Source organism: Protopterus annectens, chromosome 12.part0, assembly GCF_019279795.1.
Source record: "Protopterus annectens isolate FY-2018-M chromosome 12.part0, PAN1.0, whole genome shotgun sequence".
NCBI lineage: Eukaryota > Metazoa > Chordata > Ceratodontiformes > Protopteridae > Protopterus > Protopterus annectens.
This window is the reverse complement of record NC_056746.1, coordinates 639,258,181-639,330,269: the sequence shown is the minus strand read 5'-3', so window position 1 is coordinate 639,330,269 and position 72,089 is coordinate 639,258,181.

Below are 72,089 nucleotides of genomic sequence, written 5' to 3'. Positions count from 1 at the left end.
CAATAATTTTGGTTAAACCTTGTTCAGTTGGCCATTCATTAACGCAATGGTTATTCTGATTTATTTAAGTTAAGTTCATCTTAAATTTTCATATAGTTATATTATTTTTATTGTGTGGAATCGATTGTTTGATGTTACTAGTTGTTTTTTTTTTTTGCTGTGGAAAGCGGTAGTCTGAATTATTAGCTAGGGACTGGAACTGATGTTAACTGAGAAATAACAAGGATCTGAATGTGCTCATGTACCTGAACTGGACTATTATGAGTATAGTGAGAGAGCCATGTTGGCAGTAAACAAAAGGCTAGGAGGTGAGACAGTCATGTAATACTTTGTTATTGGGCCATGATCAAACCATACCTTGAGTACTGCATGTGATTTTAGGCCTTACAAAAGGTGGACATCAGACTGCTGGAAGACATTGAGAGAAAAGCCACCAAAAGTGTGTATGGGACTGGGGTGGGGGCGGGGATAGATGTGTCCAGAAGCTAGGAGAGCTGCAGCTCTTCTTGTTGCAGACCAGAATAGATGGGGTAGTGAAGATAATGATGGTTCAAAAGATTATGTTAGAGAGGGAAAAATGTGAAGATGTTACCTTGAAGCAACCGAAGGATGGAGGAGGGGACACAGCTATCAAATAGTATGGGCCATCTACTTCCTGAAAGTATATGAAAGTACCTTAACAGACAGGATGCTGGACCCATGGAATGGACTAACATAACTGGTGGTGGAGATGAAATCCATTGATGTATTCAAAAAGGGCATTGTGAAGGGGAAGGGAGGTAAGGAGGGGCAGAATGTTAAGTGCAATTAAAGGACTTTCTCCATCTGTTGCCTAGCAAGTACAATGTAATGGGCTGTCAGAAGGCAATATCAAAGGAACTTTCTGTGCTGGCCTAATCTACACTGGTGCTTGTAGTTTCATAGACATTACCTATGTGGCTATGTGGCTTTGCCATTACTTATAACTGCACCTGCATTATAACAGTAGGTATGTGTAGGTATGTGCAGCCGATGTCATGTGATTCAGCAGACATTGGCTGCAACAGCTGCTAAATTGGTGGTGTTCATCTAATACTCTCTACTTCGTATCCCTTGGCAGTTTTCTAAGCTTCATGTTGAAGTCCTGTGTTTTAAGTACATGAGAGTTCTCTTGGAGGAATATTTTTCTACTTATTTTTTGTTTTTTAACTTTTCTTTCTCTATGCCTTCAAGTCACGTGAAACAAATACATTTCATTATATTTCTGTTTCTGTTCTTTTTGTACACTGCACAAAAATGCTAGAGATAACATCAGTGGACCATGTTACTGATCCTTACCTGATGAGACAAACATCACATTGTAGTTTGCACTAGGCCAATTCCTCCTGGCTTGCAGTGTGAACAGCCTTGTGTTGCTGATTGCTGAGTATACTAAGCCTGTGAGAGCAGCCCTAGTTTATTTTGCCTGTTCATGTACTCAGTACCCCTGTCTCTGTTACAGAGACATTGTATAATTCTGAGCTCTGCTCCTTGCATATTAAGGGGGATGAGAGCAGTGATGGAGATCTGTCAACTCCTCAGAAGTCCAGTTGGCATTGCACCTGCATTACTTCAGGTACCAGTTAGAGATCTCCCATAAGAAAGCTAGCTATTGTCTGCATAGATCACCTGCTAAAGGAATGATAGCACAGATGTACATACCTTTGCTCTGTGACAATACTGTAAGCATTCCTGTGGTGTAGCAAGGGTCCATGCATCTCTGCTGTGTGGTAACAATGTGTGTACTCCCTACGATACAACAGTGATCTGTGCCCTCATACTGTGTGGGAGGGATCCCAGTATTGCCTGCTGCGTGGTAATGTTCTGTGTAGCTCCAGTTTATCACTGGGATCTGTCCATGTCCCCGTTGCAGGGCAGTGATCCCTGTATCTCTATAATATGACATAGATCTTTGTTCCCCTGCTGTACATCATGGATCACTGAACACATACTGTATTCAGTGACCTGGGTGACCTTGTTGTATGACAGGGATCTGTGTTACACAGCTGTATGGGAGTGAGCTGTGTGCCAATACTCCCTGCTGTGTGGCACTGCTCTGTGTACAGGAGTGGTCTGAGTCTGTGTGTAAATATTCCCTGCTGTGTGCACTGCTCTGTGTACAGCAGTGGTCTGTGTGCCAGTATTCCCTGCTGTGTAGTACTGCTCTGTGTATGGGAGTGGTCTGTGTGCCAATATTCCTTTCTGTGTGGCACTGCTCTGTGTATGGGAGTGATCTGTGTATGAATACTCCCTGCTGTGTGGCACTGCTCTGTGTACGGGAATGATCTGTGTGCCAGTACTCCCTGCTGTGTGCACTACCCTGTGTACGGGAGTGGTCTGTGCGCTAATACTGCTTGCTGTGTGGCACTGCTCTGTGCATGGGAGTGGTCTGTGTGCCAATATTCCCTGCTGTGTGGTACTGCTCTGTGTATGGGAGTGATCTGTGTGCGAATACTCCCTGCTGTGTGGCACTTCCTTGTGTATGGAAGTGGTCTATCTGCCAGTACTCCCTGCTGTGTGGCACTGCTGTATGTTGCTCCATTTTATCACTGAGGTCTGTCTATATACCCCTGTTATATGGCAATAATCTATGTACATCTGTCATATAACTGGGATCTGTGCTCCCCTGCTGAATGACAGTGAGCTGTGTACCCATATAATATCAAAGAGATATGTGTACCCCTACTCTATGATAGGGATCTGTAGACTCTTACTCTGTTACAGGGATCTGTGTGCTTCTACTGCATCACAGAGATCTGAGTACTTGTTGCTGTATGTTAGGGATCGGTGCAGCCCTGTTGTTTGACAGTAATTATGGAATCACTGCTCACAGACATATCTTACTCTTCCTGCTTCAGCATGGAAAAACTGACCTCCATGGAAAATAGTACTGCCACTGAAAACTAGAAGCCATGCCTTTGTCAGTATAAGCACTGGTGAAGGTCATCACATGGAAAGTACAGCTATTTCAAGCTCTGTTAAGTATTTCCATAAAGCATTAAATTCTGGCATAATATTTTCCTTATCTCCGTATTTGTGTGACCTCATAATTAGTTTACAGGTGTAAGAGGTTGCCCCTTGTTGGTGGGCACAAAAAATGTTTTTATGTGTTTTATGACCTTGGAAGTGTCACTGTGCTTAGTTGCAAACTCCAAGGTTTTAGATGTTTTAGGTGTTTTATCTTCATGTCAATTAAACAATATAAATGGATTTCTGTTGTACTTCCACTCCACAAAAGTGCCCGAGATCATGTATCTGAACTACTTTTTTATTACCATGCTGTATTGTCAATGAGTGACATAAATCAACTCTCTCTGTGTTGCTAATTGTACTATTTATTTATTTATTTATTGTCATTTGTTTACTGGGAAAGTCCAACTGACCCTCCCTGTGGAGGCTCGGGGAGAAAAGCTCCGGGTTACATCACAAAACGCATTCTTACAAATATTGTACATTACAAAATTATTGCAGAAGAAACTTTACATTGTAAACTTATTTAAACATTTTCTATTTGTCAGGCAATGTGCACACCGCTGCTTAATGCAAAAAAATAAAATGCCCATTTCAGCGTGACATAAAATCTGTCACATCTTGTTTTGAAATGTTAACAACATTGCATTATCTAAGCTTTGATTAATTGATTTTATAAGTGATTTTATTGTAGAAATACCAGATGTCTCATTTTTTTTGTATTTACTGTTGTTATAAAGCTTAGGAAATGTAATTAACCATGTTCAACAAACACACTGCAACAATTAATGGCATATGGGTAGTTTTGCCCTACTACTTTTCTTCTGGCAGTTTGTCAAAGCTTCAGGCGTCTCCTCCTGCTTGTCTACAGCTGTGGAGGACCAATCAGCTGCCACAGGATGATAGTCCTTTGCAGACACAACCAACTGCTCTCAGTTTTTTTTCTGGGACCCAAACTGAAAGCAGATGGAAAAACACAAGATTTGTGAACACCTACTATTCCAAACCAAAGCCAACACACACACACACACACATACACACACACCAAAATCTGCTAAACAGAAAACAGTAGCAATCACAAATGATGTACATCTAAGTAAAGGAGGATGATGGGAAGGTACTGCCAGTAAGGCAGTGTGTTCTATGAACATCTACAGTTACAGATAAGTGGAACTTATGCTACTGTACAATGTTCACAAACACGCTGCCTTACTGGTATCTGAGTAGATTCCAAAGCTTACCCAACCCAGGAGGAGAAAGCATAAGGGTCCAGTATCCTGAAAAAGCCTGATCTGGATCTAGAAAATGGATCCACTTTGTAGTGCATCATACAATTATGGACTGATAACTAAATAGCTACCTTGAGAATACTTCTATAGTCCACCCTTTTCATAGGTTCAAATGTTCATAGGTTGGTACTAGGCTATCGGCCCTAGGGCCTATACAAACCTAGCCATAACAATTCCCTGGCTATTTCTTCCCAGAATATTTATAGGTTCATAGGTTGGTACTAGGCTATCAGCCCTAGGCCCTACTGGAATGTGCCTTTAACTTGCCAAGATTCACCTTGCTATGGTGTGGGTGTAACAATAAAATATATCAGAGGACTACCAACATGTAATGATTTGCTTAGAGACATGTTGGCATTTCAGTGCTTCATAGAAGGAAGTAAAAAGCCTTTTGATGTTCCTAAAGGGCTTTTTCCTGGCAAGGTAGTATCTCAGCTGCAGAAGCACATCTAAGGTGCAAAGTATCAACAATCTACAAACAAACAAACAATCTAATTTAATTCTACAGTTCTGACAGAACCCAGAAAAATATACCAGTTGAGACTGAATTCTTAAACTACTCATGACATTAGAGAAGAATTAGTGCACATCGATTAGTGCTAGGCTAATTGCCCCTTGTGGGCCATTTTAAGCCTAGCCAATTACCACACGTGAGAATCAAACCCTGCACCTTGTGTTTGTCAGGTAAACACCTTAAGCATTATGCCATCCTCCCAGATCACAAGCTTATATTTGTGAAAATCAGGAAAGGCTGTCCCATCATGACCGCTACAGCTCAGAAATTAGCTTTTCAGATGTTAGAGCAATAAACAAAACAGTTTTCCAGGTTAAGAAAGTAAGATCACTGTGAGATGCTGATTCAAATGGTGGTAAGGTAATTTTATAAACATAATATAGAGCCCACAAAGGAGAAATATGCTTGTGAGGAGTTAACTGTTTTATCAAAACAGAAGAAGAAGAAGAAAAGGGATCCATAGGCAGACATACGGAGATGGCCACAAAATGCATTAAAATGGATTCATATGTTAAGTGCATTGGACCCCCTGTTCCCATTTAGGCACACCTGGAAAACCTCATCCATTATCGAAGCGTATGATTTTAACACTTGCTGCACATCCTCAAAAAGAAAACCAAATGCCTAAACAGAGTAAAGTTTGAATCATCCAGGCTGTTAACTGAAATTTCTCCAGATCAGGATGCACCAGTTGCCCTGAGACTGTGTGAGCGCATCCAGAATGTGAAGAAGCCTGTGGCAATTGTCTTTGGCCAATACCATTAAAAGGGAGAACCATGAATGTTTCGGCCAAAACAGAACCCTGCAATGAAATTTGGCATTCTTTTTTTACTGAAGTTTCAGAACTACCGTGAGAATCAGTGGAAAGGGTGGAATGCATACAGGAACATCCCATAATGAGAAAGGAGAATGTGTCTGTCTTATAGGCATGGCTGCAAGGATATCTGAAACAGTATGTCAAAAACTGTCTATTTTGAAAGCAGTTGAATATATCTGTTTGAGGCATTCCTCACATCTGTCTGCCACAAAAAAAACTGCTCTGACTTGAAGGAAGATGCCTGAAGAGGCCAAAAATACAAAGAAGCCAAATCCCCAGGCAATACATTTTATATGGCATAAATGGTAAGACCTCATACTCCTAAGAATGTTGAGGTAACACATGGCTGATGTGAAGCCTGAAACCACCACAGAAGGACCAAGAGATCAAAGATGGTGAAGGATTTTCAAGGCGTGAACCACTGTTAATAACTCCAGAAACAGATATATTTCAGTGCGTGCATCCTTGGTCCCCAGAGTGGCAAGCACTTGCCTCCCCATTGACACCATCACCGCTCCCCAAACAAAAATGAGACAAATCCATCAGTATAGAATACACTGGCCATGGAGCAGAGGCAGAACATTGTAGAAAAAAGTACTTCACTGTTTGGTCTACCACTAAAATACTTGTCTGAATAAAGGCAGTACTGGCCATTGGGATTCCAGGAAAAGAAGATGCTGGGTCTGACAATTTTGAGCATACCAAATAATTCTCCTCATGAAAAGACAGGCCTGTAGTAACAAGAGAATCAAAGGCATATTCTGTCCAAGAATTATTATGGATTCTCTGCAGAGGCAACATTCCTCCTGGAGAATCCAAAAAAAAAACACCACCTGGTAAAACATGAGTTTGACTTCAGAAATAAAAGGCCATTATTAAGCAGGAGTTGATTAAGTAACCCAGAAAGATCAGTCTTTACAAAGGTGCCAAACAAGACTTTTGGATGTTCAACTTGAATTCTAGCTAGGAGAGGAAGGCCAAAATCTACAACAGTGATTACAAACATCTGGAAATCTAATCTGCAGAAATTTGGAATTCTGCCAAGTATGTGGAAGAAAATGAATGGACAGAGTCCAACAGTGGGCTGCGTCCAGGACAAGGCATCTGATAAACACTTGTGTTGCAGTGAAAAGCCCAAATGGCAAACAGGCAGTACAAATTTTATATAAAAAAGAAGGGACCAACACCAAGATACCTCTAATTTAGGGAGAAGAAAAACGTGGAGAAAGTGACTTCTTAATCTTTCCAAAGGAAGGACCTGGTAACATACTCTTGTGACCAGCATTTGCAGTATAAAAGGAGGGAATAACAAAGTCAGGTCTGGCAGGTGAGAAGGTACCCCAACAATTTAGATGACTTATGTTAACACTACTACTTGAAACCCTTGACAATGTGGTTGAGCATCCATTTGTCGGGAACCAGTGATGGCCAGGCCATCTTGCTAACTATAGAGATGAGGCACATGAAGGGGGGACTTGAGAAAGACTGGTGCCATGCTTCACTATTTTCAAGGGAGAAAGGGGGGGGGGGGTTATCTACTTATGGTAAAGGAACCTCTGTTGTTAGGCTTGTGGGAGGACTAGACCTGCCATTAACCTGAATTACATTGGTTTACTTTGGCTGGGACCTCCATAAGAATTGAAATGTGCATACTAAATGAATAGAAGAAACAAATCCTGCAGACAGTTTGAAGAGAAATGTGTAACATCCTTGAAGGACATGAACTCTACTGCAGTCATATTGCATTTGACAAAAGAAAGCTCCCTATTAAAATGTCAGCACTTATAATGTTGAGTGCCAATAGACAGGAAAAGGACTGAAAACTTTGAAGAAGACAGAATCTCAAACATTGCTCTTCTCCTTTAAACTCCTGTTTTTACAGGCAGTTGTAGGTTTATACACAGAGTGGAGTTAATTACAGGTTCATAGGTATATACTAGACTTTACACTTTGGCCCTTATAAGCCTAGTCATGCAGCCCAAATGTATCCCATGAGTTACTCTGCCTTAAAAGTTATTTTAAGGGGTGTATATTAGTTAGGGCATGATTTTAATGGTTGCCTGTGTCCAAAAGAGATATAGGTGACAGACCAGGGGTAAATTTGCATTTTCCCATCCAGTGGTCCAGTTTACACTTGAATGCAATTAGGGAAGGCTCTGCTTCACACGGATGACAAGCCTATTTCAGAGAATAGAAATTCTCTGAGATACATACCTGTCCCTCGACCATGTTCTATTTAAGTTGCAAACAAAGTTTAAATCCTTAGAACTAGTATTTCCAGTGCTGTTCATTTTGTGAATATTCAAAAGGTACATCAGAGCAGGATCCAAGGATGCCTCGTATGCCCGACATCAATTGCCTGTCAGCAGTTGTAGGAAGCAGAGTATAGAGCAAGGGCTTTCATGGTATCTGCATAGGACATTATGTTTATGCCCTCTATTCTTTTAGTTAGGAACCTCGGTGGCCATTCCATTTGTTGCATATGCCTGCTCAGATACATCCCAAAGGGGTTGTTGTACTCAATGACAGGTCGTATGTGGCCTGAGTACAATGGCATGATGACTTGCCTGGACCTAGATGCCATACCCTTTCTTATTAGTTGATGGAACAGAATGATTTTGTTTTACTACCTTACATACATGTTGATTGAAAGCAAAGTTGTTATCTACATGAGTCCCCAAATCCCTGACTACTGTGTCTACTTTTATGGGTGTTTTATCAATGAGATATATTCCCCTGGGAGGCTGACTTCTGAAAAGGGAGTATTATGCATTTCTTGGCACTGAACTGTAAGCCATGAACCAGTCATTTGTCTGTGTTAGACCTTTCTATAAGATGTTATTGTCTTGGGGGGGGGGGGAGTCTGTGATTGTTTTTAGATTGCAATCATCTGCAAACCTGGCAAGCCAGAAGCCTTTGAAATTGGTCTTGACTTCTGAAAAATAGATACCAAAGAGGAGCAGACCCAGCAGAGAGCTGTGGGAGACTTGGAAAACAACACAACAGCACACTGGAACAGGATAAAAAAGGCAACAACCACAAATTCCACCGATAGATTTAATAAAAAAAGCTGCAATACTCTGACGTATCGGCCAAAGCCTTCAAGGAGTATGTGGGAGACTTCACTGATGACTGTCCACTTGTGGATGACTTCTCTCCAGTCCTAACTTCCAGGGCCTTGTCTGTGAGCTATCCAATGAGTTACACAGGGATTTCTACCTAATTAAATGGGTTTATTTATAATGCCTGGGTGGGGTATTGTATCAAATGCCTGAGCTAGGTCTAGATATGCAGTATGCACCATTTTGCCCTCATCAGTCGTCATGGTGACATTCTCAAAGAAGTCCACCAGGTTCAGTAGGCTCGATCTCCCTGTGATGAAACCAAACTGGACTGGGCCCAGTGTGTAAAGGTTTTCTATATCATTGTCAATCATTTATGTGATAATTCTTTTCCTGGCTTTGCATATGAGACTAGTCAGATTAATGGGTATGTAGCTCCCAGGATACATTGACGGTCCACCCTTATGCAGAGAGATGACCATTGAAGTGTTCTATTTGTGTGGCATGAAGGTTATGTGGAGGCTATGGCTGAATAGTGACACCAATGGCCTTGATAGGTAATATTTTAGGCTATTTAGCAGGCATCTTGGGATATTATCGGACCCATCAAACTGTATTCTTGGCCTTAGAGAGTGCATCTAAGACCTGCCCCCTAATGATAGTTGGAGGAGTTATGTTAGATATTATTTCCAGGGGGTCAACTGGAGATGACAGCCAGGAGATTTGTTACACCTACTGGTTATATGAACGTGGCTCCATTTACCAACAGTTTGGCACACTGTTATGCGTGGCCTTTGAGGTTTTGGTCATTGCTAAAGAAGACATTATCTATGCAATCATTGATATGGTTGCACAGATCCTCTTTGAATAATTCCAGATAGGGTGCTGTGTTATCTGGGTTTGGTGTTGCTTGAAATTTTAACAGGTTATTACTTGATAAAGGATTGCTTGCTTTGGAGTAGTTTCTAACTGTTATAGGGTTTGATGGGGTTAAAGAAGTGATTCTTATTATGAAGAAGACTGCTTTTTGGTCTGACCTCAACAGAGAGGGCAGAACACTTTGAAAGGGGGTTGCAGTGATCTCCCATATTTGCGTTCAATACGTTTGTATGTCTAGTAGGCATATGCACTAACTGGCTTGGGGTGTTTGTATTTACAAAGTCTAGGAATCTCTGCACCTGCAAATTTGGGGTTATGCAGGATTCTCAGTTTATAGAGGGATAATTAAATAAGAGAACATCAAAAACAGTACTTAGTCTGCACCAGCTGCCGCATAAAGAAACAGAAAAAGCATTGCATGTACATTACTGAGGAAAGGAATGAGAAAAAGGGGGCTTGGCGTGAATGTTTAAGTTGTTTGCTGGAAGCAACAGAGTCTAAAAGGTTCTCAGCCTTACCATTTTGATCTGCTTCAGAACAAATGAGCCTTACAGAAACTCAAACATTTCTTTTCTGCAGTCTTAGGCTATTTTGTTGGAGTTTGTGTAATACTGCAGTGGTTGTGTAGTTATATTTGTGTAGAGCTTGGTTACCTGAAGTTTCATTGTCAAAGTATTTTATTCATCTTGCATTCTCAGTTATCAAAAATAAATACAGCTGATTGAATATTTAACAGCATAAAGTACTACTAAACTTAGTAACTAAATATTCTGTTTCAAAAAACTTCCAAAGGGCAGCATTACTTCTAAATGAAGGCAGTGATTTTTATTACAGTTGTTTGTCAAAACCTGCAGCATTGTTAAACAGCTCCTTATTTTGTTATATGTATATATAATTGTTGTCATTTCATTTTAATTTCAATTTAATTAAATTTAACTTAAGGAATTTTAATTATTTGTATTAACTGATTATGGAATCTTACTGGTGCATTATTAATTACTTCAATTTTAAAATATATAAAAGTTGTATCAATCTGGAAAGTTGACTATTCTGATAAAGTCCAAGTTTTTCACAGACGAAAAGTTACTATTCAGCAGTTAAGCTTAAATAAATTCTTTGAACTCAACTATTTGGTGGTTCAATCTGTTTTTTCCCTTTTGGAGTTGGCGGCCCCATTGTGGTGGATTACTTTAATTTGGAGTTGGTGTTTTCAAATATTTGTAATGGTATCCACCTTAAATGCTTTGGCGTTTTGTTTTTTTCTTTTAACTGCTTGTAAGAATAAGTAAATACTATATCCTAAAAGCTGAAGGGGTAGAATATGGATACTTTGGATAATTTGTGTTGCGCCCCTACTAGTCATTAACTGCGTTTTGTTGCTGCATGCTGTCTTTGCAAACTGTAGAACACTCTATTAAATGTCTTACTGTCGTGCTTCTTAACACATGCTCAGGTTAAAAAGGAATCTTTTTATCACTTCACTTGCTAGAAGCTGTGACTTAGGTCAGTGTTTCCAGGTTATAATTCACTTTAGTGATGATCACAAAAATAATGCCCAGCCTTTCAGAGGGCAACCCCTGACAGACAAGAAAGAAAGCAGTCAGTAATGCATGCATTATGAAAATGGACCATGTACTTTGAACATAAATACTTGTGCTCCATTAATAACTATTCAAATTTATCAAATATGAAGCAGAACAAACATTTTTGTCATGTAAGCATTATCAAAATGCAAGGCTAAAACCCTCATACAAGAAGTGCATATTACAGAATTTTATACTTCTGAAATAGTATCGTCCTGACTTGAACAAATATTTTCAATGTGAAATGGTCCTGCTGTGGTATGTACTCAGCAGAGTGTGCCAAGCTTTTACTGAAGACAGCACAACAATGTGTTGGTAATGACAGTTGTGCTATCAGATTAAAATGAAGTGGATCATGCACAAGTCTGTGGTTCAGGAAACAGAATCCTTGGAGTATTCAATCCCCCCCATGACCCAATCAGTGCCCTTTATTTAGAACTGTATGATTCACAATCAACAGCATTATACATTAGATTAAGAAATAAGAATAAATAAAATAGCCAAGAAGACATGCATTAAGCACTTTATTAAAATAGTGATAGATAAACCAGATCATGGAATAAGTGTGGTACTCACTTCCAAATGAGTGTAAACCACATGTGTAGCTGAATACAGAGGTATTAAAAGTAAGTTTTACAGGTCTTAACAGACTAGCAATGAACAGTTCACAGAAATGCAGGGATGTCTTAAATGCATCTGTTTTGTTTGCATACCTTGAATAAAAGTTTAAGCTGCAAAAGTACATAATTTTCTTTAAATGCACCAGTTTAGTTTCCTCACACTGATTTTGTTATGCAGTGTTTGAATCATTGCTATTGGACTGGAGTTGGCTAATAGTGAAACATAAAGCAGTCATTTTCATTATATTAATGTTCTAGTGTTCAGTGTACTATGCATGTAGGATGAAATGTGAGTTTACGCACAAAAGTCTGTCATTATGGACCTTGATAGGGCAGGGGTAGCCACTGCTAAAAGACCAGACAATGTTTAAATCCGAAGTGCAATATGCAATACTGTGCCCTCAAGTGCTGCCTTTGTGAATAAACGTGGGAGCGGTAGAATGACTGAGCACTAGTATGTACAGTCCAGCCCACAGGTGCTGCCTTTTGTGAACTAACGTGGGAGTGGTGGAACAACTGAGCACTAGTATATACAGTCTAGACCTCAGGTGCTGCCTTTTGTGAACTAACGTGGGAGTGGTGGAATGACTGCGCACTCGTATGTACAGTCCAGCCCTCAGGTGCTGCTTTTTGTGAACTAACGTGGGAGCAGTAGCATGACTGAGCACCCGTATGTACAGTCCAGAGTCTAACACTAGTACTGTGTAGAACATTAAACCCACAGACTCATCAAATCCAGGTTCAACATGACCATCATGTACATAATGTCCAAGAATCATTGTACATACACAGTTATGGTGAGACAGGATGTGTGACATGCACAGTGTAAATATAACAAGGTCAACATAGATCCACTTTGGTATTATGACCATTCCTGTCGTCATAACCATTATATTTTTTATTCAGGAACATTGTTACAAGAAACTGACCTCAAGAATAAAATTCTTCTGTTTCTGTAAGATAAGATTTTAAAAGATTTGTGTCAGATATAGTTTTTCTCTGTTTTTTCTTGTTAAGCTATGACTAGTACATTCATGCTTCTGCTGTTGCCATTTTCTGTTAATTTAATCATAATTAGAGCTCTGTTTTGTTATTGCCAAGACCATGATGTTCATATAGTCTGTGACGCATGCTTTGTCTTAAACTGTGTGCAGTATCTGAGTCTTATGTATGTGATGTGTTACTAAGCTGAACATTATTCTATCTGTACTGTTTTTGTTACAATGTACAACACCTCCAACCTAACATAGTCTGTTATGTAAGGCAGATTGTTATGGAAAACACATTTGTAATACGTCTATGTCATAAATAATGAGTCAGATAGAATAAATGTGTCAGAGAATATCATTATCTCCTTATGTAGAAACACACATCATGTACATCATGTGACAGTATAGTGTCTGCTACTATCAACGTTGTTTAGGAAAGTCCGTCAGTAATACTATCAACATTAAATGTGTAACAGAGCAGAGCTATAAGGCATCGGAGTACATGTCAGAGCAGCATGTAAAGTGGCCTGTAAAGGAGGACACGCAAACACGCACATCGATATCTTAATGTATCTGTATGTAATTCACATGGCAAGGAATAGTATAGTCACAGGTAAAACTACTGTGACACAATATGCAGTTACAATATACAGTAAGGTTTGCAAATATGGCAGCATTACTGTCCTGTAAGGATGCTTTGTAAGGGTAAAAGTCACATTGCTATCCTGCAAGGATAATTATCACATGCAGAAGAAAAGCTATCAAGTCGTATTCATCTCATGGCTGACATGAGGGCATATGTAACAATAACATCATCACTATACACAGACAGCAGTACTCTAGGTGGGCTCATAGGAATGACTGAGTGTGGTCATCAAAATCATATACCAAATTACATAGTGACATCAACTGGAATAAAGCATATAGGAAAGCAGGATAACACCTGCTGTCACATGTGCATGTTTAGTAACAGTATGCCATTTGTCTGGGCAACACACCTATACAGCACAACAGCACAACTACAGCAACAAACACCTTTGGGATTATGCCAAGTCACTCTAGATAGGTTGTAAGCAACATTACAGAAAATCAATAGCTGCCACATAAAAAGACTTTGACCACAATGTCTAACATGCATGTATAAGTTGAGGTGTCACTACGACAGCAACATGGAATGATTAAACAGTAATATGTGCAATTTCTATACATGTGGAGACAACCGGTCTCAGTTATGTGATAGCATGAAAATCACTATATATACACATGCAAGTATATTGTTGAGATATTTATGCAAATGAGTTTAACATTGCTTTATAGGTAAGAGATATCTCAAAATTGAAGATGTGTGTAGATCCTAGTGTAAAGTGTGTGCTTTCTATAGCTTTAAGAAGCATGCAAGGCTGTACATGCACATATAAATTCCAGACATGTGCAGTCCCTAGTGCCATTTTGAAGGAGAAGCCAGAGAATCAGCATGCATGATCACAGTTGTTAGTTTGTATATAAGTTACTTAAGTTAGAGTCAGGAAGCCTTTATAGTGATGTGTTTGTATAAAATAAAGCTGCTTGGGCAGAACCCACAAAGACTCTTTTTTTCATGTCCTAGACAAAAAAGTGACATGAAGAGAGAAGAATATTTGAACCATGACGTGCAAAGACGGTGAAGGTAAAACCGAGAGAAAAGTGTACAAACATAGCCAGAAAGAATCAAAGGTAATGAGAAATAATACAAACTATTTATTTGTTAAGAATGACAAAAAAGGGGCATTACAAGGGCACAGACTGCATTATCAGGCAAGCAGAAAGTACGAAAAGTTTGTTAACTAAAGAAAATGTTTAAGATAAAAGTGTTTGATGAAACAATTAACAATAAAGCAAAAGAGGTATGTTTAAAGCAAAAAATGAGTATATTTAAAGCAAAATGAGTGTATTCAAGGCAACGTTGGGCATGTTTAGAGTAAAATGACCACAAGAAAAGTATATTGGGTGTGAAAAGGGCTTAAATGAGAAAAACGAATATAATAAGAAAAGAAAAAGGGCACATTAAGCAAAGAAAGCAAGTTGACTGCATGTGTTTTGGCAAAGTGCTGTGTTTGGGCATAACTATGACTTCATATTGTATCAAGGGCATGACTAGAGTTATTCGAAGTATCTCAGTGTGTAGAAGTGCTTATAGTGTGTGCTTATTACTGTGCATGTATTTCAAAGGGTTTATTGTGTGCAAAGTGCAACTATTTTGTGTAATACAGTCAAAGTATAGCTATTTTGAAAAGTTTCTTGTGCTGGGTATGTCTATTCGCAAAGTACCACCACTACAGAGTACTTCTCATATTGTAGAGAGTTGCTTAGGAAAGTACCACCATTTTGGAGACATTTCAGTGTGCTGTATGCAGTTATTCGCCAAGTGCAATTACTTTGAAAAGTTATTGAGTTTAAGGCAACAGATGATCAATTTATTCGCATTGTGCAGTTACTTGACATTTCTTACACTGATAAGAGGTATTTTCTTGCAAAAGATGACATTACAAGAATATTACAGTGGGTGTGAGTTATTCAATCACATCATAAAATTCTCAAATGTTTCTTAAAATTATCGTAAATGACTTTAGCATTTTCGCCCTACCACAACACTACAAAAGTACCAAAATGCCCGAGAAGATTATTTCGCAAAGTCCAGTTATTTGAAGTACTATGAATTTGTTTATTCGCATAATTCCAAAAAGCCCAACAGAGGTATAAGTTCAGTGTACAAAGGCATTGGACAATTATTGGCATTAGTTCTGGCATATGTGCACGTGTGTATGTTTATGCTTATTTGAAAACCCCTTCTCTGCTATGTGTTAATATAGCAAATGGATTTTGAAAACCCCTACCACTTGTATTTCATCAGAATATTGCAGAGAACTGGAGAATATTTGAGCAAGAGTGCGATATTTTTATACAAGCAGTTTATGCAGATAGAGATGCACGCACAAGGGCATTCATTTTGCTAAACCTAACAGGGTCAGAGGTCATAGAAAGCGAGTGTTCATTTGTTTATGCACTAGCAGTATATGAAGGAGAAGGTGTGGACCATCATATTGTTGTACAAACTGAATCAAGGGAAGACCCCAAGTGTTTGAAGCGCAAGTTCAGAGAAATGTATAAACCCCAGATGAATATTACATTACATACGCATTTATTTTACACAACAGATCAGAAACTAGGGGAAACATTTTCGGCTTATATAACTGACTTGAGAAACAGAGCTAAAACATGTTGGTTTGGTGATTTAAAAGATGAGCTGATAAAGGACAGGCTTGTATGTGATATTAACAGTGCTGCTGTGAGAAAGATTTTACTGCATGACAGTGATTTAACATTGAGCAAAGCAATACAGATTTCTCAAATCCATGAGGTGACAGATAAACACCCAAGTATGCTTGCGGGTGACAAGAGCATGGTTTCAGTTGGCTCCAGAGCACATGTAGCTAGTATGCAACATGTGGCAAACAAGATCAAGCTTAAGCATGTGGCAGCTGCAAGGTTTCCAAAGAAGGCACGAGGCTTTCTGGAAAGTTCCAAGAAAGGGTCAAGCTCCAATGCCAACTCAGTGCAGTACAAGCATGAATCAGCAAATCCCAAATCTAGCTTTATTGTTAACTGTCACAATTGTGGTGCGAATCATGAGTTTAAAAGAGAGAAGTGCTTAGCATTTGGTCAGCAATGTCACAAGTGTAAAAAAGGGAACCATTTTCAAAAGTTTTGCAAATCAAGTAAGCCTCACACAGTTGTAAAGAAAGCTCACACAAAAAATCAAATTGATCATGTAGAGCCAAAGCAGTCAGCTTTCTATGTAGATGGTGTATCAGTGCTTGGTGAAAGAGTTGATGCAGTGAACTTATTAACAAGAAGTGAAGTGTTTTGTACTGTCCGGATTAATGGAAGATCCACAGACCTCAAAGTAGGCACTGGTTCAAAGTGTAATGCTATATCAGCAGACACATTTGCTAGACTGAGAACTAATGAACAACTCAATGTAGCCAGTAGTGTGAGACTTGTTGCTTATGGAGGTGAAGAAATTCAACCCGAAGTTTCAGTGATACTTTCATGTTATTTGGCCAAAAACTGTTATCACTTGTTATTCTATGTAGTCCGAAGACCAGTGCAATCTTTATTGGGTCTCAAAGATAGTTTAAGAATGAATCTGCTTTCTTTTGCTAAAGAAGTTCATCACATAAGTACATTTCCAAGTTCTAATTTTTCAGAATCCATGTTAATGTTTTTGATGACCAGTTAGGTAAACTTCCAGTTGTGTATTCCATGAAGTTAGACCCAGATGTAACTCCAGTAGTCAGACCAGCAAGAAGAGTTCTGATAGCTATGCAAGATAAAGTTAAGGCTCAGATGGATAAAATGGTGCAGCAAGGTGTGATTTATCCAGTCACAGAACCAACTGAATGGGTGTTGTCCTTGCTAGCCGCTCAAAAAAAGGCTCAGACGAAATCAGAATATGCATTGACCCAAGAGATTTGAACAAAGCATTAAAAAGACAGTATCATCCAGTGTGCACAGTTGAAGAGGTTGCAGCTCTAATACCAAATGCCACTGTATTTTCTATTTTGGATGCAAAGAGTTTGTTTGGGCAAGTGATACTGTATCACAAATCCTCATTTCTAGCCACTTTTGGTACTCTGTACAGAATTCTAAGGATGTCATTTGGAATAAATTTTACAGGTAAAGTTTTTCAATGTGCAATGGAACAAATTTTTTTGGGTTATCCATGCGCCATAATAGTGATGATCAATTGGTTGGAGGCAATGGTGAAGCAGAGCATGACAGAAATCTCAAGAAAGTTCTAGACAGAGCATGTGAAGTAAACTTGAAGCTCAATCCTCTGAAGTGCAAATTTAAACTTCTAGAAGTTATGTACGTAGGTCATTTGTTTATGAGTACAGGCTTGCGACCAGACCCGACCAAACAAGCAGCTATTCTTGAAATGTCAGCACCAGATAATGTACAAGCTTTACAGCATTTTCTGGGCATGGTCAACTATTTAGGCAAATTTCTACCAGACTTCAGTGAGTTGACAGCACCTTTAAGAGAGCTCACATGCAAAAATGTTGCATGGTTATGGTTGGAACAGCACCAGAAGGCATTTGAAGACTTCAAGCAGAAAATTGCCACCCCACCTACATTAAGATACTATGATGTGAACAAAACCAATTACTCTTTCCTGTGATGCTTCAAAATTTGGTCTAGGTGCAGTTATACTTCTAGAGGCAGACCAGTAGCCTATGCATCTAGAACACTAACCCAAACCAAAATGCAGCAGAGCTATTCAGATCGAAACTGATCATTGACCTCTAGTTATTATTCTAAAGAAGCCTATGCATTCTGCTCCAGCTAGTTTACAAAGAATGATGCTCAAATTGCAAAAGTACAATTTTGAAATGGTCTACACTAAAGACAAATTGCTCTATTTGTCTGATACATTATCTAGATCACCCAGAATTACAACAGAACAGCTTACACAGAGACTTTTGACTTTGACGTGATGTCAGTGCATAATTTTTCCACCAGTAGACTTGATGAGTTAAGAGATCACACTCAGACTTATCCAATTTTGCAGAAGCTCAATCACGATATTAATGTTGGATGGCCGTCAAAGCAATCTAGTATATCACCTGAAGTGCAAAACGTATTTTCCTTACAGAGATGAATTGTTGATGGAAGATGACATTATTTTCAAAGGTCCTTAAATTGTTGTTCCTGCTCCCTTACAACAAGAATCTATCCAGATTTTGCATTGTGGTCACCCAGGGTCCACATCCACTAAGAGAATAGCAAGAGAATTAGTATCTTGGCCTTTATTACCAAAAGACATTGATAGAGTTTTTTCTTCTTGTTTAGTATGCAATAGTACTACATTGCATTTGCAAACCAAACCACTTCAGCTAAGTCCAGTTCCTGAAATATCTTGGTTTACTGTAGCAAATGATATCTTTGAGTGGAACAATCAACACTACATAGTTTTGGTAGACTGTTATTCGAATTGGTTTGAGATTGACCTACTACCTAACCTAACCCCAACTGTTGTTATTATTAAGTTGAAACATCATTTCTCAGTTCATGGTAGTCCACACAAACTTTTTTCTGATAATGGTACTCAATTTACTGGCCAGTTGTTTCAGAAATTTGCAAAAGAATGGGACTTGTACATGTCACTTGTAGTCCTGAATATCCTCAGTCCAATGGTCTAACTGAACATGCAGTGCAGAGTGCAAAGCAATTACTTGAAAGGTCAAACTGTGACAATACCGATGTTTTCTTGAATTTGCATAATCTCAGAAACATACCCCGTGATGATATTCTTGGCTCACCTGCTCAAAGACTACTTTCCAGGCAAGCTAGAACTACGCTACCTATTTCTTCAAGTTTGAGGCCGCCTAAATCTAAGAACAACAAAACCATCAAGGCTCAATTGCTTAAGAAGCGTAATATCCAGAAATCTCATTATGACAGATCGAGCAGGTTACTTCGTTCATTGAGGGAAGGAGAGATAATACGAATCCAGACAACAAATGGTTTTGATTAAATGGGACAGATTACAAGCATCTGTACTGAGCTGACATCTTACTTGCTAAATTCTGAGGGTGTATAGAAGGAATTGCAGACATCTTCTTCCTGTACCATAATTATCATCATCATTGCAATTACAGCATTATTTCTGTGATGCGGACTCTAAATCAAAGAGTGAGTCAGACACTGTTTCCAGACCAGAATGTGTTCAAAATTCTGATTTCTTTCCAGAAAGTGATTCGAACATTCCACAGGCCAACCATTTTACAGAAACTATTCCAGTTGCTTAATCTAATTCCCAGTTTTATGTCACATGATTTGGACAAGTATCTAACCCTAGTGTGAAATACGCAGCAACATGGACTTGATTGTATATACATGTGTATTTAGTATTGTATAATGCATGACTAAGGATTACCTGTGACTTCTCCATGCCAAATAGTCTCATAACAATTGCACAATCTAGTTCTCAAAGAGGGAGGATGTAGATCAGAGTATAAAGTGTGTGCAATATCTTTAAGAAGCCTGCAAAGCTGTACATGCATGTATAAATTCCAGACAGTTGTAATCCCTAGTGCCATTTTGAAGGAGCAGCAAGAGAGTGAGCATGCATGATCACAGTTGTTAGTTTGTATATATTACTTAAGTTAGAGTCCGTAAACTTCTATAGTGATGTGTTTGTATAAAATAAAGCTGCTTGAACAGAACCGACAGACTCTTTTTTCATGTCCTAGACACGAAAGAGACAATATGCGTCACATCTTTGCATGTTGCCATTTCAATTATAGCATGGTCTTGCTATGGTATATGTACATAACAGACATATATTAAATTTGGTGTCAAATCATGTAAGTATCTTTGAACTGAGGAATATTACACTGACAGATGTAGCTGCCATGCTGAAACAGAAAATGTTCATAGTGTACACAAGTTGTACAACCTCACTAATAAAATAAATATTGGCCTGTGAGAGATTAAAGTACAACTATGTATGTAAAGTGGTAATGTAACAATCATTCTTGTGCACCTAACACCTGCAAGAAGAGTGCAACATGAGCAATATACAGCATTAGAACTCTGCCAATATCACTGACACTGCACAAATACAAACACATATTCAAAAAATTAACAGGCAAGTTAATGCACACAAAGAACTGAGCTAAGAACCACTACCATTCACAAAATATACTAACTTTATACTAAAATAACAGGAACAGGAAAAAGGAAAATCCATCACCAATACACACACATAACTTATAATTAAACCACTCACATATGAGTCACTGTACATATAGAACACAAATGACTGTCATTTTGGTTGTGCTAGGAAACATAATCTAACCTCAGTATAACCACTGAAATTTTTAAGGACTCATACGAATGCAGGGTATACAAAATCATGTGTAGAGAAAAAGTTGTACACAATAAAATAAGACATAGAATGGATGCCTTGCTGATGCATTATGGGAAACTTGCCACTAAATGTGCATGCATGGATGCCATCTTAATAGAAATCTCAAACTGAAGATAAGAGACATAGTATTAGTTGTACAGGTGAAAAATATGTCTGAAATACTAACACATACCTCTCTCCCTTCACTGCTCAAGTCTGTGCATTCTTTTGATACATAGGTTCATAGGTTGGTACTAGGCTATCGGCCCTAGGGCCTATACAAGCCTAGCCATAACAATTCCCTGGCAATTTCTTCCCACACTATTTACTTCCTGGACCCCTATCTAACAGGGCGACTGATGTGATTCCCAGGGTGAATTTCCTTTCTCCCATCCAATCATCAAGGTTCCTTTTGAAGAGGGCCAAAGAGGTGCTCTGCTTGACATGTATGGGCAGTCTATTCCAGAGTCTGGGGAGTCTCTGGGTCAGGAACCTATCCCTGCGGCATGTTTTGTTTATTGTGATGACAAGTTTAGATCCCTGGAGTGTGTGGCTTTGAGGGATTGGGATTTCTTTAAATGCAGCATGTCCAACAGCTCTGGGTTTGACATGGCCTTGTATGTTAAGCAGAGATCTCCTCTGAGTAGATGATATGCGACAGGGTATAGCTGGAGTTTTTTAAGGCGGTCATCATAGGGCATCTGCTTTAGGCCTGTGATTCTTTTAGTGAGGTATTTCTGCGGCCTTTCCAATTGTTGCAGGTGTCTTGAGAGGTACATACCAAATGGGGTGTTGTATTCTATAATGGGTCTAATGAGGGATGAGTACAGTGGGACAATTACCTCCTTTTTTCTGGATGAAACGTCCTTAGTGATGAGGTGTGCCACATAGAAGGATTTCCTGACTCTTGTGGCGATGTGGTTATCAAAGGTGAGACCACTGTCCACCTGTGTCCCTAAGTCTCTTATCACACTTTCAGTGTTTAGTGTACTGCAACCTATGTGGTAATTCACGGGTACATGTTTTTTCCCAAAGGGAATAGCTATACATTTCTTGGCATTGAGTTTGAGCCCATGGCTCTGGCACCAAGCATCTGTTTCTGTAAGGCCCTTTTGTAGAGTATCCACATCATTTGGAGATTCAGTAATGGCTCCCAGTTTACAGTCATCTGCGAACTTTGTTAGCCAGAGTCCCTTGGTACTGGCCTGTACTTCAGAGAAGTAGATGCCAAACAAGAGTGGTCCCAGGACTGAATCCTGAGGTACTCCACTTGTCACTTGTCTGGAGCTGGATTTGGAGTCAGCTACTTTTACAGTGTGGGTTCTGTCAGTAAGCCAGTTGGCAACTCATCGAGTGACGCAAGGATTAATGCCCAGCTTAGTAAGTTTATCTATGATTCCAGAGTGGGGGATGGTGTCAAAGGCCTTGGCAAGGTCCAGATAGGCTGTGTGGACCGCCTGTCAGAAGGTGTGATTCCTCTTTCCTCAGCATCTGAGTGAATAAATGTTAACTAACAACAATGATTCTGTTATGAGGTTAGATGGCAGTTAATATCACATTAACTCTGTGCTGAATAAACAAGTTACATGATTAAGCACTGCCATACAAGCCAAGGTAATAGTTTATATAGACATGCTTCTGTTTGAGAGTACAACTGTATCTCATACATTAGGATAATTGATTTCAAATTAGAGGAAGCTAGATTCAAACCTACAGCATTCACCTCTGTCTACACCAGCATTTAGAATCCTACCTGCCTAACTGCTTGCCTCTATGCCACCTGAATATACCTCTCAACCTCTTAGCACATGAAGTCTTAACAAAGACTAACATGATGGAGGACAAAGGCCCACAAATGGGGATGGATTTTAAATATTGCTCTTATAAACTTAGAATATTGCCAGAATAACAGGATTTGTGCTAGCATTCATTTTCTGAAGGATATGAAATCTGAAACAATGTATGGTATTATTTAGTGACTTCATGTCTCAGTTGTAAGCCAGAAAACCACAAACTTTATGACAAACAGACCAAAATATGAAGCAAAAATCTAGACATTCGGTGAAACTCTGGACAGTTGAGATGTTTGATCTGTGACCACATAGCTAAAGCATGACATACACTACCATGTGACCCTGTCTATCTGTGCATAATGGTATAAAAAATGACTGGTGGCTAGCATGTGAGACAGGCCCAATGTAACATCAGAAGAATGATGTGAGTAGCATTATGCACATTTTACAGTGATAGTAAACAGTGCCATACACACATCAAGTATTAGGGGCTGACCTTTACAATGTTATTATATTCCCCTCAGTAATATATGAGAAGTGTCAAGTACTGCCAGATAAGATACAGGACAGAAATGGACAAACACTGCATATGTGGACACATTTATGCACCAATATACATATTAATGCTATCAGATATATATACATTTGAAGAATATATATATTTTGACATATATGCAAACAGATGCAGATACTCAAATATAAACAAACACAAAGTTATATGAGTCTGTGTATGGTTGTTATTACTTAGCTATATGTAGATATGTATATGTATGCAAAACTATGTAGAGAGATTTCTATGTATCGCCTGCTCCATATGTATATGCATATACATATATAGAGGGGTACATACATACACACACACACACACATACACACACACACACACACACACACACACACACACACACACACACACACACACACACACACTCACACATATTTATACAAACACAGACACACACACACACACACACACACACACACACACACACACACACACACACACACATATTTATATATTTGTGTGTGTGTGTCTGTGCGCGTGCATGTCTGTGTAATATATACAGAGAGAAAGAGAGCTATACATGTATGTGTGTGTGTGTGTGTGTGTGTGTGTGTGTGTGTGTGTATATTTATATATATATATATATATATATATATATATATATATATATATATATAGATATAGATATATGTTTGTGTGTGTGTAGATTCACTTCAGGTTCATAGGTTCACAGGTTCATAGGTAGGTACTAGGCTATCGGCCCTGGGGCCTGTACAAGCCCAGCCAAAAAGGTATCCTGGCTTTTGCCACCCAAGAAAATTATTTTCCTGTGCCACTGTCGAGCAGAGCCACAGAGGTGATCCCCGGGGTGAATTTCCTATTTCCCATCCAATCATCAAGATTTTTCTTGAAGAGTGCTAATGAGGAGCTTTGTTTGATATAGGTAGGTAGTTTATTCCAGAGTATGGGAAATCTCTGGGACAGGAGTTTTTTGAGACGGTCTGTGTAGGGCATCTGTTTGAGGCCAGTAATCCTCTTTGTGAGGTATTTCTGCGGCCTTTCCAGTTGTTGTAGAGGTCTTGTGAGGTACATACCAAAAGGGGCGTTGTACTCTATAATGGGTTTAATGAGTGATGAATAGAGGGGAACAATGACCTCTTTTTTTCTGGATGAGAAACCTTTTGTGATGAGGTGTGCCATGTAGAAGGATTTCCTGATTACTGTGGTGATGTGATTATCAAAGGAGCGACTACTGTCCACCTGTGTCCCAAGGTCTCTTATCACACTTTCGGTGTTAAGTATACTACTGCCTATGTTGTAGTTCATGGGTACAGAGGTTTTACCAAAGGGGATGACAATGCACCTTTTGGCATTGAGCTTGAGGCCATGGCTTTGACTCTAGGCATCTGTCTCAGTGAGGCCCTTTTGTAGGATGTCCACATCATTAGGAGTTTCGATTATGGCTCCTAGTTTGCAGTCATCTGCGAACTTCATTAGCCAAAGACTTTCTGTGTTAGCTTGTACTTCAGAGAAGTAGATACCAAACAGGAGAGGACCCAGGACTTAACCCTGTGGTACTCCACTTGTCACTGGTCTGAAGTCGGATTTGGAGTCTGCTACTTTCACAGTGTGGGTTCTGTCAGTGAGCCAGTTGGCAACCCATCTTGTGACATAGGGATTTATACCTAGTTTAGTGAGTTTAACTATAATTCCAGAGTGGGGGATGGTGTCGAAAGCCTTGGCAAGCTCTAGATAGGCTGTGTGAACCACCTTACCCTTGTCTACAGCTTTGGTGACTGCTTCAAAGAAGTCTATCAGGTTTAGGAGACATGATCTGCCTTTTACAAACCCGAACTGGGTGGGGTACAGAGTTTGGAGATTACCAATGTCTTTGTTTATAAGTTCCATGATAATACATTCCATGGCCTTGCAGACCAGGCTCATCAGGCTAATGGGGCGGTAGTTTCTGGAGTCCGTGGTGGCTCCCCCCTTGTGGAGTGGGATAACTGTCGCTGTGCACTATTCAGCAGGCACAAAGCCTGAGGTGAGGCTATGATTGAACATGGTACTTAGGTGGGGTGCCAGTTCGTTCTGTAGTTCATGTAGAACGTAGCCTGGGATGTTGTCTGGTCCCATGGATGTTGTGTTCTTGGCTTTGGAGAGTATGGTTTTTACCTGTGCAGCCGTGATTACAGGAACTTTGCATTCTTCCGGTATAGAGATAGGCTCTTGAGGGGGTGAGAGGGGGGTAAAGTTAGCACTGAACCTAACTGCCAGGATGCTGGCAATATCAGTTGGGTCTGTATATTTAGTGCCATTGTGCTGTAACTCAGAGCAGATCTGAGTGTTGCCATTGAGATTCTTGACATAGCTATAGAATGCTTTGTGGTTGTCTTTAGAATCAGTGGTGATTTTGTTTTCGTAACTAGCTTTGGAGGATTTTATCAGAGATTGCAGCTTCTTACTGAGGCTGACCAGGAAGCTCCTCTACTCATGGGATTTTACTCTCTTTTGCAACAGTTTCTTCCTTCTGTTGTACAGTTTGTTTATGGCAGGGGACCACCAGATTGGATTCCTTTTTTTGGAGGATTACATCTTGGTTCTGTTTGGGATAGTACGATCCATGCACTCATGTAAGTGCTTATAAAGTGCAATTGTGTATGATTCAGAAGTCGTAACTGTATTGTCCATCTGCATGGGTGTCATGAAGTTCAACACTTCTGTCTTAAGAAGCATGAAGTTGGCTTTGGAGAAATTTTTTAACATGGTTTCCTTAATGGGGGGTGGGGGCTGGATGTGGATATCTAGGGTAATTAGCTTATGGTTGGATCGGACCAATGAGGCATTGACTTCAGGTGTGGAACACCGGTCAGTCATGTTGGTAATGACTAGATCTAGGATATTGCTGCCCCTGGTGGGGTTGTGGATAAGTTGATCCAGGGCATTAGAGTTTATGAATTCCAGAAAGCGTTGAGTGAAGGAGTTGATACATGAGTAGTTTTCCCAGTTAATGGTGGGGTAGTTGAAATCGCCCATTATTAGGGTGTTTGGTTAAACCCTAATATTTTCCAGTACATCAAGAAAAGAGGAGTGGGAATCCTGGGGCATGGTGGGTGATCTGTAGCAAGCTACAATTTGGATTGAAGTTTTTCCCAGAGTTAGTTGCACTTGGATAACCTTGGCTGCATTATGCTGAGCAACTAGCCTGGAGGTGTGGATATCCTTAATGGATATGGACACACCTCCACCTTTGGTGTCCCAGTCCAGGTTACATGGCTGAAAAGTGTGGTATGAGTTATAGCCTGGTTATGCAGGAGTGCTATCTGAAGCCTTGAACCAGGTCTCAGTCACTGCACAGATATCGATGTTCTCCATTTTAAGGAGTGCCTTGAGTGAGTGCATTTTGAGATTTAGACTTCTAGCATTAAGTAGCATCACCCTCAGTTTTTGCTTGCCTGTTCCTGTTACGGTGTTGAATTTGTCATTTGAACCTTGCCTAAAAAAGGCACTGTAGGGGTGGCAAGAACCTTAGCCAGTATACGGAATCCCGGGGTGACAGGTGCAGGCCATCTCTGGCAAAGCATCATGGTCTGTTGACCATGTCATCCCAGGCAGACAGATACTGGATCCCTTTAGAATGGCACCAGAAGCTTAGCCAATTGTTGAAGTCAATCATTTTATCCTTGTACTGCGGCATCATTCTGGGTGATGGCAGAATGCTACTCAGGGCTAGGGTCATACCTGCCTGGGCTACAAGATCACAGAGCTCTTCCATGTCTCTTTTCATGTAGTCCAGGGAGGTACGTCTCAGGTCGTTCACACTGACATGGACAATGGCAGAGTCATATTTGTACTTGTTGTGGAGTGACCTGAGTGCATGGTTTATGTGGCGGATCCTGGCACCAGACAGGCAACTGACAGTAACCTTCTCCTTGTTTAGTCTGGTGAGTGGGACATCAGTGTGCCTGACTATAGAGTCACCTATGACTAGTGTGTTGGGTACGTTGTTTTGCCTTATTGGCTGTGGTTGAGTGGCACACTGAGTCTGTGGGCTATGTGTCATTTGGGTTGTGTTGGGTGGTGGAGGTTGCTTGCATTTCTGCTTTGGAGGTCTCTGTTGCTTGAGCAGATTATTATTGAGAGCCTCTGTAAATGTTTTTGTGTTTCTATGTGTGGATTTTGGTGGTGTAGATTTAGTGAGACTATGTGATGAGTGTGGTGTGGTGCAAGTGTTTACCTTCTCCTCTTGACTGTCAAGTTCAGTCTTGATTGGAGAGAGATTTACCTCCAGTTTAGCTAGATAAGTGCATCTCTCACAGGTTGTAGTGTTGGGTGGTAGGAGGAGAGGGTTGTCTGTGTACATGAGGCAATTTCTACATTGCCACAAGATACCCAGATTTATCAGATAGACAGGAGAGAACACTGAGAGCTGACCCTTGGACATGCCTGAATAAAAAAAAACTATTTTCCTCTAGATAAGTGAGGAAAGTGAGTACAAGAGCTGTTTTTCTCTAAGCAAGTGAGGAAAGTAAGTACCAAAACTGTTTTCCTCTAGGTAATGAGGAAGGTTGAGTGCTATAGTAATTAGTAGGTTATTTAGTGCTTACAAGTTCTGAACAAGTGCTGATCATGAATAAACAAATTCAAGTGCTAAAACTAAGAATCTGTATCTGGACTAAACTAGTTACAGGAAAGGGGGGAAACAAGTGCAAATGTGGGCTTTTAAATAAGAAAGTTGAAAGAGATGGAAAAACTGCCCAAACGACCAATAACTACAATTTCTGGGCCAAAACTACTCCTTATGTGGAAGATAGGTTACCTAGTGCTTACCACGCCCACTGATAAGCTAGAAGGCTTCCCTCCAACACAGAAAGTTTGGGGGGCCCAGAAGCTTACATACAGTCCTGGATACAGCAAATCTGAATCTGGACTACACTAGTTACAGGAAAGGTATATATATATTTTTTTATATATACAGAAAAGTAGCTAAACAGCAGTAAAAACAATTCAACTGCAGTGCAAGCTAGCACACTTGAGTATGTAACAATGTTAGACCAAACAGTTTAAAAAATGCAATTAAATTAAAAATGACTAAAAACAAGTGCAGAAGGAGTCTATTAGGTAGAATAAGGTAAAGAGATGGGACTGGGGGGAGTGTCCCAGATCAAATCTACAGTTGGGGCGGCAACTGCAAAAGCCTCCAAATTTAAACAACAGGACAGGAATAGGGAAGGTGGGTATGGGAAAACCAACACCTTCAGCAGAGATCTGAAAAACTATACAGTGACGCAAAAATAACAGTGCACAACTCTGAAGTCAGCCTGCAATGATATAAAATGAGTCAAACAACAATTACCAGTACACAACTCTGAAGCGCCAGAAAAATATACTCAGCTCTGCATATCTCCAGATAGTTTGAAGAGAACTCTGTCAGGACACAGGAAGGCTCCAGCAATGATATTCAGCAATGAGATTCAGAATCTTGAACTTCTACAATCTCGAACTTCATATGGTCGAGATCATATGATTGAGGTTTCAGAAGCTCGAAATTCTGAAACAAATCCAAAAAAAAAAAAAAAAAACAACAAATTAAATGTTTTTGTGGGGGGAGGGGCAAACCCCCCTGCAACCCCCACTTAAATATACCAACTCCGAGATTGCACTACAGTGAAGAAAAGGGAAATCTCTCATTCCGCACTGTATGCAGATCTCCGTAAACCTCGATCATATGGTCTTGACCATATGAAGTTTGAGATTTCAGAAGTTCGAGATTCTGAAGGGAAAACACACACACACACACACACACACACATATATATATATATATATATATATATATATATATATATATATATATATATATATATATATATATAGATAGGGATATAAATATGTGTATTACTGTTTCTATGTACATATGCATAGAAATATCTGAGACAGAGAGGGAAGTGTGTGACTATGTACATTTATAGCATGTAATAAAAATAAATTTCATCTGATGACCTTGTGTGACAGATGGTGTTTTCGTTCAACATCACACAATCATTATTATTCTAGAAAGTGCAGACATGGATGATAAACATATAAGTGCATAAGATAATAATACACAAAACTTACCTTATATACGTTGTGAGTAAAATAACAAACAAATGTCTAAATGTCTAATAAATGCCAAGCTAGGCATTACAGCAATTAAAGGACTTATGTGGGTTTGAACCCACAAACACAAAATAAGATGTACTCTAGTTACTTGCATTATCTAGAGTGCTAGCCCATCAGCTATAAAACAGTCAAGGGATCACATGTCCACATTTTCTATAATTCAAGTGTGTCTGTGTCTGCACTAACTTCTCTAACCATTCTATCTCGTGCACTATTGCTGTTAACCGGTTTCCCTCCTGCTGCTAACCTTTATCAACCTGCGACAACTCTAACCTGCCTCTGAAAGTCTGTATTCCCTCTGCTCTTATTTCTGTTTCCCACAATTTATTTACTAAAGGCAAAAATATTTGTACCATTTGTCTATCTGACGTTAGGGTGTTTTTACTAATTCTTAACTTGCTCCTTTGGTTACTTTGGATTTCTTCTATTTTTTTTTGTTTTTGTGGATTTATCATTACTCTTTGTAAATTTGTATAGATACTCTTGTTTGTTTCTTTGCTTTTTGCTGTTTATATTATTATACTTTTTAAACCTGTATTTTATACTGTTATACTGTTAGATTGTTTTCTAACACTGGAGCTTTTCTCCCTCCAGGTGTCTGCTGAAAATGGGCTCTCCATGGCCCAGTGGACATTCATGGTAAACAAATGTCAATAAATAATAAATAAATAAGTGCGATTACCGCACTCACTCAAATGGAATGTGTGGTCCACTGCAATGCTCCCATGTTTTTCTAACCAAGACAAAAAATAATGTATGCGAATACTTATTAATTAAAATTTGCCCTTATTGCGCTTGGATATTTTGTTTTTCAATAAACGTTGCAATGGAATCACAAGTATATCTGTGGTAGCAAAATAAATAGTATGAAACAATCCTGAGGTGTTGCAGATAATGAGAAAGTGTGTCGTCATGGTGGCATGTAAGAATCATAAACTACTGCACAGAGATTACATTTCATAGGCAACAAGTAACAAAACATGTCCAAATGTGTAACAAAAAACAAAGTGGGCATTATAGGAATAAAAGGACTGCTATGGGATTTGAGCCTGCAAACACAAAAGCGATTAGGACTGTATTTTCTAACATCACCTAATATGGCAATCCATCAGCTATACATTGCTGTAGATCGTGTGTGATTATAACACTCTTGTCATATTGAATGCATGGTGACTTACATTGTTCTTATAATTTTCTAACTCAGGTAAGAAGTAATGTATGTGAATATTTAGCACTGATTTTAAGAGGGTTCAGCTCTGAGCCCACTGCTGTTCATACTGGTGATGGACTACGTTAGCAAACAAGTTGGAGGAGACAGATCAACAAAGTTGCTGTATGCAGATGATGTGGCATTACAGGCAGACTCTGAGCAAGAACTCCAGTAAAGGATAGAGCAGTGGAATGCAAAACTGAAGCCACACGGGATAAAACTAAGCACAGACAAGACAGTAGTAATAGCAGTAAACTGGGGAAATCAGAAGAAGCTGAAAACTGAGACAGAAGGGAAGATAGCTGAACAAATAAATAGCTTCAAGTAACTTGGAGGGATGGTCGAGAAGAAGGGAAGTCTGAATGAAGAGGCCAAAGCTAGAATCAGAGGGGTTGCAGCCAACTGGCATAGAGTCTCAGGGGTAGTCTATGAGTGAAGAATACCAAAGAAGCTGAAAAGTAAGGTGTAGAAGACAGTGGTGTGACCAGTATTACTGTATGGTACAGAAATCTGGGCAGTAAAGGCAGAACAGTTGAAGAAACTAGAGGTGATGGAAATGAAGTGCCTGGGAAAGGTGAGAGGATGCACACTGTGGGACAGATGAATAAATGAGGACATAAAAGCAGAAGCCAAACTAGCGCCAGTTGCAGAAAAGAAATAGATGACGGTGGTTTCGCCACATGCAGAAAAGCAGAAGACAATCTGGTGAAGAAGATTTGGGACAGACAGGAAGAAGGTAAGAAGAAACAAGGACATCCAGCAAAGAGGTGGATGGATTCTGTGAAAGAAGATCTGTGATAGACAGGCATGAGTGTCAAAGAAGGCAGGGCTGTGGCATTGAATCGTGAGAGATGGCGACAGTTAACACGATTCCCTGACCCCATGTAGAAAATGGGAAAAAAGGGGCTGATGATGTTGATGACCTAAGACTAAGCTTACATATTTTATCTTCCCATAACTATTGCAAGCGCATCACATCTACATTAGAATCTTCTTTGCATGGTACATTCTCAAAGTGTTGAAGATGACAAAGAAATATGTAGTCATCAATGGCCTATGCCCATTAATGCTCTCTAACAATGAAACACACGTATAGATTACTTCACACCTCAGCACATAACTATGCAGCATAATCATATTATGTGAAGTTCATCAAAATAAATTAGTCCATAACTATGCTTAATAACAATGCTTTTGAACCCACAGATAATCAACTTTCATTTACACTGCGTAAGCAGTTGAGTTAATAGACAACACATTTGGTTTCAGGGTGGACCAGCTATTGTTAGTGAACAGCACTGCTAATGAGCTGTCTCAAATACATGCAGCTATTAATAACACACGCTGTTACTTAAACATCCTGCACACCTGTATCTCTGTCCCTGTTTATTTGTAGATAACTTCAGTATCTGCAGTTAGATGGCCATCAATAATTAACTAGTAAATTGTATCCTCTTTACTGACACATAAATAAATGGAATAATTATGGGTCCTGCTTCATTATCTCACAACATATATTCAATAAATGATAACACTAATTAAGAGACAGTAAGGGATGGATTGTAGCACTTATTATAGATATCCAGGGCTGTCATTGAACCTGTGGGATCCTATTGCAAAGGTCATCATGGTCCATATGATGAAGATCATCTTATCAGTGATGGACCAGCATGCCAGTGCTGTAGATTCCAGTGCCTCCTCGGAGTTCCCTCACAATCTAGTTCCGTATGTCAGTCTGGGAGAAGTTCCTGTGGCATGCTAGCATCCTCTGTTCATGTCGCATGTAGACTGTTAACATCTGAAGGGTCTCCTCATCAGTCCAGTTGAATGCTTGAATGCACTGCAGCCTCCTCACAGTCAACATCCCCTTGAAATGGGTCAAAACAGTGAACAAATTTACCTTCTGAAAATTACTCACTGAGGTATCACTCAGTTCTCAGGCAGCAACAGTATAATGAGATTGCATTTTAAAAGTGGCACATGCAGGGTGGTAGCAGTCTATTGATGGGCTTTGTGCAAATATTCCAGATGTTCCCCTACAATGATAACTACTGGCCATTTGCGCAGAGCACTATACACTTACATGAAGCTATTGGTTAATGCATTGAAATTTGAGAACTTACGTGGATGTTCGCTCATGTGACTTCAAAACATTGTATGCTAATGAACCTCATTGATTATGTATGACACAAATGGTTTGCATTGATTTGACCTCACTGCTAGGTATAGCTGCCTGAATGCAACTTAGAACTGTAAGGTTTGCTGCCATTGGGTAACTGCTTGTATACTTTTTTGAACTACTGTGCTCAGTATTACTTTATGATGTTCGGAATTCCATGTGTATACCTTGTAACCCATATTTCATATAGTTTTCAGTTTAAAAGCTTCTTTACATCAATATAGCTGTTAGATAAAGGTTAGGGGTAGCCTTCCCCCAATATGCATACATATGGATACATGTCCATCATTAGCACAGAGGTTTTCCCATATTCAGGTGAATGACTATAAGCACACCAGCCCTAGTAAACTGTGGATATGGACAGAATCCGCACATATCCATCAGTAATGCTGTTTGACCTGTATGTCTATAATACTGTATACAAATTAAAATGATTTATGGGGGTGTCTGTAAATTGTATATCCAAAGTATGATCACTAATGCCTATTCCTACATCGGAAGCTGTTATGCCATTCATTAGAATTAGGTGGATTTCAAAATAGGTTAGTGTGGTTGTTGCCACATTTAGCCATCACTGTTAAAATGCTCTTGTTCAGATTTGCTATTTCACACATACAGCTACATATGGTCTTTATATTAGCGTATATGCCACAATTGTGCTGATCTTTTTTACTGACTACATTGATACCTGACATATCCCACATGCTGATTTTGTCTTGGTGGATGTAATTAGTTGTGTATATGACTGTGAATAAAGCAGTGCTTCAACTGCTGAAGTATTGGTTTGGTGGTTATGTGGCTGGCTCTTAATTTTCACCATTTCCACAGACTTGGGTACTAATATCACTTCTGCTTATATGACATATCCTAAGATGTGAATGGGGGTAATTGCATTACACATGCAGGCTTACGTGTCATGACATACACTCAGTAACTGATTCATGTCGTGAATGCTTAACTGTATATCATGGTAATAAACATGACATTGGTTGTTTTGCATAGCATTGCATTGTTTATGAGGAGCATTACACTGACATATGCTTTAAAGGTTGAATTGTTAATAAGTGCACTTTATGTATACCAGCTGATATGTAAAACTCACAGGAATCCCCATAAACAAGTTTCCCATAGGGAGCATGAAATTATTCTTAAGGCACTACAGCAACATAGCCAAAATTTGTTTGGACAGATGGGCGATACATTCTGGAGAAATTACGTATGGAGGGACAATGCCAACATGATGAATGCAGTGGATGGTCACAACTGCTCCAGGGAGTCCTTTCATCACAGTTGCTCTGACATGATCCTCCATGCACCCAACAGACTACACCACTATGAGAGGGAGAGAAATGCCACTGGAGGTGGGACAATGATTTTCCTAGCCTCCTATCATAACAGGATTGTTGTATACCCAGAGGAGGAATTGAGACAGGAATGTCCACTATTCACAAATATAACAGCAGTTCTTATTCACAGGCATTCACTCACACATCTTACCTTTTCTGTGAATGTAACCATGGCACAACAATGTCATGTATGCCTGAACATACCAGATATGGAAGACCCAGGTAAGTCTATTATCATTTTATATTATTTGAATGATTTTTTTTTCAATTGCATGGGGCTATAAACATCCATCCAACAGCAGCATATCAGATACTTGTCTCTGCAGTCAGCTAGGATGACCAATAGTCTTTGCCTGTCACTGCCCATCATTGCCTGCCATTATAACTGAGATGTACACTCACCTGTTGAGTGTGTTCCACCATAACCTACAAGTTCCACTCTACACAGGATGATCTCTTCTCCATTTGAAGAGGACAAATCGAGTAAGGCAGTCTATATGGTTGTTTTAGTGAGATATCATTAAGTACAGTTGTGATCTTTCTGACTTATGTTGTCTTTTTTACTTGCACAGGGTCATCAACATCAGTCTGACAGCAGCACATCAGGTATGTGTCTCTGTAACCAGTTAGGGTGATCAACAGCCTTTGCCTGCCTCTGCCTACAGTTATGACTGAGGTGTATACTCATCTGTTATTTGTCTTCCATTATAACCAAAACATTCTGCACCAAACAGGATGATCTGTTCCGCATCTGGGGAGGACAGATCTGGTAAGGTGGTCTATATTGTTGCTATAGTGCAATATCTTTAAGTGCAACTGTGAACTTTATGACTGCTATTGTCTTGTTCACCTATATAAGGCACCTGCTCTCTGGAAAACACTGTCGGCCATCCAGTATGCATATCGCTTATTTGCTGCATGGTGTACATCATTTTTAATGCTACACGATGCCGTGCACTTGATTAGTACTGAGTTTTTGTACCGATTTTTATTTACATCACAGTGGCATTTCAACCCTCACCCCTGAGGAGGACATGTCAGGTATGCCATCATGTATGTTAGTTTTCACATTGTCATTCATATTTGTTTGATATGTAACTTATATGGCTTCTCTCTGTTCTATAGGTCAATTCCACCACCTACAGCCAAGATAGCTCTGTAAGTCCGTATCATCATAATTAGTCAGTGTAGTTAGATACTTGTCCATCTATGTCAGTCATATCTTGCCTCATTTGACTTCTGTAAGTGTATATGTCATGTGTTATCTATCTGTATTTGCAGCACACCCACTTCCTCCCTTCTCCAGCAGCCTGTCCACTGATCCTGAGGTGGGATCTGATGTACCTCAGTCTATTAGTACAGCCATTGGCACATTGGACACTGTACTGGGTTCATTGTCTGGCCTAAAAGAGGACAGTCAGGTTTTTCATGGTATAGCCTCCGATCAGGCTGATTCTGTGGCAGGCCATTCTGATAATATAGGGGCATATATCAGACTTGAAGATGATGATGATCCACTGTCCCATGTTGATTCTGGTAATGATGGTGACTCTTTCCCACAATAGACTGATAGTGTTTGTTGAACTACATGTGGGATTGTAGCTGATGTGCATGGACTCATGTCAGTAGGTATATTCCTATTGTTACAGACACAAGAATGCTCAGAGTGACATCATGGCACTGACCTGTGCACATTTGCCCACGCTACTGATCATGTAGCATTCCAGCTGCATGCGTTACATGAAAGCCAGGAGCACAGGCATGGAGTGGTCATGGCAGCACTGGCTGCACAGCATGACAGTGTGGCATCTGTTGCATGCTTTAAAGAATGCTTTTTTACAGCAGTGCTAAAGCAGTGCCATAGTACAAATGTGCCCTGACCCTCATGAGCAGATTACCTTCAGTGGGGAGAGGCATCCCCCCTCAAAGTAGACCCACACATGGCCCTTGGACATCATTATCTGTGTTGCAGTGGCATACATATCTGTTGTTAGTTGACTTATTAAGAACCCAGCAGTCATGTCCACCTAGACACATTGCAGTACTGCTCCTACCCACACCATGTCCCAACCTATTAGTGTCACCACAACCAGCTTTGGCATAGCACTGTGGGCCAAGTATTTCCGGACATGGTAGGGATAGCCAAGACAGAGGTGTGAGACATCAGTGTGGGATCCATAGGCTGTGTTAGAATAACACTGGCAGTTCAGTCAATATGTGTTCTGTTGTGCCATTCTAAGCCTGTGACAATGATGACCACTGTGTTGGCCACTGCCTACTGTACATGTAAGTGATTTCTCAAATGTCTAATGCCACTAGTTTTTTATGCTCATTTATTTTACACAAGCAAATACCTTCATGTTGTGTTATGTTATACATATATGTCATTGTTATATTTTAGGTAAAATGCTGACAACTGCACTGCTCTATTTGACAGTCTTCCTGCTTCCATTTTAGCAGGTCTTGCTAGCTGATATATAGTGGGCATTTTTCCCAGCTTATTACCTTATTCTTACAGCATTGATTTGTACATTACACATTTTATTGCTGTCTGCCATAACTGCATGCACAGGTGTACTTCACAGTACAGACCTGTGATACTTGTGGCATTTTAATGTGGTACTGCACATGTCTCTCCCCAGCACAACATGCACCTCTTGTTATATAATCACCTTTTTAATCATCTTGCTGATGTGCATTTCCCATATGTGCCTTTCCATAACTACCTGGTTAAACATACATAAATACCTATGTTGTCATATCCCATAGTAGCCTTTCCTCTCCCTTTATGGCACAAACAGTGGTTTTCCTGGTCTCCACCAGGGAACCGCACATTGCAATCTACCTCTGTGTGCATGTAATCCCGTTATTCCTCTCCAGAAGAGGTGTGCAGGCAATGCCCCTTAACTACCCCCCCATCTCCTCGGGAGTCAAAGGCACTAAACAAACCTCAGTCGCTGGGGTCATGGTCAAGGCCCCTATTCCTCTGTCCCATGGATCCAGATTTAAGCAGAATTTTTAAGACTGTTTACTCCCCCTGCTCCATTTACATTCATCCCAGCTGACTAGCTGGTCCTAACTGGTACTACCCTCTGAGGCTGGTTTTGCTTCAGCAGGTTTGGCCTTATTCAACATCTCTGTTATCACTAGGTCAACTGGAACCTTAATGGACAAAAAGTTAGGAGGATGACCTGTGGTCTGTTGTGCAAAGATTCTTTTTATTCACGTCTTCATTAATGTAAGTATTTGATGATAAAGAAATTATAATAACTGTGATGACGCATTGCATTTTTGTGGGCTTTGTGCTCCTTAGCCTCCTTGGATTGTTTCAGCCTCTTCTCTTACTTTCTTCCTAATTTACAAATTTGCCATATTCAGATCCTTCACGGTTTACTCACAAGGTGCAGGGGACACAGGAGGATATCATTTTCCTATTGCATTTAAATTGCAGGACTAAGCCTGAAGAGGGTCGATAAACTAAACTGATATTTTTTACATTTTCCCCTCTGTTCTTCTCTGCCTGTATGATAGGAGCAATGTGGGGGAGAATCTGTGTGAACTGATATGTGTACGTAACATGTTCAGGTCATAGGTTCATAGGTTCATAGGTAGGTACTAGGCTATCGTTCCCTGGCTTACGCCACCCAAGAAAGTTATTTTCCTGTGCCACTATCGAGCAGAGACACAGAAGTGATCCACAGGGTGTATTTCCTATTTCCCATCCACTCATCAAGATTTTTCTTGAAAGTTTTCCTTCCCAGGGCAAATATTCCCACCCCATCAAATTATTTCCCTTATCCAGAGTGAGAAGACATTATTTTTGGATACTCTATTAACTCCTCCAAACGAGTCTTGGTTAACATGTTTACCTACGCCCAATAATAAAATAATCTTTAACTATTATTTTTATGTTTATTTTGGTCCATGACAAATTTGCCAGGTTTGCAAGCAGTCTTTTTTTCATGGAAGCTCCTCTATATTGCCGTTGGTGCACTTGGCTGACTAAACTTCAATACTTAATGTTTCTATCATTCAGTAATTGTTAGCATTCTTCCTATCTTATACTTCATTAAAACATGCTGCCATCAGTTTTGTCTTGAAAAGGTATATCCCACCAAGAACCTTCACTCTTTTAACAGCAACTTATTAGCTGTACCCACTGCTTATTAGAGACTATGGACAGTTAATATTCATATATGTAATTTCTAAATTAAATTCTCTGCCCTACATTTTTGACAATTCACTTCCCTCTTCTGCTCAAACAAGTATTATTTCTCTCTCTCTCTCTCTCTATATATATATATATATATATATATATATATATATATATATGTCTCTCTCTCTATATATATATATATATATATATATATATATATATATATATATATAGGTGTGTGTGTGTGTGTGTGTGTGTAAATAAAAGCAATAAAAATAATAAAACAATCACAGATGTCAGCTGTTTCATGCCACAAGCAATTCTTCTTCAGGAGTAATTATACAAAGATGTTAACTTGTATACTATTTATTTATAATAGACATTTCAGAAGACATGTTGCATTTATGTTGCATTTATTTACATACGTGTTCACATACATTTTTATCTCTTGAATCAGACCATCTTTATATGATCTCAACTGTCTGTTAGAGACAATACTCTTCTTTCCCCTTTTCACCCACGTGTTTCATTTTAGTTGTGTTTATTACTGAATCACCCTAACCTCCACACATCATCTGACCAAATTCTACTAGTCTATTCATACTATTCTAATTCTGTCACCTGATGACCATTCTTACCTTGCTATCTCTTTTCTATTTTAATTCTAATAATCTAGTTTCATCCTGACCTATTCCACTGTGTAAACTTATTACAGGACTTTGTTAAGAAAAAAAATAAAGCAACGTCACTTTGTTATCTTTTCTCCTATTTTTCTGCTCCCATCCCACTTTGAAATGGCTGAAACTTGTGTATTTTTGTGTAAATATGCACAAATGAATGTTACTAGCTTGACTGCCTCTATGTTTATTATTGCACTGTTGATTTTTGACAAATGCTTCACTGTATATAAGCATTAGGATGCTGTGTTATATTTAATGTGTTGGAGCTTTTTTCCCAGGGACTTCTATGAAAATGGAGTAGTCACATTTGCACTTTTCCTGGTTTGTAGAAACAAATTAATAAATACATTTTATGGGCCTGTCAATTGACTGTTCAGTCTGGATCTTATTAGGTTTTCCTGCATATAATACAATTACTTTAAATATTCATTTGTGGAGTTATTAGTCAAGTAACAAATGAGTATATCTGCTCTACTTTTGAAATAAATGTTTTTATCCATACAGTAGACCTGTCATAAACCGAGATGTGTGATTTATATCACAGGAATGAATATAAATTCTAGTGAATAAACCCTGTTATCTTCGCTGATGACACATCTACATTGAGAATAAATGGTTGCTCTCCAGATGTGTCATCATCATTTATTTTCATTGCAGAGTCACTGTTGGCACTACATTTTTCTGGATGCATTTAAGATGAATGCACTGATTTCCGTATCACGAACAAGGAAACCCAGGTGTGAGCCCCTGTAATGCGACTTAGTTTTTATCCAGTCTCTGAGCTGTCACTGTACCATCTTGCATTCACACTGCCAAAAGTAATATCTCTCAAAACCCTGTACTATTAGATGCTCTGAAATACTGTTTATGGCAAAATGGTTATGAAAGTGTATATACTGAAACAGTACACAAGGTTATGTCTCAGGAGATACTGGGGATGCACTGTACAGAATTTTACAGACTAACTAGTGATACTTAGATGGAGAGACATCACACATTATGGGAGAATGAGAGGCCTGTGCAGATCCTGCCATCTGTTTCATAATGTTTTCGCCCTTACTTTCCAGTACAGAAAGTGTCTGTCACAGGAAGGCAATATATGCAACTGATAATGTAAACATAATTTAGGAATTAGAACTGGTTCTTTGATTGTTTTACAGCTTTCTAGATCAGGTAGCATTCCCTGAATATTTTAAGACCAGTCAGATATTTCTATCCAATCAACTTTTCTTCTACATTTCCCAGGTACACTGTTTCCCAAAATTTGCAATAGCAATTCTTATTAAAGCTGAAATATTTCAAAACATGGCTAATGAGAATGGTCATTTAAAACCAGTAAAGGGAAAATGTAATGTAGTAGGCCACGGTGGTGCAGCGGATAACGTTGTTGCCTCACCGCAAGAGGTTCTCCCGTTCGATTCTCAGCTGTAGCACCTTCTGTGTGGAGTCTGCATGCCCTCTCCGTGGCCGAGTGACATTAAAGACGTGCAGGTAGGTGCGTGCACAAATGGGTGTGCCTTCTTTGAAGGTTGGGGGGGTCGGGCTGGCAACTCGGCACTATAAAAATCCACTGACAATCATTAGCGAACTGGAGTTCCATTGTGGCAACCCCTGACCGGAAAATGCCGAAAGACTTTTAATGGGAAAAATAATGTAAATTATAAAAGGATATATAAACATGTAATCAGTACAGCAGTGTGTGTGTGTGTGTGCGTGTATGTGTGAAATTAATGGATGCCTATAATGTGTATGCAAGCTGTGTATCTGTATCTCTCTATATATACATACACGTGTGTGTGTGCATATATCTCTGTATCTATACAGATATAGATATAAGTACACACCCATACACACATGCACATGCACATACATACTGTACATAAAGCTAGAGACAGAATATTAAGAATGATATAAGAATTATTACCTATGCAAAATATTGCAAAGTAAACTCTTGTACAAGTTTTAAAATTATAATACTTTGTCTACTGTTAATAACAGTATGTTTTCTGAATCCTGTATTTGTTTACCCATAAAAAGGGGACCAAATGAATGCGAATGTGAAACAAGACTGCAGAGAAATATGTTTGGTGCCTGTATGTATGTCAAGTATGTAACTCTCTCCTTCCTACATGGATGTTTCCATAGCTCCATACTAAGAGACTGTGCAGGGCAGGTCTGTGTTATCTAATGGAATCAGCAATAGAAGGTAGAACTTTACAGGAGGGTGCACATGCCATGGGCTTCATTAACAATCGTGTGCACTTCGCACTAAGCATACACAATTTGTTTATATTCGTGCAATAAACAACGGAGGTCATTGAATATGCACATTGCTCATCAAGAATACACATTTATCTGCACTTTTTATTGGCTAGTAGAAGTATTGGTCGCCATGAAAAGGTACAGGGAATCTCGAGCACATATGTAAGCAGAATCAAAGCTAGTAAGTGAGCGTGCTAGGACAGCTTAAGTTAGGGCAAGTTGATTGAAAGAACTAGGATGCAGGGAATGATAAATATGGTGAATGTACACAGAATACAAAGGTATTATTGTATAAATAAGTAAGAGGGGAGGGTGAATGTGGAAATGTACTCAGGGAATGCAGTCAAATGTGCTTATGTCACAAAGAACATTTTTTAACATAAATTCATCCTTATTGATGTAATAATAATTTATCTTGTTCACAATTCTTGATCCATGCACATAAATAAAAACAGACATGCTAACAAAGGATGTGAAAGAGACACAAAGCAAACAGTGTAACAAAGGGGAATAAGTGTGATATAAATGTTAATAAAATGCTGAGCTGAGATAATAGTTAGCAAGGACAGTAGATACATTAGGGGATATTTCCATAGGTTCATAGTTCATAGGGTGGGGGGCTGGAATAATGGTTAAGGTGTTTACCTTGCAGACACAAGGTACAGGGTTTGGTTCTCACATGGGGTAATTGGCTAGGCTTAAAATGGCCCATAAGGGCAGTTAGCCTAGTACTAATCTATGAACCTATGAATAAAGGGAGTATATTGCCTTTAAACATGTATTAGACAAGCACGTGTTATATATTCATATAAATGCTAAACAGTAGTATAATAACTCTCAAAATACATAAGTGACAAATAAAAACACAGATCTGATGACATTTCATTAGTTCAAGGTCTTTGGTCATAAATGGCATGCATCTAGTACCTCATCATTATATGGGGCATTCTCATGAAAAATTATAGTAGACACTATCATAACAGCAAGTAACCAAAAACACACATGAAAGTGTTATAACACAGGCACAATCACACTTTCTGATCATCTGATATTATGCCATACAGTAAGAAATGTTATGTGAGCCCTTATGTCCTATAAAGGTCTACAGTATGAAGAAAATAATTTTAGTAATTCAAAAATGTTTAGATGAAAATGTGCAATATGGACCATTATTATTTGGAAATTAAGTAAAGTCTGCGAGCAATCAATGACATAGTCAACATTTGCATCTTGCCAGACTCGAACACATGCCAGGACAGATATCAGAAAGCTGCGTATGTACCACTTACATGACAGAAATATGCATACTGTTTATGTCATGCAGAACACCCTTGAAAGGCTTATCCTATTGTTTTGGGTATGGATCCCCTACCTTGCAGCATAAGGCCTTAGAATGTGTTGCTCTGACTGTGTCATAACTACTTTCTTTGTGTAAGTCACTCCTGTTTGACATAGTTTTCTAACATATGGATGTTTTCAGATTCAAACCCATGCCTATTATACCACAAACTCTGCAGAGCTTTGTATTGACCGAGTCTACTACAGGAGATATCAATGAAGCTTGTCCCTAATAACTGAAATGAATGTATGAAGTAATAAGGGACTTTTGATGACAATTTGTAGACTATTAGTTTGTCTGAATGATGAAAAGGAGGCACTTATGTTAATGTTCACACAACTATGAGCAGTTGGATATCAGTGCTTCTTGGTCAAGGAAGCTTTTTCTGTTGTTTTTTTACACACACTGTCCCAGAACTGAACCAAACTCTACCTTTGTAGATATGCTATATAAATCAGTACTCAATGCATGTGTCACAGGAGCACTCACACCTCAACATTCCTGGAACAACTGTTTCACTGCCATGAAGTCACAAACTATGCTTATATTTATTTGTTGAATGCAAAAATGGATAATAATAACTTGATGCAATGGTGTTTGTGTAATGCCAGTACATTCATATAATGTCGCCCTCTGCTGAAATTGAACATGAAGCTTTAAAAGTCCACTGACTGATGACGTGTATGAATCACATGTGAAACAATGGAAGTCTTAACACAACTGTGAAACTCCACCTGTGTGTCACAAACAATTTGTATGAGATAAAATGGATGAAGGAAGCCTCTCCCACTGTAATTGCACACATTATGACTGTGGTGGACATCATTCATGTATAACAGTATAAGGACACTTAAAGTCACTCAATGCAGACTTTGAACACCTGACTATGGGATGACAGAAGCTACATGATATTATGAAGAATGGATACACTACAGTAGAGTTGTTACTGCAGTTGTGAGATATGTCGGTATGTGAAGGCATAACATCATCTTATTGCTGCAAGGCATATATGTGCCTGTAATCTGTTTAAAACACTGTTGCTATCTATCACACATTGCCTGATGTTAGGTATACCCAAATGCACATGATGCGTAATGCAGTCATCACATGACTGTAGACAGCAGAATAACAATCTTGCACAATGTGTAGATGATTGTGGATTTGAATAAACGCCGTACTAAGCCAACAACATTCAGAGCATTCTCTCATTTCCTCACTCTGTACCACAAAAAAGACTTATTACATCTGTGGTGGTATCCGCGGTGGTGCAGCGGTAGCATTGTTGGCTCACCGCAAGAGGTTCTCCCATTCGATTCTCGGCAGGAGTGCAGGGAGTGCCTTCTGTGTGGAGTCTGCATGTCCTCCCCATGGTTGGGTGGGCATTCGAAAGACATGCGTAAATGGGCGTACCTTCATTGAAGGTTGGACATCGAGCTGGCACCTCGGCGTTCGTGAAAATCTACTGCCAATCATTAGCAGACCAGAGTTCCAGTGTGGCGACCCCTAACCGGGAAAAGCCGAAAGACCAACAACAACTTCCCTTAGGAAAGTCAAATTTCATCAAATGGCATCATTAGTATCAAATAAAGCATTTCTTTGTAAAAAATGAGCAGAAGTTCTTGTAAGAGGAATCCCCAGCAATGCATATACACAGCAGATAGCTGGGTGACAACACTGTTACCTAGATGCACATTCAGAGTCATAATGGCACAACAGAACCTAAGGCATAATGACTGGATTTGAACTGATTAGCTAAAATCACAATGTACAGAACACTGCCAGAATCGCAAGTGCCACGTGAGATGCTGGTTTACAACTATGACAGTGCACATTTGAATGGATGACAGGTTTCTGCTAAAAAGGAAAGAAAGTGGTGGAACAGCCCAATAATAATGCAAAGCTTCACATCTGATATGCATTTGAAGCCTTTTATGCATGGTTTGACAGAGAACCTCACACTAACAGCAATCAGTCACTGCTGGATTCAAACCACCTCTTGTTCAGTTACACAGTCTAAAGAGTTGAGTATCAACAGTTGAAGCTACAAGATAAGCCATATTCTAACTGTGAGACAGTGCAGTTTTGAAAGCATGGTGTAATCATTGTGCTTCCAAAAGTGGGTTTCACCTGGGGATACTAGAAATTTATAGAACAGCTCTCAATTACTGAAAATGGAAACAGTTGTACATGACAGTACACATGCGGTCTTACTATTTAAGTAATGAGGGATTCAAACCACCTACCCATCTTGTTATAGAACCTAAAGAACACAGTATTAACTGTAAGTGCCACAGTGGAAGCATTACTTTTGTAGAGAAAGTGCAGTTATGAAAGGATGACCACATAAGTGTGTTGCAGAGAAGATGTTTGTGGTAAAATTAGATGGGGGAGTCCTGTCCCATGCTTCTCCTGAGTGGAAGTAACTACAGCACATCTGTTGATGAAGCTATACATACCTCACACTTAAGACACACACACACACACACACACACACACACACACACACACACACACACACACACACACACACACACACACACGTTTGCCACTGTGCAATCTGAACTGCCTACCTATAGTTACATAAGATAGAGAATACAGTATGAATTGCAAGGATCAGAGGAGAAATTTGACTTTTAAGGAAAGAGAATGCAGTTATGAAAGGATGCCCTCATCAGTGTGTTGCAGAGAAGATGTTTGTGTTAAAAGTGAGATAAGAGGATGGGGGTGTCCTGTTCCTAGTGTAAAGTTTTTCTTGAGTGAAAGTAGATAGAATACTTCTCTCAATGGAGCTATATGTACCTGACTCCTGAGCCACACACATACGGGCATGCAAATTCATTGTTGTTGGATACAAACTCTCTTGTCTATCTACAGAACCTAGAAACACAATATTAACCACAAGCTCTAGAGGAGAAGTCTGAATTTTATATGAGAGAGTGCATTTATGAAAATAAGACCTCATCAATATGTCACAGTGAAGATGTTGGTGTTAAAAGTGGCATACATTGTAGCAGGAACTGTGACCAAAGTTAAATTTTTCTCCTCAGTGGAACTGGATACAGCACATCTGTTGTTGAAGATTTACTTACTTGACACTAGAACAACACACACATGCACAGACAAGTAAACTACTGTCAGAATCAAACCGTCTACATCATTAGTTATACAGTCGAGAGAACCCAGTGTAAATTGCAAGTGCCATAGGAAAAGTCTGTCTTTAAAGATGTGAGAATGCGCATTTGGCCCGGCAAGCCAGCACGTCAAAATCTACTGCCGATCATTAGTGGACCAGAGTTCCGCTGTGGCAACCCCTAACCAGGAAAAGCTGAAAGAAAGAAAGAAACAAACAAACAAAGTCAGCTAGCATGCTTCACAGGTTATGTGGCAAATGCATGCATCTGAACAGGCTGATGTAACAGCAACGTGGTTGTCCCATGTAATTACATACTGCTCTGATAACATCTATGTACTGTCGTTCGTGTACATTGTGTTACTGTGAGTGACATGTACCTGCTTCACAGTACGGTGTTTCAATGACAATCACAATTGTAGAATAGTGAATTGTCAAGCAGATCTTGAGAGTTCATCCTGGAATGATTGTATGCAATTAATAACCGTTTATTGAATCACTGTCACTTGTATTGGCTCCTGCTTGGGCAATATGCAATGACGATACAGACAATTCCAAAAGATGGCAGTGAACTGTTGAAATAACACTGATGGATTATGTGTGGAAAGGTTATACACCATTACAATAAAGTTGCAAGTGTAACAGTTGGAGTGCTAACATACATTAACAGATTGACTTAATTAAGCCACCATCACCCTGAAATTCAGATACCATGGTTACAAAATTCCATTAACATATACAGAGGACATAAAACCTACTTATATAATTCTTTGCTGTAATTATTTTAACTGTCTCCCTGAAGTGCACCACTGACAAGCTCATGTGTGCAGCTAATGGCAAAATATTAGTGCATGTGTAATCATATCTTGAGGTGTTGAACTTAGAATGGGAATTATCAGTAGTTTATAGTGCTTCATGCTGACCTTCACATAAATAAGCAGTGTGTACAGAATTCAAAACAGACATGTATTGTCATGTTTCATGACTTATATGTATGATACAGATGTACTGTGAAACATATGAAGGAACAAACTTGTTATTCTGGGAAGAAGCATGTCTTATGGAAATGGTATTGAATCATGGAGGTTTATTTGATGACTGAGAAGGGGGACATTTGGAGACAGGGATATACCTACAAACACAATAGGAGATTACTTTATGGTCCATTTCTGTCTATATTTGTGTTATGTTATCCTGCATTTTCTAACATATGCAAATTTACAAAGTTAAATCTATAGCTTTTCCCAATGCTTCCAATTGACAATGACTCTTAAGATATTCTCAATGGTAGGGATGACAACAACAAATATTAACATGCCAAAGTGTTTACAGCCTAAGAAACTCTCTACACTTGAGATGCATTGCTGTGTACAGTAAAGTGTTTCCAATATGGATGAAGATGGTGTAGCAGAGTGGAAATATGATGAGGACATAAGGAGAATACTGTTGCTTGGCAACATATGTAACACACCCTTACACACATACTATTTATATCTGAGAATATTAAATAATTCTATGACATAGAACATTATTTAGACATAAACAGAACATGCTGGAGGGACAGGTTCCTAACCCAGAGACTTTCCCTACTCTGGAACAAACTTCCTATTCATGTAAGCAGAGCACTTCACTGGTCCTCTTTAAGAGAAATCTTGATGAGTGGATGGGCAATAGGAAGCTCACCCCAGGGATCACTTCAGTGGGCTTGCTTGACAGGGGCACTGGGAACTAACTTTGGGCAGCATGATGCCAGAGAATCTACTTGGGCTAGGTTTATATAGGCTCCAGGGCCATTAGCCTAGTACACACCTATGAACCTATGAACATATGTCTACATTCAAACCCTTGACAGTATAAAATAAAAGTCTACAGACAGGAGGATTATCTCAGCTCAATAAATAGGAAAATCTTAATTATAAATGACACATTTAAAGGGTCACTGACAGCAGACTGAAGCAAGGGAAAATGTAGGCATCAGCCTTCTTCACAGTAAGGACAGGTTTAGCATCCCAAAAGGTGTACATGTCATGTATCAGCCTAATACATATGCTACACAAACTGCTTCACAATAATACTATGTCTGTATTTGCATAGCACAGTGCAGCATAGCGCTTGAAGTGAATCATCCTAGCACAGTTGAAATTAAAATCTTCAGCTTTTGCAATACGATGTGAAATGATATTTACTGTCACTCTCCACCAGAAACGTCGGGAGGCATACGCACTATACTGATTTCAGTATAACTTCTGTAGAAGAGGGGGTAGTTTTTTTTGAAAAAAATAAATTTCTTTTTTAAAGAGCGTTGGCTCCTTTAAGGAGCATACCAGCCAGTCGGAATTGAGCTCACATCATGTCCGGCTGGCTGCAGATGGATTATCACTACGAGCAGGAAATGTGATGTTGTAGTGAGTGGAAGGCAGTCAGGAATGGATTATCGTTGTGGTGATCACAAACAGATTATCTGGTAAGGTAGGGTGTGTGTGTGTGTGTGTGTGTGTGTGTGTGTGTGTGTGTGTGTGTGTGTGTGTGTGTTAAAATGCCCCCCACATAATACACCTGCTGGCTATAGGTGTTCAGCCTCAAACCCTGTACCTTTGCTTCAGGGTAAGAAGAGCCTAAAGTCCCTAATTACCACCATTTCTGAGCTTTGTTTAGATTTGTTTTTCTAACAGTTGTGAGCTATGGTAAGAAGTGAGAACTGAGAACTGAAGTTGTATTTCCCCCATTATTGTTTTTGTTGTTTGTCCAGGGTTTTTGTGCTAAGGTGTGAAGTGAGAACTGAATTTGTATTCCCTCATTATTGCCTTTGTTTGTCCAGGTTTTTTGTGCTAAGAGGTTGAGAGCTATATAAATGATAGCCATTCAGTTTCAGTCTTCCTATTTTTCAAACTGCTGATTTAGCATAGTGGTATGTTGCATTGACTTTAATGCATATGATTCTGGGTTCAAAACATGCATGGTGATATTGCAACTTTTATTCTAGCAACTTTCCAAAATTATACAAGCAATGTTTAAAATGTGTCCCTGTTTTTTGGGCTTTTGCCCTCCCCCCATAAATGTTGGCTTTTTCCACATTTCTTGTGCTGCAAAGTTCAGAGATACAACTGAGTGTCGACATTTTACAAGGAGCTGAGAGCTGCAGGGGAACTAAAGTTTAGTAATGCTTATGCTGAGTCTGCTTGTGCTGTTAATAGCACAACAGGTAGTGCACTTCCTTTTGATGAAGGCTGTGGGTTCTTCTCCCACAGTAGGTAGATTCATTGCTGATACTGTACTGCTGTAGTCCATTTTGGTGAAGATATCTAGTAGTAACTATGAACCTGTTATCAGTTTGCCATCCATTCTCTATTGCAATATTACTAGCGTATCATTGTTTTTAATGCAACATAGGCAATGTATTCCTCAAGGGCAACAGGCACTTTATTTGTAGATGAAACCATGAAATATAAAGTTGTTTGCTAGCAGCAGCATCTTCATTAGTTACAGATTTCTTTAATGTGGAATTATGTAGATGGCTTTTACTAGTTCAGAGATTGTACATATTTACTGATACTGGTGGAATGTAGAAGTTTGAGCAGACTTTTATGATGGAAATGTTATGAATTGGGCTGTTTTGTCATTATTGGTGCATGCATTTTGTTTCATTGTTTACTGGAAAAATGTTCAAAACAAATTTAAAATGCTCTCTAACAACTATACTGTATTGTACAAGGAATATAATTTAATACAATCAGGAAGGTGTATCAAAGAGCACGTGTATGTTTCATGTGCAAGGGGCGTATGATTTGAAAACAGCCCAAAGTTAATCTTTATCTGCCACTGGCAAAATGTATTTTCTTTGAATGTGGCTTTCAATGCTGTTTCAATGAATGTGAGTTTCAAGGGCAGAGAAGTTTTAATGCTAAGTCTAGTTTCATTGTGAGACTGCATTGCTTTGTTTAGCAGATATTTATTGGTGTTCGTGCTGTAAAATGCAAAATAAAACTTTTCTGGCAAATCATTTAGGAATGAAGTCACTAAATAATGACTGTCGTTAGGTTTCAGACGTCATAATCTTCAGAAAAATGCATGCTAAAGCAAGACCTGATATACTATCAACACTCTTAAGTTTATACAAGATCAATTTTTAGTACTGTTTGTATGTTCCCCCAATATATTTGGCCTTGTCCAGATTTCCTGCATTAAGAGGTTGAGAGGTATGTGCAAATAAATCGCTTTATAGAATTAGGAATATCCAAACCTCTCAACTGTCCCCAATTTTGGTTCAAAATTTTGCTCTCCCCCTAATAATCTCTCCGCAAAATAGCAATTTTGGAAGAAAACGTGGAGGGTTTACTATTATAAGTAGCTGTAATGATCAGAGTTATACATTACTTTTATTTCAGAAATGCATGTAGATTCTCTAATTTTGTCAGCTGCTCAAGTTAACAGTGCTCATATTAAAATGGTGTCCCTTCTTTCACAGGTTCCCAGCTGTATTGTTTGACAATTTTATATTTTTGCATCACATTTTTGGTCCGTTTTTCATAAAATTGAAGTTTTATGTCAAATTAGTGGCAAATCATTAAAGACTGAAGTTAAAAAATAATGGCAGACATTTGAGTTTCAGATTTCATACTTTTCAGAAAATTCGTACTAATGCAAGACCTACTACTATTCTGTTATCTTTCTAAGTTCATAAGAGCAATATTTAAAAAAATGTCCTTATTTTTGGGCCTTTGCCTCAGTTTTATTTATGAGTTTGTTGCTCGAAGAGGTTGAGAGGTATTTGTGTGTGTGTGCGTGTGTGTGCGCGCGCGTGTGTGTGTGTGTGTGTGTGTGTATGTGTGTGAGGTAGGTAAGTAGCATACCTCTCAACTGTCCAAATTTTGCAGAATGTCCAGATTTTTTCCCCATATTCTTTGTCTGTTCCTCATAAATTTTGTGATTTTCTAGAAAATCATTGAAGGCTGAAGTTACTAAATAATGACAAACATTTGAGTTTCAGACTTCATGTCCTTTAGAAAAATTCATACTAGCACAAATCCTGTTATTCTAGCAACTTTCTCATACTAGCACAGATCCTGTTATTCTAGCAACTTTCTAAGTTCACAAGAGCATTATTTAATATCTGTCCCTGTTTATTTTAGGCTTTGTCCATATTTCTTGCACTAAGAGGTAGGTAGGGGTGTGTGTGTGAATGAAACACCCTAGTTAGGGGTAGCAGGTGGTTAGTAATTTACTCAAGCTCAAAACCTGTACCTTAGTTACAGAAAACAAAAGCATGAATCCTCTACCCCACCTACCATGCTGCATTTTTCAAAGAACTGACTTTCAGTTTCATTTTCAATTCAAGGAACCGAGTTTGAGTGAATCTGTATTATATTACTGAAGAGGCATTACAGTGAATGCCTCTTCATCGACACTAAAAGAGTGAACCGTGAATTACGAGAATGGCCATAGCTTGGCTGGGGAGGGGGGTAGCAGTCTGAGAGCTGTGAGTACAAATTTTAAAATCCTAGCTACACCCCTGCTCTCCACTGGTGTGCAGTGCCACGCTTCACACAAATGCTGAGGACAGAAAGTGAAGGCTTTTTGTTGAGACATTTTTGGCCAGTTTTACCATGGTAAGGCTGAAGTGGGTTCGGTCGAACCCACTTCAGTCGAAGTCCGGAGGCCAAACGGCGACAACGTCTAACCCTATATTGTCAAAGTACAACTCTCGCCCCTATCTTGACCCATGTTAAAGCCCATTCCGAGGTCGAAGTCGAGTCATATTTTGATAATGTCGGTATTTGACATTGTCGCTTTTGCGGATGTGAGTCGATGATCCGGTTCGACCTTAGCATAGTAAACCTTTTGGCCATATGTGTTGTATGTGATTCTGTTTTTTGACCAGATTAAATATGTGAAAATGGGTTTGGTAGGGCAGTGGTGAAAATGTGGCACAAGTAGAGGGTAGGACACAGATGAAAGAATACAGGAATTTGCAGGATGTTGGTTGGAGAGCACTACACCTAGCAACTTCTTCACAAAATGAATATAGAGTTGTGCACATTATTTTACAACTTTGGAGAGTCACCAAGCCAGGGATGGGTGACAACAACAGAATAATGAACAATATTCTCAGCACATGAACTTTGTCTCCTACTATGAGCTATCAATCACAGCAGCAAACAGCTCACATTTGCCACTTTGACAGATACGAAGGAGAGGTGTTTGGGGGGAGGGGAGATGAGTTTAAGCACTATAACTTAGGCATAACAAAATAATGAAAATTTGCCACTTTAGATAGAAAAAGAAGTAACAGGTAGTGAGAATATTGTGTTATTATCCCTGCTTGTCTTTTAAGTAGACACTGAAAAACAAAAAATGGTACCTAAACCTAGCTGACTAAAATAAAGCAGGGTATACTTGAAAACACACATAAAGTCAATGCATTGACAGGAGCTTAAGGGCTATGATGTAATATTTTAAAGCCAAACACTGCAATGTGAAATACCTAGACTAAACATTCAAGATGCCAGACCCCATGTGGGTAGACTCTGGAATTACATTTAAAAATATAAAAAAAAGTATATAGAGTCCAAAAGTGGTGTTAAAATGTAGGAAACATCAAGACATGATGAAATAAACATGTTTTTTCCATCTCTGGGTGTAGTTCTCCTTTAATACATATTTATTTTGTTAACAGTTAGTTGTGGCTTAATTTTCTTTCTTTCATCTTTTAAATTTCATCTCATACAGGGTTATGACACCCAAGACATCAGAATCTTGCAAATTTCCATATAGTGACACAGAGAATGAAGTTATCATCTGGGCACTGCATCAACATGGCTCATTCCTCTTAAACACAGAGGTGACAAGTCCTTCAATGGTCATAACTGGGAGAAGGTGGTCAACTATGGTAGAGAAGGCCATGGCCCTACCTATCATAAAATCAGACATAGAGCTAGTGACATGATAATGCACACAAAATGTAAGGTGGCTGCAACTGCCCAGGATTGTATGTCTGTGGGAGGATAGTCCTGCTACTGAACCACCACTGACAGGGACTGAGGAGTTCCTGTCCACTGCCAAGATCCAGACAGCTCAGCAGAGGGTTCACACAGAATCACTGAAGTTGGTTCTGACATGGAGGGCAACCCAAGTGTGTCTATTGCAGAACTTCCAGGTATACAATACAATTAAATAGTTGTCGCTCACTTCTTTGGTGTCAGACTTGCCCTCCTCTAGTCCCTTCCCTCCCTCCCTGTGCCAGCAATGATAACTGTGCCCTGCCCTTTGCACATTTCTTTGTGACTTACTGTTGCATATATCTGTGATGCACAGAGTGTATGGCTAATGCTTGGATACTCAGATGCTTACTTTAATATATGAAGAAATGTTTTTATTCATCATTCCTACTCAGCTGTGCATGATTTGTTATGTAATTGTTAACCCTCATTGTTTTTCTGTTAGTATTCTTAGTAATACAGTCAAAGTAGATATTTTTAGTATTGCTTACTGGAATACTTGTGCAAAGGATGCTACCATTGATCTGCTCACTGGTTTACATACAATGGGTAATGGAAATGCTTGATGCACAGTACTGAGCAAAATTCATAGCTGTGTATTGCAAACATGAGTCATAAGCAGTTACTGACATTACTGTACACCTGAGGCATGTTTCAGCTTAGGAACATATACCTATTTGCATACGAGAATAGTCAGTTATATGCCACTTTTTTTTCATACAGACTCCACACATATCTTTTTAATACTGTAGCAATCAAATGTGTCCTTGGAGATTGTCTCTGCCTGATGCTAACAGGATGCAACCATTACATGGCTAAGTAAAGGTTGTGGACTTTTGCTGGCATCAGTTTTAATATATCTATGTGGTTAGGATCTTAGCTTTTTCATTTAGGTAGTAAGTGTGTGTGCTAGCCTTTGCCTCTTAGCCAGAGCCATGACATAATGTGCACACCTGCATTGGCCAGCACCATCTGCCACTTATATGTCCCTAAGCTGAAGTTTTTTTTTTTTTTTTTTTTTTGAGGGGGTGGGGGATCTTTATTCGCATGTGTGTATTCACAAGAGCTTTAGTTTTTCAATTATTTTGTGCATGATGGATGCATACATTCATAGGTATTATTTTGTTGGGTCTATATTAGAACACCGAACATTTGAAATGTCGGGTGTTCTAATATCGACCCGTTTTCAGCAAATGCTAAAAATATCAAAGTAACAGGAAACCAAATTCTTTCCTAGGGAAAGAATTTGGTTGTCCATTTCTGTTGCTTCATTATTTTCAGCGCTCTGGTGGAAAGTTATGGGTCAGGTTCAGGTAAGTGTGCGATTGTGTGGACGTGTGGGTTAGGGCGGATTAAGTGAGTTAGGGTTAGGGCGCGGGCCAGGTAAGTGTCCGATTGTGTGGACGTGTGGGTTAGGGCGGGTTAGGTGACTTAGGGTTAGGGCGCGGGTGAGGTGACTGTGCGATAGTGACGGACCTTAGGATTAGGGTTTGGGTTAAGGTAAGTGGATAGTTAGTGGTGTTTGTATAGTTTAGTGTAGGGTTAGGTGTTAGAGTTTAGGTGTATGCGTGTGGATTGCTGTTTGTTTGGTGTGCTTGTGTTGTGTGCATGTGTTTAAAAAAAAATTTGCTATTCCGAATGTTCAATGTTTTTTTTTTCGATTGCTAGGGTTCGATATTAGAACACTCAACATTTTGAATGTTCGGTGTTCTAATATAGACCCATTTTGTTAACAATCACTTGTGGGTTAATTTTCTTTTTTTGTTCTTTTATGTTTCAGCTCATACAGAGTTATGGTGCCCAAGAAATGTATACTCCACAAACGACCATACGATGATGTAGAGAATGAAGTTATCATCCAAACACAATGTCAACACTGTTCATTCCTCTTAGACAGAGGCAGAGGTGACAACTCCTTCTGTGACCATATGCCCTGCCCTTTGCACATTTCTTTGTGACTTAGGGTTGCATATATATCTGATGGACAAGCTGGATAGCTAATACTTGCCTAGTCAGACTCTTGCTTTAATTTAAATGTATTGCAGAAAAAATGTTTTTATTTATTGTTCCTACTCAGTTGTGCATGATTGCTATGTAATTGTTGACTCTCATTTTATTTCTGTACTGGTGGTTCTCCCTCAAATTCCTTATATGTATCTTCTGGAGCTGCTGGCCCTGTCTGTGGTCCTGGAAAATGAGGTTCTGTCCCCTGTTGCTCTTGTTGATGCTGTTTTCAGAGAATTATATTGTGCAACAAAGAGCAGACTGTGAGTATTTGGGCAGAGGTGGCTGGGTGCATTGCAGGGCACCTGCTGATTGGTCTAGACACCAGAATCTTCATTTGAGCAAGCTAGGTACACATTCAATGATATTCCTAGTTTGAGCATGGGCATCATTGATTAAATGCTCAGTGGCATTGTGTGGGATTCTCATGTGTGTTATGCACCAAGGTTCCAGTACATAACCTGCATCTGTCATTAGATGCCCTTGTGGAAAGTCACCTATAGCAAACCTTGTTGTCAGCTCACACATGAACCATATATGTGAGTTATGAAAACTACCTAGGTTACCTGCGGACATTGTAGATGATCCTTTGGGCATTACAGACCACCTGACAATTTATAGAGTGGTATCCTATCCTGTTAGTGTGCCTCTTTCCTTGTTCACTGGGTAGTATTTATTTTCTATGTCAGTGCAATCTATGTCCCCAAAATGTCAGTGAAGTGTGTTATTGCATAAAATTCCTGCATAGTTCTTACTCTCTCCTCTGGGTGCATGGAAAACAGATATGATCCCTTGTATCTTGTAGTATTGCATTTAGAAACTGATGTAATATTCTAGAAGATGAGGCCTGTGACACCCATAATTATCCACTGTGGGTCTCTGGAAATTACCTGTAGCTAGTATATGTAATGCTGCATATACTTTTGTTTCCACTGGTATGGGTTCTCCATGATTGCCCTGCGGCCTCAGGTGAGTAAGTCAGTGGTTACATATTTCTTCTATTATTTCCCTATTCACCCAGCATCATTGTACAAATTCTGTGTCTTGCAGTCCAAGGTAAGTCAAATGGTGTCTAAACACCTTTCTCCTTATTGGCCAAGGTCTAGCAGCATCAACAGCACCTTGAATTAAAGCCTGTTGTACTCATAAGTTAATAACAGCAGCAACAACCCCTACCATTTTTTTCTAAGTTTAATCATTGCAGTATTTTGGATATCAGGGCAAGAGTGCACTGAGTGTACACAATTACTTTATACATTCCTGAATAATTCGGCCATGTTGGATTGGTTAATTAGGATGTAGTCCAGCTACTTATGCTTTCATTAGCATATTCTGCCATTTACCTGTGTTTTGAGGCACGCGCAACACACACACAACAGCAGTACATGTAGGTGTTCATGAATCCGGCCCATGTTCTGATCTGCAGTACTGTCTTGCTTTGGAGAGGAGCCTGTTTTCCTTACAAGTAAGTGGAAAAATAGGTGGAATATTCCAGCAGAATATCACAGTGCAACTGAGGTATGCTGGAATGGATAACAAGCCATTAAGAAGACAAATAAATAAACAAAATTCATGATGTAATATATACTCCTAGTTCTTACTTCTAAAAAGGTGCAAGTAGCTTCTGACAAAGCTTTCAAGTCCCAAAATGTTTTAACTATTAAGTGGAGCAATTATGGCTGTGCCCTTTTCTCTGATGTATCATTGTCATTCAACAGTGAAAACAGGCATGATCTGTACTACTCTTTCCACTATTCTGCTGGGTAATGGATCTTATACCTGTGGCAGATGTAAACAGATAGAGAGATGGAAATCAGGACACATAAAGGGAAATAGGAGCTTTGCATTTAAAAGGGTAGCATAAGTAACCCTTACTTAGTAGAAGCAGTTCAGCACAGTGGTTATGGTACTGCTCTCATACTAAGTTGAATACTCTCCATTCTCATGTGCATATCTGGTGATTCTAAGCAAGTAATTCAACTTCTTTATGACAGCTGATCTCTTCCTTAAAATTCATTTGAATATTTTGGTGGAATAACCTGAGACTCAAAATGTGGCACTGCTGCCCAAATAATCAAACAATTATCTACTTCATATTGGATTACTGTTATACACTATATCTAACTGATGAGATAAATCTGGTGCATTTTGTAACTTGGTTATCCAACTGAAAATACCCTACTTCAATGATCAGGGGAAAATGCAGAGCACAAGGAAATTATCTCATCCACTATGAATGGACAAAAGTGAATGCACCGAAGACCAGAATCCCCAAATTGAATTTGCCAAAAGACATTCTGCTGAAGTGTTTCTTTAGGGGGGCAGGTCTCTCTGCACCTTCCATGTGGGTGGCACGCTTCCTAACCCCCCTTCAAGCTCATATATACCAACCCCATGGACACACCAACTTGAAAAGGGGGGAAACTCTCCCCAAAAGAGAATCAGTTCCAGCACAACCCGCTGACAGTGATTTCCTATGGACAACTCAAATCACCGGTGAGTTGAACGTGAGTCAGTTGAAGTTCGATGTTCAGCCTTCATCCACCAGTAGGGTATTGGAAATTGGCTGACTAGCTCAGAATTATACAATAGGCATAAAAGAGCTCAGGGGATTCAAACATAGGCTTTCTCCTTCTTACCTCCACCAACTTAACTAGTATGTTAGTGGAGTATATTGATTTAGTTAACTGATATTATTAGCTATTACAGAGGGTCCAGCTTAGAGTTTAAATGTAACTAAACAGTGATTTATTACTGCATTATGGCTGCAATCTTCAGGATGTCAATGGCATTTTATATGTATTAATAAATCAGGGAATATGGGATAATATTGCATTTAAAAGAACTAGACTGCAAGAAATAAAATGGGTCTGACTGCACAGCAACCTCTTGCTAACTCTGCCAGCAAAAGCAAATCAAATTTCAAACAGCATACATCAAAAGTTATGCTTTATTATTCCATGCTTTTAATGACTAAAATAAGACGTAAATACTGACAATGCAAACTTCAAAACTAAGACAAATAATATGTTTATAATATATGTGGTTAGCTGTATGTAGAGATAGAACTAGGTAATTTAAAGGTGCCATTAATCACTTTTCATGAACAGTGGCTTAAGAGTTCACATTATGAAGTCAGTCTTTTTTATGGGAAGTAATTTATACCAGGAACAGACCAGGATTACTTACTAAACCTGCCTATTAAAGTATCTAATATAGTTCTTCATTTCTTCTCTCAAGAAGTTACCGGAGTCAGATGAGCAAGTACAAGTCATAACATTAGATGAGCCATAAAGAGATTTTAGTGTCTTAAAAAATGCACATTGAATCCTACAAACTCTGTACAGGTGTGAATCAACAGCACTATTTTTGTTACTTCTAGTCTGTCCCAGTCTCTGATTGACAGCTCCTGTCTTCAGACCTCCTGTCCATCTGTATCACTATTCTTGTTAATGTTTGTCTGTTTGTCTTCTTGAAGTTTACTTGCTTCTTAATAGACTACCTCATGGACATTTGAATTTTAACAGCTATATTTTTACAGAAAATTGAAGAATGATCTCATAGATTTTTCCAGCTTGCCGGCTGATGTTAAACATCATTGTGCTTCCAATGTCTGTAATCAGCTGGAAAACACCGTCAAACCTTCATAACACATGTAGACATGCTCAGTCTCAAAGGTGGGCACAGCAGTCTGCACTAAATTTGATGCTGACTCTCAGATGCAAACCATGTCATGTCACATGCTGTTCCATTGTCTTTGTAATGCTCATCTTTTAGGTGTGGTCTGACTGGATGGATGGTATGCTGTACAGCCAGTATAGTTTAACAATTACCATCTAGTATTTGCTCATAATGTTAGTGAAACTCATCAATCCTTTCCTAGAATTCAGTTTTAGTTTGTTTTAGTTTTGTGGGTTCACAAGACTGACAGTTGCTTAGTCTCTGCCGAGGATTCCTCTTCAGTGAAATCTACAGAGCAACATTCAGGTCATTTATAATGAAAACAAGCCAGGCATTTAAATGGATATATATATATATATATATATATATATATATATATATATATATATATATATATATATATCTATATAGGTCTACCTGAAAACATTGACATGCCAAAACACCAACACCAACAACGAAATAACTGACACGAAATAACCGAAAAAAAAAAAAAAGTTCAAAAACACGAAACTTCACATGCCCGACAAACCAAAATCCCGACAAACAACAAAACAAATACCTTTCCCAAAAAACACACGCACAACACAAGCACACCAAAAACCTTACAAACTTAGACTAAACCTTACATACACAACTATCTATGCACTAACCTTAACCCAAACCCTAACCCTGTCTGTCACTATTGCACACTTACCTTACCCGCACCCTAAGTCTAACTCACTTAACCCGCCCCTAACCCTCAAGTCCATCACTATCACACACTTACCTTACCCAAACCCTGACCTTAACGTCCGTCCCTATCGCACACTTACCTTACCTTAACATGTCAGTGTTGTCAGTGTCGGGATTCTCAACTGTCAGTCTTCTCAGTTGTCGATCTTCTGGTGTCGGTGTTCTCGTTGTCGGCATTTTGTGATTTTGGCGTTTTCAGGTAGACCCATATATATATATATATATATATATATATATATATATATATATACACACACAAACTGATTCATATGTGGCAGTTGCTTAATTGCCGGCCATCTATTTTCATCCAGTTACATGGGGATGATTTCAAGGCATAAGTCTAAATTAAATGGTCAAGTCAGTGGCAGAGTGGTATGTTTGCACTTTTGTAAACACAGAGTATACATGCAGTTTTAAAAGTATGCATGCATATGGAGATGGAGGCTACCTTGACCTCTGTGTGATGAGGGCATGAAGGCTGCAAATGTAATGGGGAGCAGCAGAATAGGAATTGACTCTTTTTTGCTACTTTCCAGTCTTTAATATGTTTTATTTAATTATAAATGTTTGTAAAGTGGAGATTAGACGTGAAGTAACATTGAACTAACTGGTGCAATCTGGAAGTATCTCATAATAAGATCTGTTTATTATCTATTAGACACATTAGTTTTATGTTAGCTATTTCAGATAATTAGTCAGAAAACCATGCCATTTGGATAGATTAAGGTACCTACATATACACCATCCTTGTTTGTTTGGCTAAAGCTGTGGCTGCATGTTAGCTTCAAGCCTCTGAGTTAAGGAGTTGTTGGTATAAGACTTGTAGCCAAAGGTTCCAAATGCCAAACCTTGGTGGCTGCAGATTTGCAAGCAGTTTTATTAAATATTACTTTTTAAGAAGATTTTGTAAATCAGATATAATTGTACCAGCCACTGATTTCTGTCTGAGTACTATTATTGTTTGATGATAAGATTAGCAGTAATGATTGTTTTTCTTGTTTAGTTCATCACATTTATACTAGAAGAGGTATCTAAATTAGTCTTGAAACATACATAAGTTAGTAAAGTTTAAGGGCAGAAAAGAGTTACAAAGAAGAATGTGGCAAATACATTTCAGCTAGGCCAGTGTTATTGCCTAGGGGTCTCCAAGACATGTAAATAATTTGTATTCCTCAACAGTTTGCCAGAGGAATTAACCAAAGAGAATGTTTTGCCAAATTCAGTCATCAAACGCTGACCAAGTCCGTCTGTGTGCACAAAGGAAGACTGTTAGCTGTGGACATCACCTGACTGTCCATGCAACAGGATAATTCCACACCCATCCAACTTAATACAACCATCCATGAAAAAAAAAATCACTTAGCAGGATTTAAAGAATTGCAGGTTATTCAACCACACTTTAAATGATTACTGTATTTGCATATAGTTCATATAAAGAGGTAGCTGATTTTGGATGTAAAATAATTGTGCAGACACTGGCATCCATATAGTCTCCATGCAGAATGTTTTAAGCTCAGTGAGATGACAGAATTTCACTCTATCACAATTTGTTAAATTAGTATTTGTATTTTCTGTTTATTCCATGAGGACTAAGAGAGGTCTAGCACCCTCCTGTCTGTTAGTAGCCAACCTGTAACTTATTATGAAAAAGTTATTTTGACTTTTTTGAAAGAATGTTTTTTTTTGTACATTTTTGTTGCAAGTATGAGGAGCCATGAAAGCAAAGAAAGCATGCAGGAATCTAAAGAAGTTAGAGCATTCCTCGTTTGTTTTAAAATGCAAAGTCACAAAGGACTGTTGAGTTTTGCTCACAACATCCTCATCTAATCTTTCTGTACAGAACAGCCCATGCAGTCTAGCATACAGGAGTGGCCCTACAGTGGAACACAGTCCAATGCCTTTACTCCCAGATAGGCAAACTGGCATTGATCACTTATTTTCAACTCTGTCTTCAAGTTCTTCAACATCCAGAGCAATGATAGAACCAAGGTTTTCAGGTGAAAGTTAGTGTTCCAGCTCTATAAGCAACAGACTAATCATGTAATATGTGTTTATTTTATATCTTGAAAGAATGCAAACTCCTCTTCCAATCTGAGAAAGATTTGATTATATTGAACACACTAAAAGATAATGCCCAAGTAATTAAATTTTATGCTGATTACCACGAGGCAGTGCCTTCAAGTTGTTGATAGTCTGATTGCCGACACATGAGGCTTAAAAAATGGCAGAGCATTATGAGAAGAAGGTAGAACCCTGTCTTGTAGTTGATTTGAAAGGCTATAATAGCTTTTGTCTGATACTTTAACTTCTTCTCTGGATTTTGTATGACTGTTAAATGACCTCTACCTGGGTGATAGGTACATTAATGTTAGCAAATATTTTTTTTCAGGATTTACCCTGCATTCTTTTGTGTAAGGGTAGTGTTAGGGGTGGGTTATTGACAGTTTTATGTAGTAGAAGGTTATTTTTAATATTATCATGAGTTTTCACATCTAATATGATTTCATGTGTTATTAGAAATGGAAATATTCTTTCAACAGAAATTTATAGCTGATAGTTTGTGGTCTTTACTTAAAAATGAATTGGATCCAGTTTATGCCTAGCAAGAATAAATTCAGCCATTTAATTTTTTTGTACTTCAGAAGCCATTTAATAAAGTAAACACTAGCTAAATTAAAATTGCTGCTTATTTTTATAAAACGTTATATGAGCTGATGAGTATGCATATATATATATATATATATATATATATATATATATATATATATATATATAGTGTGTGTGTGTGTGTGTGTGTGTGTGTATGTGTGGGGGGGGTGGGTGTGTGTGTTTAAATATAGATCTTTACATACAGAATTTCATTTATTTCTCTGTGTTGGAATAGAAACACCAAGTACATGCCACAAAACATTGCATTCTACTGCACTTATTGGACACTGAGAAACAGGTCTGATTGGAAAAGGCTGATGGTAGATCTGCACTCCATTTCTCCAGGCATATTGCACAAAAGAATGGAATGAGATTGGGACAGATACAAATAGCACAGCAGTGCAAAGAATAGGACTGGGACAAATACAGATAGCTCAGCAATATTGATAATGAAACTGGGACAAATACAGATAGCACAGCAGTGAAGAGAATGAGATTGGAACAAATATGGATAACATAACTGTGCAGAGAAAAAGATTGGGACAAATGCAGGTAGCACAGTAGTGCAGAGAATGAGACTGGTGGAAACTTTAAAAACTACCTTGCATATAGAGAGTTATGGTGGCAAGTTTATACTGATGCCACCACACCACCAGGAATTAATGATTGTATGTCCATCAAGCCTTTATTAATGTTAGAATGAACTTTGTACTAGTATTTTGTATTATATGTGCTCATTAGCATTTTTTATGTAAAGAAGGATCATATAGTTTTTAATTGTACTGTGGCATTTTATTTAACAATTTAGCAAGTGTTTTATTGTTGTGTGTTTATTCACATTACACGTTACATTTATTTATTTGGTTGAGTCCTTTTTGGCGCCTTTTTTACTATTTAATTAGTTTGCATCTGAAACACATTTGTTCTGATGAAGCTCGCTTGCAGCGAGTGAAAGCGCTCAACATTTGGCTTGTTCATTAAAGTTTTCTTTGGATTTTACCTATTGCTCGTTCTTTCTTAGCTGATTTTTACTGTGAGTGAAGGCAGTTTGCGGGTTGTTTGTTGCTGCCGTCTTTGGTTGGAGAATGAGACTGGGACAAATACAGATAGCACAGCAGTGCAGAGAATGAGATTGGGACAAATATAGATAGCACAGCAGTGCAGAGGCACTGAAGCACTATGCTAGTCTAACTGTAAACAAGCCTAAATAACAGCCCCCACAAGCACTCCAATGTAACAGCTCCCTCTAGAGGCATGCAAAGAAATGCACTTTATTGTAATGTGGGAGTAGAACAGTTGTTGACCAAATATAAGTAAGATATTATACATATTAAAAATTAATCTTTAAAAAGAACAAAACAAATAAAAAATATATGCTCAAAAATTTTGAAAAGAAGACTACATGCAAAGGTATAAAGAGTTTTATAATTTATCTTGTCAGTTAGCACACCAAGTTGATGCTGAGGTTTATTGTGGGAAGGATACAGGGATGGGCTCTTTTTTAATAGTCCTCATGGATAGGGGAAACATATAAGAACCCAAAATATACTTATGCAGCCTGTCTTTGGATATTTATATTGTAAAATACAAGAGCTAGTAATTATCATGAGAATGTAAGGCTAAGTTCCTTAAGATCTTCACAGATAAATAGCCTAGTAAGTACTTATGAACCTATAAAGATAAGTTGCTCAGCATTTAGTTCAGTCATAGATTAGCACTAGGCGAGTTACCCTTGTAGGTCAATTTACATGTCAGCAATTACCCCATGTGCGAATCAAACCCTGCACTTTGTGTCTAAAAGGTAAACACCTTAACCTTTATGCCACCCTCCTTTAGTGACCCTAGAGCTGTATTAGTTCTAATGCTGCTTCGCTGCTGGTCTGAGTGTTTGAGGAGATGCACTTGTTAGTAGTTAACAGTATATATGAATGGGTATATGTCATCCATGTACACTGCTAACTATGGATTTATGCTGAGGTAAGAAAGTTGGATGGGAATTTAGGTTTAGGGAGTCTGAGGGTATTTTTAGGATTAGGAAGTGGGAACAGGAGAATTAGGGTAAGGGAGTGAGCAAGGAATGTTGAGTTAGGGAGCTGAAAGGAATCTCAGGGTGTTCAGGTTTAAGGAGTGTAGAGGGAGTTTTACAGTTAGGGAGCAATCTGGGAATTTTGGATTAGCAAGTGGAAGGGTAGCCTTATGGTTATAGAATGATTAAGGAGTTTAGGTTTAGGAAGCGGGAGAGATGTCTTAGGCTTACAGATTGCTCAAAAAGTTTAGTTTTAGGGTTCAAAAAGTGGGGTTTTCAAGTTTGAGTCAGGGTACTGGGATGGGTCTATAAGTTAGGAGGGTAGGGGAAGTTGAAGGCAGTAGTGCAGCAAGGGTGGGGCGAAGGGAACAGTTGCCTGATCATGAGGATCAGTAGCTCCTTTCATTCTGCACTGGTATTTTTGAATGACCAGACAGAGAGGCACTTCAGAGCATCCTGTATGTAAGGTACTTTTTGGGAGGGGTGTGAATCACACTGTAATAAGCTGATCTCTGCACTGTACTGATTGGCTTAATACAGTAAAGTGCTTTTTCCTTTTTTTCTTTTCTTTAATACAGTAAAGCACTTTTTCCTTTTTTCCCTTTTCTCTTCAGTCATTCCTCTCAGCCTCGTAACTCCCTGCCCCCCCTCAGAAAGTAACAATACCCACTCATGACCTGCTCATTCCCCGAGTCCAGCTTCCATTCATGGTTCCAGTCTTGACAAAAGTTCAGAACCACATGGACCACCTGCCTCACTCAAGTATATTGTCGTTATCCCTCCACTCAAATAGAGGTGAGCAAGCATGGTCTCACAAGTCCTCTCCCCCACCAGCATCTACAGGTTCTTGGGCTGCATAAATGACCCTAGGTCTGGAGTATTACTTCTTAGTTGGGTGGTTATGCATGCAGAGAAGCATGCATGCACCTCCCAAAAGCAGCCATAGTGGAGCTTGCAAGGCTGCTGCAGGGTTATAGGGTTAAGGCATACTCAATAGCAGCAATATGATGCCACCTCAGCATTAGACTCCCTGATCTCCTCACTAGCCCCGCATGTGGGTTACATATCAACTGGGGAGGCTTAGGAAGGACCAGTAGACTTGGTGAATAAGGATAGGAGCTGGTGAAAGCTGATGGTCCTCTGCAGAAAGCTAAAAATATAAAAATATTCAAGGTATTACAATGATCTGTATGCACTGAATTTACACGTACTACAAAACTGAGTTTTCCTATTAAGTGACTAAGGAACACTGCTGTGCAACTTTCTTAACTCTGCATGCAAGTTAATGTTTATATACAATAGCGTTTTCATTTTAAAATGATTAAACAGATGAAGACTGAATTTGAAATGAATGAAAATTACACATTTTTGGAACAAAAACGATATAAAAATATTTAACAATGTCTGCATGTGCTGAATTCATATTTGTAAGGAATGAGGCTACTTGCATTACAAAAAATATTTTTTTGAGTAAAATACTTTATAAGTTGAGCAAAAGTAAACAGAAACATTTTCACATATTTGTACAGCATATTTCTATATGAACATTTAAGTGATTGGTGGCTGCTTAAACAAGTGAACAAAGAGAAGTGTTTCATTTAAAGAAAATACATTATAAATGTTGTACAGTAACACAATTATTTGAAAACAAGAACATGAAGAAGTGATTAAAAATATTTTAGCTAGTGCGGAAGACCATCAGCAGTAAAATGGTTACATATGCACAGTTTAAAACAGATGAGCAAGCCTGAGCATATTAATGATTTTAATGCTATTAGACAGGACTGGGGATAATTATATAACAAAAGACTAGAACTGCATTATTTACTAAATAATATTGCAGAAATGAAGAAAAATGCAAGTGTTTCAGTGTTTACATTAGCCAAGCTTCACATAGTTGACTTCAAAATAGTTGAGTCTAAAATAGTAACCACTATTGTAGTTAAGGTAAATAGTAGGTGATATTGAAGTTTAACAGGTTGCTGTAGTGTCTTATGAACCTAAATGTACTTTAGACATGCAGGAGTACGCCAAACATTAATATTACAATAGCTACGTACAAAAGAGTTTAGTTTAAATGACTGGTAGTTGTAACTGTACAGACTTGCTGTTCTTTTTGCGTATGAGCATGTGTTAAACCCTCCTTATAAACCACACAATATAATCCTGGAACAGACGTATCTCTTAAAGGTAGACATTTGATTATAATACTTCTTTTTTTTAATCTTATTTATTTTTGTTACTTAACTTTAACTTGTTTAAAAGTTTTGCAACCTTATAATGAGACATAAGTTTAAACAATTCCACTGTATCTCCTATATCGTCTGTATGTAGCAGTTTTTATCTTTACAGTATGGTGCTATTCCTTTATTATCTTAATTACATAACTCTATGCTTTCCTGGGTAGCTATCTAAATGCTGCCAGAAGTTTGAAGAGCATATCATTAATAGTCAAATATGCCACTTTTAAATTAACATGCAGCTTCCTTGGAGGGGAAAGCTGAATATGTCACTGTACCAATTAAATCTCATTAGCCACAACTTTTCTCAAAAACTCCCGTTTATTATTTCTTTTATGTCCATGATCCATAGTCTGCTCTTCTGTTCTTCTTATTGTCTTATATTCTTCACCATGATTTTTATTCATGAATGCAATGTACACTGATTCTGTTCCCCACCCTCCAAAAAAATCAGTAAATGTGTAGCTATGCCTATTAGATTGATCTATTTTAATTTAGTGGTGAAAACTCCACTTAGTCTCCCTAAAATTGCATCTCTTTTTTATGAATCTTCTAGATATGCTCATATATCTTCCTTATCCCACTTTTCCTATACTAGTGTGCAAAGCCTGTAAATTTCTTATTACCAAGTTACCCATTTAACCTTACTATACAAAAATCATGTTTCCTTTTCTTCTCATTCTCAAGGGCAACATCCTTATTATATACAACATCTAAGCAACATTTCATTGCAGTCTACACATATATATCTCATTTTACACTAGCGCATCTCGCCAGTCTGTGACATATCTCTGCTTCAACAAAAACACCACCTCATCCACCCATCCACCAGCCTAACCAGTAAAGGAAAATGAGACCTATTATCATTTATTTTTCCGCAAATATTTCTTAAACTTCCAATGTAGTCATCCTATCCAGTCACATAAAGCACAGTAATCATGACTGGTATAAACCTTCTTCCAGTAATAATCAACCATCTTACACATGACATTCCCATCAAGACTAATTACACTCCTCTGGTCAGAGCAACCAATCTTTTACTTACACTTGCTGGCTGCACTGCCAGTGAAGGATGAAGTCCTGACTATGATCCAGGTAACCTGAGTTCAAATACTGGCTCAGGAACTTGTTGCAATGGGGGGAGGGGGGTTGAGAGATGAGAAAATTATGTCACTGAAATAAACACACAACTCAGGAGCTTAATAAAATCCACCAAAGACAAGTTTGAGGCTAAAAGAGCTACCCAAGCCAAAGACAATTGCAAGGCATTTTACTTATGTTTGTAATCTCAGAAGCACAACACAGTGATGTGCTGAGCTGATTGTGAATTATGTTGCCTACACTGAAGCTGAAGATATAATGAACCTACTGGTCAATAAATTCAGCTCTTGTTTTACCCAGTCTCCCCTTCAACTGTCTTTCAAGATATACATGAAACTGGCTCACTTCCAGCTATCACACAAGACCAAGTCCTAAAAGTGCTTTCAGAAGCTAAAACTACTGCATCAATGGGTCCTAACAATATCTCTTGATGCATCATAAACAGCATGAAGCATGTTTATCCCCCGACAATGCTGTTTGCCCTCAGCCTGCATATAGGTTTTGTACCAAGTGAATGGAGAAGAGCTACAGTCATTCCTTTGTAAAAGAGATGACCTTCCACGGACCCAGTCAGTTACAGACCCATAAGTCTGACTAGCCTCATAAGCAAAGCCATGAAAAGGCTTATCATGAAACTAATCAATAACGACATAAGCATCCTGAAGAAACTGGACCTGTCATAGTTTGGATTTGTCAAGGGGAGCTCATGCTTACTCAGCCTGCTGACTTTTTTAAAAAGGTCACCAAAACAATGGATGGAGGTAAAATGGCATGCACTACATACCTCAACCTGACCAAAGCTTTTGGCACAATCACCCATTCATCAGCAAAGCTAAATAAACTGAGGATAAATCCTTGTGTCACCTGTTGGATTGCCAAGTAACTCCCAAATAGGAAGCAGGAAATTAAAATAGAAGAATTTCCCTCTGCGAAGAGACCAGTCACCAGTGGAGTCCCTCAGGGTTCAGTGCTGGGAATTCTCTTGTTTGACATCTATTTCTCTGAAGTAAAAGCCAATAACAAAACAAACTGTAACAAAAAAAACTGTAACTGTAACAAACAATAACAAAATGACAAACAGTCATTGAATCCTCACATGACTTCGCAATCCTGTGGGAAGGTTTGTCCCAATGAAAAAAAATGGTGCCAAAATCATGGACTGAAACTAAATGACAAAAAATACATTATTGTATGAGGAACAGATCAAAAATAAGAGGCAAAAATCTGTACATTCTACAAAAATCTGGACAGCTGAAAGGTTTCGAACAACCCCTGCTGGCTGCCTAAAGGATGGCAGCTCATAGATGTCTGTGACCTCAGTGTAGGGGAATGAATAGGCCTGCTGGCTGAGAGAGGGACTGATGATCAGCAGGCAACAAGGCAAAAAGCTCCCCCACAATCTCTCACTTACATTGTTCTAGACAAACGCTCAAATATTTAACATTATCAACTCCTCCTCCTCTTTCAGGTGTCCCTTTAAGCGTATCAGTATGAAGCTTCCTCCTTATATTTACACAGCTGAGGTAATTCACTATAATTTATCCATTAATAATGTCAGATATTTTGCTAATTACTTCCCAGCCTAGTCTTACTGGAAAAGCTGCACTATAAATACATTCAGAGGAACCTATGACCAGAAAAAAAAAAAATATATATATATATATATATATATATTTTGCATGAGAACAAGCCTCCCTTAAATGGCACCATATCATGTGGGAGACTTCACCCCTCACATTCCTTTACTTTTATATACCCACTGTAACATGATCCCCATACAGAATGTAAACATATGGATGTGTTGCTTTTATGGAAGTTAGATTAGTGTTCTGAGAAGTGCTGGGAGAAGTGAGTAGGGGAAAAAGTGTTTATTTTGCCAATCTATACGTGTTTTTAGGCTATACAGGTAAGTGATTTAGACATTATGTTTACATTCTGTATGGTGATTGCTATACTGTGTGGTTAGGAAATTAACACTTTCCACTGTAGTGCGATCTTGGAGTTGGTATATTTAATTTACGGGGGGGGGGTAGGGGCCAGAGCACCCCACATGAGGGGTGCAGGGAGGCTTGCCCCCTGCAGAAACGTAGTAAAAAGTGTGTTTGTTAGTTTAGTGTTGTTATAGGTGAAGGGGATGTTATTTACATGTCCAATGTAGTTTTCAGTCTTATGATGCAAAGTTTCAGTGTTCTAAGTTTTCGTTGTTTTGGGTTTTCAGTGTTACGGTATCAGTGTTTTGAGTTTCAGTGTTATGACAATTCAATGTTTTAAAGTAGACCTGGAAAAAGCATAAATATTCCAAATTATTTTGTACAAATGCACACTAGCAAGCCCTTACTTTCAGGCTTTAAACTGAGCAACTGAAGAGGAGAAATTCTCATAGCAGAGCTGGAGACCGCCCACCCAAAAATCAATTTATTTAATAGAAATTCACACCAGCCAGCCTTGAAAATAATATGAAAAGGGCAGCATTACTGCCAGCCACATAAATTCACCCTAAGGGTAGAATTTAAACCGACCAAGTGGAAAGGAAAAGTTATATTCTTCCACACCCAAGCTGGCCAAACCCCCCCCCCCAAAAAAAAGGATAAGAATATACCAATTTATTAACACAAGTATTCACTTGCCAACCTTAATGGCAAAATTTAAGCTGAGCAAGTCAAAATGCAAGATACTTCAATCCACATCCCAGCTAGCTACCCCCCATCCCACCAAAACAAAAAGATGGCAGAAGAGTACAATTGAAAAAAAGAACACAAATATCCAATTTTAAAATATTTAAACACATGCAAACATACTCCAGTGTTCCAATACTTGACCTTTTCTCTCCAGTTATCATAAACACCGTTCAAACCTCTCAGTATGCATAATATTTTATTCTTTACTTCTGTAATGATTACAGATATTTGGATTTTATTTAAAGCTTTTATTTCAAATTTTATAGCAAAAACCCTGATAGACATTTGCTAAACCAAGCAATATAGTCTCACAATGAAAACAAACTTAGCATTAACAGTAAACCTCTTAGCATTGAAGCTCAAATTCAAAGAAAATACATTTGGCCAGTGGTGGATAAAGTGTACCTTTGGGTTGTTTTCAAACCTAGGCCCCTTGTACACATTTTTAGGACTATGCCTACATATGTGTTTTTATTGATTATAGGTTCATAGGTTCATAGGTTCATAGGTTCATACTAGGCTATCTGCCCTAGGGCATTTATAAGCCTAGCCAGAGTGTGTTTGGCTTTCGCCACCCATTTTAAATGAATTTTGCTATGCCCTTTTTCGAGGTTAGTATACTGTGCCTCTGTCTAACAGTGACACAGAAGTGATACCTGGGCTAAACCTACTATCTCCCATCCACTCATCAAGATTCCTCCTGAAGAGAGTCAATGAGGGACTCTGCCTAACCTGGACTGGGATTTTATTCCAGAGTGAAGGGAGCCTCTGGATTATGAATCTGTCCCTCCAGCATGTCCTATTTATTTCAGTGCTGAGGTTCAAGTCTCTCGAGCGCGTAGCTCGATGGGATTTGGATTTTCTGAGGTGCAGCATGTTCATTAATTCCGGGTTGGACACGGCTTTATATGTCAGGCACAAATCGTCTCTGAGCAGGCAGTATGCCACTGAGTAGAGCTTGAGTTTCTTTAACCGGGCAGTATATGGCATCTGTTTGAGCCCTTTGATCCTCTTGGTGAGGTACTTTTGGGGTCTTTCCAGTTGCTGCAGGTATCTGGTAAGGTACATCCCAAAAGGGGCATTGTACTCAATTATGGGCCTGATGAGGGATGAGTAAAGAGGCACGATGACCTCCCCTAATCTAGATGTGAATCCCTTCATGCTTAGGTGGGCTATATAAAATGTTTTTCTAACCACTTTGGCCACGTGGTTGTCAAATGAGAGATTGCTATCAACTTGGGTCCCCAGGTCCCTAATTACTTCTTCCGTACTTAATGGATTACCACCTATGTGGTAATTTGTGGGCACTTTGTTTTTGCCAAAGGGGATGACTATACACTTTTTGGCGTTTAGCTTGAGGCCATGGCTCTGGCACCAGTTGTCTGTTTCTATGAGGCCCTTTTGTAGGATGCTTCTGTCGGCTGGAGAGTCGATTATGACGCCCAGTTTGCAGTCATCTGTGAACTTGGTCAGCCACAGTCCTTCCGTGTTAGCCTGTACCTCCGAGAAATATATACCGTACAAGAGAGGTCCCATGACTGAGCCTTGTAGGATGCCACTTGTAACTGGTTTGGAGTCTGACATGGCTCCAGCAATTCTAACCATGTGGGTTCTGTCCTTGAGCCAGTTTGCAACCCATCTAGTGACATAGGGGTTTATATTTAAGCTGGTGAGCTTATCTATAATGCCCGAGTGGGGTATTGTATCGAAGGCTTTTGCAAGGTCTACGTAGGCTGTGTGGACCACCTTCCCCTCGTCAATGGCCTTGGTGACTGTTTCAAAGAAATCAACCAGGTTTAAGAGGCAGGATCTTCCCTTAACAAAGCCGAACTGGGTAGGATCCAGTGTCTGCAGGTCCCCAATATCTTTATTTATGAGGTCCATGATGATCCTTTCCATAGCTTTGCAGACCAAGCTAGTCAGGCTTATGGGGCGATAGTTTCCAGGATCCATTGAGGCACCACCTTTGTGGAGAGGGACCACTGTTGCTATACGCCACTCTTTGGGTACATATCCTGTAGTAAGGCTGAGATTGAACAGTAGTTTCATGTTTGGGTTTATTTCTTCTTTTTTGAGTTCATTTAGGACACAGCCCAGGACACCATCTGGTCCCATTTATGCTGTGTTTTTTGCTTTGGAGAGGGCGGCTCTTACCTGAGCATCTTAGATGTCAGGGGGCAGCACTCTGCTGGGATAGATATTTGCCCTTTTAGTGGGGAAGGGGGGGGGGGTTTGCGCTGAACCTGTCAGCTAGGATGTTGGCAATGTCTGTGGGTTCGGTTTATTTTTTGTCATTTTGGACTAATTCTGAGCATATCTGGGAATTCCCACCCAGGTTCCTAACATAACTAAATAAAGCCTTGTGATTATCCTTAGTGTCCTGTGCAATTTTTCTCTCAAAGCTGGCCTTAGACGATTTTATGAGTGCCTGTAGTTTTTTGCTAATACTGATTAGAGATGCCTTCCCTTTTTGGGATTTTGCTCTATCATGTAGTAGCTTCCTCCTTCTATTATATAGTTTGTTTAT